Raw genomic sequence first — 67,966 nt, 5'->3', positions numbered from 1 at the left:
AATCCATAGCAAACTTGCCCGGGGCTGAAACCCATTGGCAAGATATCCCCTTTATAATATTGAGCCACAATTTACCTATACACACAATTTAAAAATTCATAAAATGTCTAAAGAGATATAAAGGAATAGTGGAAGGAAGGTAATTTGTTATAAAATACTATGTGTTTATATATGTAAATTATTTGGGCAGGACATCCAATAAGACTCAAGGTGATACTCAGATGCATGTAACTCTATATAGAATCACCTTGGATGTAACAGCTACAATGCAGCATAATAAGGGGATATTATGATAGGGAATCAAATACCATTAACAGAATTGCTGATGTGGCATGATTTTCCAAAATGATGAATAATTTTTGGCAAATTTTCAAACAATACGAGGTATGATCATCCCATAATATTCACAGCAGTGGCATTTCTGGAAAATTCAGTGTATGCTAAACTGCACAAAATGCCTTATATTTATATTTAAAATAAAGTTAGATCCTAATTACAATGGGTTTTCTACTATATGAGTGACTGGTAAATTAATCAGAGTTGTCAGAGATTCAGGAATGTCCCTCATCCTGTGGGGATGAGTTGCTGAGTGTCTAGCAGTCTTGGGCTCTGCCCAGTAAATGTCTAAAGATAACACTAATCACTGTGAGAAAGGTGGGAGGAAGGGAGGGAGGGAGGAAGGGAGGGAAGGAGGGAAGGAAGGAAGGAAGGAAGGAAGGGAGGGAGGGAGGGAAGAAGGAAGGAAGGAAGGAAGGAAGGAAGGAAGGAAGGAAGGAAGGAAGGAAGGAAGGAAGGAAGGAAGGAAGGAAGGAAGGAAGGAAGGAAGGAAGGAAGGAAAGAAGGAAGGAAGGAAGGAAGGAAGGAAGAAGCTCTACATTTCTAAACCACCCTCTAGGGGACAGTACAGCCCATTAGAGTCTGTCTATGGGGGAAGGAGAGGAATTTGAGGGAACGCATGACAACGGAAACGCATGACAACGGAAAGAGACTCTTCAAGGAGACTAGAGCGGGGGCATAGTGAAGGGAAGCGAGTAAGAACAGAGGGGAGTCCACGTGGGATTTTCCTTCCAAAGGCTTAAATCTATAAGGCCTCCTCTCCTTGGAACATACCATAGTAATTGTCCCAACCTCAAGGCCTTCTGCTCTACTCTCTGTGGGCACTACCTGCACACATCCCCCTACCACACACACACACACACACACACACACACACACACACCCCAGTGGAAGAACAGAGTGTACAAGTGCTTCCATCCTGGTCCAGTGAACACTAAAGCATCTGATCTGAGGAGACTGGTGATGCAGGAAGAATAGCAACTGGTAACCACCACTTCCTGTTGACTAGGAGGATCTAGAGTTTACTTTCTGATCAGCTGCAGCAGTAAGAAATTCAAGGCCAGCAAAGCCTTGCACATTGGAACCTCTTGGAGATCCTTAACCAATTGCAAATCCCAGGCCATATCCCAAAACAATAAAGTCACAATCTGCACAATAGGACCTAGGCATCAGGAGTTCTTGAAGCTCCCAGGTGATACAATGTGCTGACAAGTTTGGGAACTTCTGCCCCGGGGTCCTGCTAACTGAAGTGTGGGCTGTGGTCCAGTATCCACATCAGCACCTCGTTTGGAATGTAGACTCTCCGGCCCCAGCCCTGACCTACTGGATCAGAATCTGCAATTCAACGAGATTCCCATATTCCCACTCATATTCAACTCTGAGAAGCACTCTCTTCCAACAGACAAAACCTCTAAACTGACAAGATGTTTACAAAGCCCAAATTCAGCTTTTCTTTCCAATAGGCTAAATGCATATTGCCAATATTTGTTTCTTTGAGTCCTGCATCTCTAAACTAGCCACTCTCTTGAGTTGAAGCATTCTTTCTTCAGATTATTATCATGCATTAAATCAGGGAGTTTTACCAATGAAATAACTATACCAGAGCTGAAGAGGCATTCTGTTTCCCACTGGGTTAACACATGAGCTGTCTTATTTTCCTTATTTCCAGGTTCTTAGAGGACCACTCACTTTCTCCTCCACAAACAGCCTGCACTCCTAATTACTGATCAGTGGCCTTGTGCTTCGATGTCCAGCTGATGAATGGTGTTCAATCTTCGTGGGATAAAGGAAATGCTGTTATAGTAGATGGACAGCCAGATGTGAGCAGGGAGGGAGTCAGGGACTTTGGCCAGTGTTTACATTCAGTTAGATGCCTGTTTATATTTTAAACATTCTGGGTAAACTGTTCTGTGGGACGTGATGAGGGAGGGTGTAGATAACAGACCTGCCCAAACTGACTGGCTCCAACGTGGAGGAGAAGCTGACCCTGACTTCACTTCAAATACATCATGTGCTTGTTAACATAGTAAAATCATGCCCCCTGGCACTCTGACAGTTCTGAGGAAGACAATCTGAGGACAAAAGTGGGGGGGCCCTTATTTCCCAGAAATCGTCTCTTTATTTCAAGAAAACCCCACTTATCCTGATGAATATTCCACCCCCTGCTTAAATTCTAGCTATAAAACCACCCAACCCAAACCCCACTGCCCTGCTCAGCTCTCATGCCCGCACTTCCTCCTTGAGTGTGTACTTTGCTTTATTAAACTACTCTTTGCTGGTACCTGCTTGACCGGCTCGTGATTCATTCTCCACCAGAGTCAAGACCCTCTCCTGGGTTGAGGTCTCACCTAGCAGGCAGGGAGATCTGCCTGGATGAGACTGCCTGACAACAGTGCCATCCCCTCAGCCCTTTATTTATTAAGGGCCCTCCTACTTATTAAAATCATTCCTCTCTTCTAGTCAGTTTTATTGCACACTTCTTGTCCTGTCAAATTTTGATTCAACAAACATCTTGTGCAAAGGATAGTATGTAAATGTATAAAAATGCCTTCTCAAGGCTCTGTGGTCTTATGAAGGAGACAGACACGTACAGAGGTCACAAAAATTATGAGGTGTGCTATATTCCACAAGGGAACAAAGTACAGGGTTATGTTGGGGAGAGACCTGGAGCAACTTCCTGGAAGGTATAGACTTTGAACGGGGACGGGCAGGCCTCTGATAAGAAGCTAAGGGGACTGAGAGCCTGGGGAATATAAAAGCCACTGGTTTCACTGGACTTTTTCCCTCTTTGTGAATAATTACCTTTAGATTCATAGCTTGTGTTTCTGTTCAGGGTAAACATTGCCAGCTTCAAAACATTACACAAGTTGTAATATATGGACAAGCACTGGACATCCCAGAGGAGCCCCTCTGGGCCATTGGAAAGCTGCAGAAGCCAATCAGCAGGTCACAAGAACTTCAGGGCCTTCTCCCTTCTGACTCCTCGCATTCAAAACAACCCTGTCTTTGTCTCTGGCCTATTGATATTTCGTCTTCCTTCAAGGGACCTCTCCACTGTGAGTCCTCCTTCCCTGACTAGTCTCCCTTACCAGGTATGGTAGAATAAAGTAAGCTACAAATTCTTTGCTTCTCCGTCCATTGAGAAGTAGAGTCTGATTCCTCACTCCTTGAATCTGGGCTGACCTAGAGACTTACTTGGCTGCTGTATGTAGTAGAAGTAACGTTCTGGGACTGCTGAGGCTAAGTCAAAGGAAATTTGCACCTTCTGTCAATTTGGAATACTCCCTCTGGCGGTCCTGAGCTGCCAAGTCCAGCTACCCTGGACTGACACAGAGAAAAGGCTACATGCATATGCTTCAGTTAACAGTCTCAGCTGAGCATAGCTTTCCAGACATCCCCACCAGGGCACCAGACATGTGAACAAAGCTGTTTTGGGCATTTCCACAATAGCCCATCTACCAGCCAAATTCAACAGAGTAACTTACATCAGTGACATGGAACAGAGGAAACATCTAGATAAACCCTGCCTAAGTTTAAGTGAAACCAATGACATAAAATCATGAAAAATATAGTCAAGTTGTTTTAAGACACCAGTTTGGAGGGCAGTTTCCTATGCAGCATTAGATGACTGAGAACACTAGACCTGCAACATTAAAGCTAACTTACATTAGATTATATTGTCATCATTCCACTCTCCTTAAACCTTTTAAATCACCCAATTCCTGACACATTGGTTACTGTGCAATAGTTCAGTGGCAGAACTGCTCTTCTTGGGAGGTGGGTTACCTGAGGCAGAAGTCAACCTGGCAAACATATCTGCTTGGAGAAGGGGTCTCATATCCATGGAATTGGTTACACTCCCTCATCATCCATTCAACAAATACTTATTAATTGGTATTGTTAAATTAATCAGCATCCAAACCCACCCGTGGGATGTATGCAGTCAAGTTATGTTTCCCTAATTGCTGTACAGCCCCAGAGTTAGGGTCAACATATAAAAGGCAACATTGTGGTGATCTGTAAAGTTTAGAACTCCCTCCCACACTTGTGCCCTACAATCTGGTCTTTGTAATTGGAGAAATGGCCCAGTTTCTCAGCCTACAGAAATATTGGGAAGAGGTCTTGATATAAGATAATGAATAGATTTAATATATTGTTCCCACATATTCTTTTCTTTTTGCATAAAAATTTAACATGAAATTCCATACCCTCTTGAAACATTTCTTGAGGAGTATTAGCACTAAATTAACCCCTGATGCCTAAAAGTCAGCCAACAGATAACTTCAGCACTTGCTCCTTGCATGTTAGCAAACACATGTTTGAACAGACTAAGTGGCCAGAGGCCATTTTGGGTGGCCACATTCTAGATTTTTAGCCACAATAAAAACTCACCCAAATTAACACAAAAATCACTATGGCCAGGCACACTTGCCCATCTCGTTATCAGAGTGTAGCCTCTGAGCTCCCTTAGTCACACTCTGGAGGCTGCGTAAGGTCCACTGGACCTGTGCAGACATTTATGTGATAAGCGGTTGGCATTGTTACTTCAGCCTTTGGCAAGTCCACAAGAGAAAAAAGTGAAACTATCTGGTCTATGAGGGAGGGACTAGAGCACATATCACAATCAGATAATCCCCTAGCACCGCCTCTTGTGAGGGCCCTTAAAAAGGAGTTCCGTGCTGCAGACTAGTGATCTTAGAAGGCTCCAACAGGGCCTGAGCAATCTTGCCTGGAGCTTACTGGCACATTTTAGTATTTGGAGATAAACAGCTGTTACCACTTTCCCAACTGCCCATTTATTTCTCACTGTACAGTTAGTCCAAAGGATTCGAATGACATTCCCAGGTTGAAACTGCCTGTCAGACACAGCTAGGATTAGAGCACAAGTCTTTTGATTCTAGTCCAGCGGTTGGCCACAGTAACACCTGCTCCCTTCGGTATTTGTTAGCATTATTACCTACAGAAGGCCACTGGATAAAATGAACTGTTGTCCCAGAAAGTGTCAGCAGTCCATAGGATTTAGAAGATGGGGACTGCCTGAGGAGTACAGACTCATGTCAAAGACATGATCAGGATGTGTTTTTCTCACTTAGGATTTGAGTGCTGCTCCTGTGTGGACAGGGCATTTAGAAGTAAATTTTGGAAGTCAAAATAGTGGACTTGGGGGAACATTTTAATGGCTTGAAGGAATAATGAAACAAAGTATGGGAATTAGGATAGTCCCAGCAGGACTGGAATCATTGGCCACCATGTTAGAGAAATCTAACATAGGGGAGGAGATGGCCTTATATAGTATAGCCATTAAATATGCACTCAGGAGTCCAACAGATCTGTGTTTAAATCCTCCTCTGCTATTAATGAGCTGTGTGACCCAGGAAAGAAAATTAAATAATCTTGTAAACTCTGAGTGGAGCAAGAGACTCATCCTTGAGCTGCAGTAAGATCAGATGAGGCTGATATGGCAAAGGGGCCAGTCAAGGTCTTCCACATGAAAAGTTTCACCCGGCATGTCACACTTATAACAATCCATTCTAGTAAATGAAACAAACCATGGGAGGGAAGAGCCCCTTTCTCTGGTTGAGCTTTGAAATTCACAGCCAGTATGTGCTATACCAGCTGGATGTTAGAGTCCTCAAGACCATGTCTCTAAGCCTCCAATGCTATTTATACCCTTCAATTGCTCCTACTTGCAGATTTCAAGTAGGAGTTTCATTAATAAAGTCTGCAATTCGTGGAGGTGGATCTACATTGGAGAGGTAGCATAATAAAGAAAGTAAGCTTAGAAGTCCTGCTATCTGAGTTTAAAAACATGCTCAACATTTACAAACTGTGTGACCATGGTGAGCATACTCCTCTAAGTTTCAGTTTTCTTATCTGTAAGTGGAGATAATAGTAGTACCCACTTTTTATGGGTTGTATAACATTTAATGAGATATGCATATGAAACACTTAGCATACTGCTTAGCACATAGCAAGCACTTAAAAAGTTGTAATATAAAACAAGCAGTTCTTACTCTGTATGAGAGAGTTATTTTTCATCAGTGACAGTTTTGAAAAATATGCACTGGGGCTCAGGCTGCCTACTGGTGATGTGTCAAGCTGGTATAGAGTTAGAAGACCTCTAGTCCCTAAAAGCATTTCAGCTGGAGTCCAGATGAACCCACATCCCTATCTCAGGAGCAATGTTAGGCTGGAGTAGCTGAGGATAAACCTTATAACACTCTGTCTAACACTCATGATGGTCTCAGGGAACTGTTACTGGTCACACTGGCCACCTTGTTTGACATCATCAAGATCACTGATCTTTAGATGTGTCCTGGGAACCTGATTTACAGACTAGCAGGGACAGTTTCCAAATGTGCCTGAGCTCCTTAGGTCTATCTCAGGCTCTGGGGCTCAGGACTATAATAATACCATGATGTTTATAGCACAGGTATTATCCCTATTTTATGGATTAAGATACAGGCATTCAAAGTAATGGAGGGACTGACTCATGATTACCAAAACAGCAATTGATTTGGACCTTAGATGAGTCCAAATTACTGATTCTAATGCAGTACACTTGCAAACTATGCTTTTCCCGCCACTATTCTAATCATAAATACAGATTACTATATCTTGAATCATTAGCTATAATAATAATACCATGAACATATATCTCTCAGAGAAAAAATGACTATAATCTCACTAATGGCATATACATACATGTATTCATGCATGTATATATGCATATGTATGTATATGTATAGTTTTCTGTAGCTGTATTACCAGGAGTTGTGATAAATTCATACTTTTCCACCTGTTGGGGACCCCTTGATCCCAAGGATTAGCCAGGATTTGGTATATAGGCCCTGAAAGAGTAATTATGAGTGTCCTGCCTACAGACCTAACCTGTGACCTGCCTAGACCCAGCCAGCCTAGTGGTCCTTATGTACAGATATGTCACCTGGAGACTGCTCTCATGAAAAGCTTTCCTCTCCATCATCCAGACTGTGTCACATGCTTTTGCTTCCTACACTGTATAGAGAAAGGTTTGAATTGCAGAGTCTCCAAAACCTCTTTGTTCATGATTCTATTAAGCAACCTTCCCATGTAGTTTTTCACTCTTCCAGTTAGGCAGTCTTGCTTGTATGGCCCAGACTGTCTGTCTGAGTAAATAATGGTGCTTGGTTCTGCAGGTAGTAGGATTTTTCATATGACTTTTACCCTCCTTTTTTTTTTCATTTTTAAACCTTTTCTGCTATTAATTTTTCAGATGTCAGGGACATAATATGCATAGTGTATTTGGCAGAGAAAATATTGGGAGAAGAGACCAATTAAGTTTCTATTGTAGTAGTACAACATTAGATGAGTCAAGTGAAGAAAAAAGGTAAGTGGAGAACAAGCTGAAATGATAACTAAGCTTCATGTTTAGGAAATAGGGAAAATGATATTGCCCACAGAGCATGAGGAGGGCAAACCGAGGGTACATCCAAGGGGAGGTGAGGGCTGCTGGAAAAATCAGCCTAGAACTCAGGTGAGTCATTAAAGCTTGAAACAAGTGAGCTTTCTGAAGAGGAGCATAAAACAAGGTAAAAGACGTAGGAACAGGAGACAACTTAGATAAACCAACATGCTTATTGGTACTAAACATTAACCTGCATGCTCTTTATAATAGAGAAACTCAGACAAGAATAAATTGGTTATGACAAACCCTTTATTTAAGCCTATCTTTGCATACAAATCACTAAGAGCATGTCCACAGTTCACCCTAAAGAACTTCTCATAGTTTCTCAATGCCTCTAATTTCCTTCTTCCCTGTCTTCTACAATCTTTCTTCTCTGTTCTCTTATATATATACTCTACTTACCCCTACTCATATTCAACTGTGACCCAGAATGGAAATATAGAAGAAAAAAATACCTTAATAAAATAATGAAATCTGAAAAAGATAAACAAACACATGTCAAAAACCTCTGGAGCCAGGATGAAGAAAGATGCAAGGGAATCTCCTTCCTATCACCCTAAAAAGCATGAGAATTTTAATTAACAATGTTAATAGAAAACTGACCTATACAAAGAATTGACCCTTCTTTGTCCTGAGCTGCTCAGGGGTCAGAAATGGAATTATCAGGCAAGAAAGAATCAGGGGAATTGTGGAAGGAGGGAATATACAATTGTTAAGTAAAAGGCACTGTCTTCCAAGAAGCCCTGAAGAAGAGGGTGGGCTGGCAGGAGCCACCACACTCTCCAAAGAACCTCCAGAGTACAACATCCCCTCTGCCCTGGAGCCTCAGGACATTACATACCCCACTTGCTGCTTTTCTCTGACTGGACTGCTGCCTCCTTCTCTGACTGGTGAGACTCCAGGCAGCCTTCGAGATTCAGTTCCAACTACACCCACTTGATGATGGGCAGAGTTCACTCCTCTCGGCCCTCCCACCTCTAAGTATGAGGAATGAGAGGTATGAGGTAAGTGTCCATACCTCTAAGTCCACTGCAAAACCTGTATTCGTTTACAAGTCTCTCTGCTGTTCAGGAGCTCTTTGCTCTTTGTATTCTAGGTGCCTCATGCAGTGCCTGGTGCATACAGGTATTTAATATAACTGTGTGGGAGTACGGAGGAGAAAAATAAAGAAGAGGAAAAGAAAGGAAGGAAAAGCAGGATGGAGGAAGGGAGAGAGGAAGCATCACACTCAACCTTTCCTGGCCAAGAAGAAAGGAAATGGATTTTAAAAACTCTAGAGGAAAGGGACAAAAGGGGAGAAAACCACTTTTCTGGGTCTCATCTGCCCCTCACTCTGCTCTCACAAGGTCAGGCCTCACACCACAGCTGTCCTGTTTTCACTCCTGATCTCTCAATCCATCCCAAAGGGAAGGAAAGAAGCCAGCCAGGCTTTGTCCTCCCCTCCATACCCTCAAACCTCCTACATCCCTTTCCGCCCCCCACCTCTGCCCCCACCCATCTTCCCCAGGGCAGCATTCCCACCTCATCACCCAGGCATCTCCAGCCCCTGTGCTGTGTCAGGTCCAGATGGGAACTTCTGCCACAGAGTGAAAACCAGAGATCTTAGGGCAGCCTGTGGTGTCTAGACAGGGCCTATAAGTTACTGGGGAAAGAACATTCCAAAAGGTTTAGGTGTCCCAAGGTTTGGAGGATAGAAAGGAGCAAGTCCTGGCAAAGGGAGGGTCCAACAGTTGTAGCCCTTCACCCACCTCCTCACACTTTTCCATGCATGGCCTTGGCAGGTTTTCTCCTTGATCCATGGGTCAAAAACGTCATTTTTCTGGCTGTCCCTTAGTGGCCTCTATACCTTGGCTACTGGAGCTGCTAGACTGTCTTCTCAACCAGATGCACTTCCCACTGAAAACAGGGCCAAGGCCCCTAAACCTTGTGGAGTTGCTCTGCATGTTCCCTCCTTCCCTAGGCACCCAGCTGCCTCACCCATCCCCAGCCCTTTCCCCAGGAATTCTGCAACCCACTTTCCGTCAACGAAGATCATAAATACAAAAGCAGTTAAGGAGTTGTACAGCACTGCACTGGAACAAAATATTATGACAAATGAAGCCTTCTCTTTCTACCCCCAGAATCTGTGTCCTCCTCTCAGGATGTTGCTCCTTCCTTCCTCCTCAACCCCTGCTGCTCTCCCTCACCCAGCAGGTTTGCTCTGGCACCGTGTAGGAAATAAAGCCGTGCCCTGCATGGGGGGCAGTGCCAGAGTGCAGGCGGACAGCTCAGCCCGAGGCCTTGGCAGAGTTCCCAGGCAGAGCCATCGGCCCAGGCCGGGACAGTAAGCATGGATCAGGTGGGAGAGGGCATAAGTACGGTGGCTGTAGCCCCCCAGCACCAGGAGCTCCCCCTGCAGCGTGGCACCTGCAGCACCCACATGGGGGGAGGGCAGGGGTGCCAGGTGAGTCCAACTGTCAGTCCTTGGTTCATAGGCTTCAAAGCTCAGCAGGTCCCCAATCTCACCTAACCCACCTGCCACATACAACCGCCCACCTAGAGCAGCCATGACATGGCTGGCCCGAGGTACCCCCATAGGGCTCAGAAGTGTCCCCGGCTTCTCAAGCTTGGGCTCATAATGCAGCAGTGAGGCCAGGTATTGCCCAGTGCTGCTGCAGCCACCACTCACATACAATTGGCCCTCCAAAACAGCAGCAGCGTGGGCAAAGCGAGGTGCTGGAAGCGCAGGTGCTGGCCTAAGGGAGAACAGGGCACAGGGTCAGCAGCAGTCACCTGCAACTCTCATTCCCTTCCAGATCCCCTAGTCTCTCCCTGCTCACCTCCAGACATTGAGCTCGGGGTTATAGGCCTCCACAGAGTCAAGGGCAACACCCTTGTCTCGTCCACCCAGGGCATAAAGTTGTCCATCCAGAGTCACCAGGGGAAAGAAGCTCCGAGCCTGGCACAAAGGCGCCATCTCCTCCCAGTCCTCTTGACTGGGGTCCCACCTGGACAAAGTGGGACAAGAGATGGGAAGACTGACCCTGGGAGTCTGTGGTTGTCTGGGCCTGCAATTTCCCTCAGCTGCCACTCTGGGGCCTGCCACCCTTGGGACTCCTACCTGAGAGTTGAAGCCAGAATGTTGGAGTCACTGTAGAAATCCTGTCCGCCACACACGTAGAGTTCACTTCTTGCTAGGCTGGCAGCCCCATGGCGGAAGCGCCCTGGGGCAGGCAGGGCCGGCAGCCGCCCCCACTCCACAGTTCGAACCAGTCCGGTGCCACAGCAGAAGGCCCGGGCCCACCACACTCCTCGGGATGGCTGCCTTATGGCCATATCTGATCGGAGCCCATCCCCGCCAATCACTACCAGTGCCTGATCAGGCTCCCTCCGCCTCTCTTGACCTGGAACCTCAGCCTCCACCATCAGCTGATGCAGCAAGTCGGGGGACAGGGGTGGAGGCAGCCCAGCTGCCCGTACCCTCCGCAGCTCTCTGGTGGACATACGGCCAAAGCGGACACATCGCAGCAGGGCCTTAGCTTCTGACTCCTGGGTCTCAGGGTTGGCAGCTAGCCAACACCGTGCAGCCACAAAGGCCTCGAACTCCTCCTGCACATGTAGCTCATCGCTGTCTAGGAGTTCAGCCAGGCAGGCACCCGGTAAAGAAGGGAAAGTGGAGCACAAAGCCACAGCAGGCAGGTGCGTGAGGAGGTAGTGACGGGCTTTGCTCCACAGCCTCTCCAACCCGGGGACTTCAGCCATGGGGAGCAGGGCCAGGCAACGGGCAGGGCTGAGGCCCTGTGCCAAGGCTCTCTGGCACAGTGCTAGGCAAGAAGCACTCTGGTACTGCAGAGCAGCCTGGGCCACTCGCAGCAGTCCTGGCCACTGTGCCCAAACAACCCCAGAATAAGCAAAAGAGACAAGGAGTCGCAGGTCCTGGGCAGAGATGGTGTGCAGAGACACCTCTGTACCCTGGGATTCCCTCATCCCACTCAGGAGCATGGCCCCAAAGAATTCACTGCCACAGGCCAGGGCTGCTCGGTGCACTGCAAGAGGGAGAAGCAGAGGGGAATCCAGAATGTTGCAAACTGCTAGGCACTATCCCAACTTCACAACCCCAACTTTGAGCCAACCACCCAAGACCACAGGCCCAACCGTGGTATGCACCAGAATGCCATGGGGTGCTTGAAAAAATGCAGGTTTCAGCAATCCACCCCCAAAGATTCTGATTTAGTCACCTAGATGGAGATCCTATGGATTTGTATTTTAACATTTTCAAGCATCCTACATGATTCTCATGATAGTGGCCTGAAGACACTGTGCTAGACATTGCTTTAGTCTTTCTGATACAAATCAGTTGGAGAGTCTTGATGGATCAAGTTGAGAAGATGCTACAGACAGCATTTGCAAATAGACAAAATAAACTGCAGTGACCAATGGCAATTTATACAGGTCTCTCTACATTGTGCACAGAATAAAGTTCCTTTACAATCTTAAGAGCCATTGACATCAGCCATTCTGTTAGACAGATTATACTCAGAAAGTGGTACCACATTCAGGGATGGCTGTAACCTAACTTTATCTAACTGACATCTCCTCTTGCCCAAGAACCAGTGCTTAAGATTTTCTATGTATTCTAACCCTTTCCCACACACACTCCATGGCTGCCCAACCCCCGCCTCCAGCCTACCCATCTCAGTATAGGTCATGGAATCATGACTTTTTTTTTGAATCATGACATTTTAAACTGGAAACCTTCAAAATCATCTTGTTCAAATGTTCTTTTTAAGATAAGGAAACTGAGTTCTAGAGAAAGGAAGGGATCAATTTTCTATTCTGTTGGTGGCTCTCTGGGCAGATCTTCACCACCCACTGTCACTGATGTCAGGCTGTTAGTACCCTATTTATCTATATGACCCTCATGACACTGAAACTGTTCTATTAACAAGTGCAGTTAAATAACTAGACCTCATATGCTTTCTAATGTAACTCAATTTGAGATACTTGGCATCAAGAATGGAATATTCTGACCAAAATATTTAATTAAAATCTAATCAAACCTTTAGATCTAAATTCAAGTTCAAAGGAAATTGAGAGCCTAAGGGAACAAATTAAACAAAAGGGAAAACACATGCAAATCTAGATAACAGATCCCTCAATAGGATAACCTGTCTTGTTTCTTCAATAGGTCAAATCTGAAAAAAAAAGGGGAGAGAGGACAGTACAAGAGTAAAGGAAGCCTGGGTGGTGAACATCGGAGCACAGCATGGTCCTTGATTGGTTTCCGGGTTGAACAAACCAGCCCTAAAAGAGATTTTTTGGACAAGTGCAGCAATTTCTGTGTGGATTAGGCAATATCCCTTAATAATAATTCCTTATTGTTAATTTTGTTGGACATCATAAAGATATTGTGGTTATATGAGAAACTGTCCTCTTTTAAAGAGAAACACACCTAAGTATTTATGAGTGAAATGTCACAGATTTACTTTAAACTTTAGTAAAAAGCAAAATAAAATAAAGAGATGAAACAGATATGGCAAAATATTCACTGTTAAGTCAGGGTGATGTTTGTGTCCTCCTCAAATTCATATGTTGAAGTCCTAGTCCCTAATTGGCTGATATTTGTAGGTGAGGCCTTTGGGAGGTAATTAGGTATGAGAGTGAGACCCTATGAATGGGATTAGTGGCCTTATAAGGGGAGACATGAGAGATGATTCTCCTCCTGCCATGTGAGGATATGTGAAAAGGTGGCCTTCTACAAACCAGGAAGAGGACCCTAACTAGAACCTGACCATGCTGGTACCCTGATATGGACTTCCAGCCTCCAGAACTGTAAGAAATATCTGAAGTTACAAGACCCAGTCTATGGTATTTTTGTTAAAGCAGCCCAAGCTGACCAAGACAGGATGCTTTTCCTTCTGAGAGTCCCAGAAACACTTTGGGTCCCAGTCATTCCTCCCATGGGCTGCAGCTATGTGATTTCAGACATGTCTTGAAGTCTGACTTCTTTTTAAAGTATAAGAGCTGAACTAGTTAATCTCTAAACCAATCCCTTTTAGTTTTAAACTGTTATGTGTCTGCATTCTGATTCCATTTGCCAGGTCCTACGTGTCTTTGGTTTGGCTGCATAGGAGGCAATGCATGGCCTAGTGAAAGTAGACTGGGCTAGTGGATGTGAGCTTGTATCCAGGTTCTCACCAATTAACATCTCTGAGTTTAATGTTCTTTATCTGCAGCTAGGGTTAATAGTACTTACCTCACTAGTTTTCAGGGAGAATTAAAGAGATAGCATGTGTAATAAAAACTCATCTTTCCCAGTACCTCACTAAATGTTAGTACAATCTGAATACTCAAGGTATGCAATACTCCTTAGCTTTCCTGCTGATGAGCAAAGTTGAGTTCAAAGTTCCTTATGGCCTGGGAGCCTTAAGATTCTGGCAAAACAGTACCAGACCTTGCTCATTAGCTGAAGGATCCACATCTGCCATGGTGTCAAGCACACTTAGGTGAAAGGACACACTGTGAGGTTTTTTCTGGCTTTTCCTGTGTCCTAAATTGAAGATGCCAAGAAAGGCTTTTGGTTAATCCCTGTTGGGGTCAATCACTTTCTGCTTGTTCTACTGGCATAAACTGTACCTTTAGCTCTAGCCAGCTGACTGGAAATTCCTTGTTGCTGGGCACAGGGAAAGCCGCAGTGTGGAAGGCCAGCTTAAATCTGTCTGAGCTCCCAGAAAAACAACTCAACTGCGCATGCCCTGCTCTCAGTGGGTCAGGAGAGGCACCCAAGGCCACCCCAGGGAAATTCTGACTATACTGGGGATCAAAACCACTATGGTGGGGATCAATCCACCTGCTCCTTGCACACACCATTCCGTGGCTTATGCACCTGCAGTGATGTAATGCCACACAGGTGCTCACCCCGCAGCCGGCAGCCGCCTGCCTCCAGCTCCAGGTCGCACCCGGTGCCCTCTTGGTACAGGAGGTCGATGCTGCGCAGGTTCTCCTTCAGCTCTTCTGCCTGGCAGGGCTGCTTTTCATCTTCCCGTATGCTTCCAGTCCCCTCACGTCTCCACTGGGCCGCGGCCTTCACCCTGGGGGCTCCTAGGGCCTCAGCAGCTACCAGTACATCCCCCCAAGGGGCGGGGCCCAGCACCCCCTCATAAGCAAAGGTCAGCACGGCTTCCCAGGCCCCAGGTGCCACATCGAGACTAAAGGGGGATCGTGGACCTCTGCCACCCAGCAGCCTGCCTCGGAAGAGGCTGCTAACCGCAGCCAAGATCACCCGATGCACCCCGTATACTCGCCCCCCGACTGACACCTCTTCGTCCACCAACAGCCTTTGTTCCCGCAGCCGCTGTGCCTCCGCAAAAAACTGGCTCGGATGCTCCTCGCTGCGCAGCCCTTCGGACTCTGCCGCATCTTCTTCGTCCTCCTCTTCGTCCTCCTCTAGGGACATGGCTGGAGAGGGAAGGTTCCCTGGGGCCATGGGCCTGGGGCCAGGCTCTTCCAGAGGAAAGGGGGGCAAACGAGGATCCTCGTCGGGGGACGGAGGCCAGAAGGGGGCTCTCCGGGCGGGCAAAGGGAGGCCAAGGCCGGCCTTTGGGACCGGAAGAGAGGTGCTCTCGGGGTCCGAGGCACGAAGTGCGGACTCCGAGATGCTCATGGCCTAGGTTCGCTGTATAGCTGCAGGTGAGCAGAGGAGTGAGGGGTCAGAGCTGAGCCCAAAGCGGCCGGAGGAACCCTGCCTCCAGCCCGGCAACATATCAGTCTCTCCCTACTTCAACCCTCCTCTCCCCACCTCCAGTCCCATCTCAAGGCTGGAGCCGCTACGCTACACAGCGCAACTCTGAGGTTGCCGAGGGGCAGCGAAGGATGTAAGAAGCCTGTGTGAAGATCCAGTGCCTCGCCCTTCCTGACCCCAATCCGACAGTCACCCTCCTGAGACACCAGCGTTCTGCTTGCCCTCTCATCCAAACCTGCTCGGCTTTGCACCGGGTGGCGGAGGAAACTAGCCTCTCACGCGGCCAGTGGCCCCACCCGGCTAATTATAGCCGGCGCGGGCAGGCTAGGGGCTGGACTCCAGAAGCCCGACTCCGACACCCAACCCGCCGGGCCGCGTCCCGAGATGACCTTCTCCCCTCTTCCACTTGTATCACCTCTTCGCGCTGAGCGAGGCAAATGTGGAAGCCAAGGACGATGCGGGAATAGGGTGTCTGCATTTCCCAGAACCGTCTGGAGGGGGCGACGGACCCCGCAGACCCGCGGGAACGCGAGGCGAAAAGAGCAAAGCATGCATTTTGGGTCAGTTCTGGGCTTTGACTGTTGTTTCTCTGTGAACAATATTGAGGTGAAACGCAAACGTAACCAGGCTGGGTCCACCGAGGGCGGAGGGTGGGGGAAGTAAATGGACGGAGGTCAGGGCTAGGATCCTAAGTGACTGGGATTTCTTCCCAGTCCCGAGGTGGGGTCGGTGGTGAAACAGCGAAACCCAACCCTGCGTCTTCAGAAGGAAGGAGTCTGGGGGAATCTGATCCTCACCTTGGTCGCTGGGATGAGGACCAATCTTCGCAGCGGCGGGGACCGGAGTCCGGGACTGGATGGGTGGCGGGCGCGATACGGTTTTTTAAAACTGAGTAATAGTTCACGTACAATGAATGCTATGTTAGTTTCAGGTGTGTAAGTAACATAGTACTCGAATCTCACCGTCTGAGGCAGGACACCAACAGCCACATCTTCTGCCAGGGCCAACACTCCTTCCTCATCTTGAGACACCCCTAAATCCGACCAGTCACTTTTCACTGCAGTTCCTTGTATCTTCATGCGGAAGGAGTTCAGGGAAGGGGCACCACTGCCCCCTTCCCTACGGAAGAGGTAGGACAGGTAAAGGGCTGCTGGAGGTGGATACCCTGTCCTTTAAAAAGACTGGTCCAGGCTGGATAGATAGGACAAGCTGACTTAGCCAGGGATAGAAACACGATAGTTTCTTTCGACTCAGGTGAAAAGGGTGGTACCCACGTGGGGGAGGTGCGGGAAGGTGGGCTGCTCGCCGCAGCAACCCCCTCCAGCCTTGGGGAACTGTCCCCAACTCTCGCTGGCTGGTACCGTGCCGACCCGCAGCAGTGGAGTAGCGTGGCCGCGGGCTGCACTCCCCAAAATGGTTCGGGGGAGAGAAGCAGCCTGTGGTTGCCCTGGACAGTAGAAGGGGCGATGATGAGCAGCCCCTACACCCTCTCCCCCATCTCAGACGTCTCGCACCGCTTCTATGGCTTCCTCGCAGCAAGACAATGCGACTAGCATCTGAAGTCCCCACCCTGAAGAGAAGGAGCCGCCATCGCGCGGAGCCATAACCCAGGTCGGCCTCTGCCCTCCCACCACTGGTAAGGCCAAGAACACTGGGCCGCGCTCCGGGTCCCATGCCGGCTCCACGGCCCTGGGACAGCTTCGCCGCAGTGAGGCTCTGGAGTCTCTGCACAGCAAAGCCACTGTGAAACCCACGGTCCCCCAGTGGAAAAGGAAGGCTGGATAAAGTCCGCTGTTCTGGGCCATCCGCCACCCCATTAAAGGCCCAGGGACTGACCTCCCCCATAGCACCTCCAGGTCTGTTAGCTGCGGTCCTGGTCCCTGACGTAAGAGTGTCAGCTGCATCTGTACTGTCTGAGTCAGGCCAGAGCGAGTGCAGCATACATCTCCACAGAGGAGCCCCACCCCCAGCTGCACCCCCAGCAAGAGGATCTGGAGAATTCGTGGGCCAGGCCTGACGAGGCCCAGGGCCGCCTTGGCAGGGTCAATGGGAGTCATGGTACTCGGTGATGCTCAGGGTTCCCGAGTTAGGGGATCTAGGTGGGGGAGAAAACTTCCCTTGGGAGAGGCTCTTGGAGGGTGGGGCTGAGGGTGACCTGGTTCCTCACTCACCATCCTACTCTCCTAGATAGGCTGTCTGCTCAAGAGCTGGGGCGTCATCCTCTTCCTGCAGCTGCCTTGGATCACTGCTCAGGTGGGCATAGGTATGGGCTCAGGGCTCTGCAGGGCAGTAGGGGTTCAGGAACCCTGGGGAATGAGTTAAAGGAGCCCTATTCCCATCTCCACCCCAGGGCTCTGCTCTCAGCTTCAGTCACTATCACCAGCCTGTCTATCTCAGCCATTTCCACCAACTGCCAAGTCAAGGCTGGTGAGTCTGTTGCCCGTCATCTCTCAGGGTCCTGGTTCTGTCAGGTGTAGCTAAAACCACAGACCCTCTCCTCTCTCCTCTCCTCTCCTCTCCTCCCCTCCCCTCCCCTCCCCTCCCCTCCCCTCTCCTCTCAGGTGGCAGGTACTTCTTGCTACCTGGGTGCTGAACTTGGCAGACGAATAGGGATCATCTTTGCTTTTGCCAACATGGTAGCTGTGGCTATGCACACAGCAGGCTCTGTAGAGACCCTTTCAGATCTGCTCTGGGTAAGGCCCATCCCTCCTTTGGTACACCCTTTTCTGAGTGCAGCCTGGAGTCATTTTAAGAATCAGATGGAGGCATCAAATCAGACAATGAAGTCTCTGTGACCTTCGACCTCTGTGTTCTGCCTTCCAGGAACATGGGGTGCAGCTGCCGAACATGGATCCCAAAAATGAGTTTTGGGTGATGGGTGTGGTGATTATGACCATCCTTTTGGCACAGCACTGGCCCGTGTGGAGTGGGAACCTAGGGTAGGCTCAGGAGGGGTGGGGTGAGAAGACCGAGGGGATGGCTGTGAGAGCTGGACCAATTTGGGAGGGGCCAAACATGGGGAGATGTGGGATTGTGTGTCTGTGTGTAGCTGGCACAGCAGATTCTGGGAGTGTGTGTGTGTGTGTAGCTGGCACAGCAGATTCCCAGGAGCCAAAACCTGTAACTGGACAGTTTTGCTGGAGGAGACTCCACATACCAATTCCTCAAGGGGCAGGTAAGGAGGACTCATTCCGAGGCTCTGCTGGGGCGAGCACTAAGCAAGGCTACCGGATAAGAAGTGCCCTGTCTCCTGCTCCCAAACACTTACAGTCTTGAGATTTGCCCCTCTGGCATGCGAAGGGACACTGCAGTTTGAGGCAAGAAAGAAAAGGACACCATTTAGCCAGTATCCAGGGAAGAGGCTGGCAGGAAAGGGAACCAGAGGATGGAAGAGGAGAGGGAAGATGAGATAAGGATAGGGAGGAGGTGAAGTAGTTACTCCTTCCTTTCCACTCACATTTCTCCTGTTTGTTTTTATCTCCCATGGCATATAGGACCAAATTATCTCCGTCTTCCTGATCCTACTTTCTTTCATCAGTCACCTTTGGGGACACTCCTCTCTGCACATCCCAGCCAACAAGCCACTGGCTTCTTTGGGTCCCAAGGTAAGTCAGTGGGAGGCTGGCTGAGAAGTGCATTTAGGGGCATGAACACCTCAGAATGCCATTTCCCCTTGGAGCAGGGGACCTTATTAGCCCAACCCTCCTCAGAAAAGCTCCCTTGACTCCGATTCTGTAGGCCATTTGTGAGTTGCCTATCAGATCATTAGGAGCCCTCTAAGTCCCTGGGCTGGCTAGTTTACAAACTTCCCTTCTTCCCAGCCCAGCTAAGTCACTGACACTAAAGTGCATAGAGGGGTAATGGTGTTGGCTGAATGAAGGGAAGCCAGGAGGTACTACTCAAAACACCATCTTTTCTCTCTGCTCTTCTTTGTAGGAAGTATTTTCTTCAAAGATATGGTGCCGCAGTGGCGTAGTCCAGAAGGCAGCTTCTCAGGCATGTTTTCCATCTTCTTCTCCTCAGCCACTGGGATACTTCCTGGGACCACTATCTCTGGCGACCTCAAGGTGAGAAGAATGTCCAGGCACAGAGCACACACTCTCTCCTCTCCTCTACCTTCACTAATAGTTCAAGTTTGGTTCCCAGGACCCTGCTACTACTATCCCCAAAGGAACCCTCCTTACCATCATGTGGACCACACTCTCTTACCTGGGCATCTCCGTCACCATTGGTAAAGCCCTCCACTCCTGACTACTGTGCAGCGTGACCTGGAACCTTTGATTTCTGCTTCTCTGAGGAGCTAGGGTATAGGTGATGAAATGAGCAAGTGGCATTCATCAATCACATTCAAAGTAGTTTACCCCCCTCTCAACATTTCTCCCCATCCCTCATTTCATTAATGAATTGTATGGCATTCTTTAATTATCCAATTTCATCGCCCCCCAACCCCACCATGCACACATACTTCCAATCCCCCCTTTGACTTGGATGGTACCTAGATAGATCTACTATGTTGGGATGGGGGTCTCTCCCCATGAAGGGGTGTGCATCTTTTATCTCATTTCCAGGTTCCTGTATGATTCGAGATGCTTCAGGAAATATCACTGACATGGGTGTGCAGAATAGGAGCTGCCTGGGGCCAGAGTGTCAGTATGGCTGGGATTTCAGCAGTTGTCGAGAACAAAGGACCTGCCACTATGGGCTCTCTAATTACTACCAGGCGAGTGAACCAGAGAAGATAAGGGAAATAAACCTTACCTAGCCCACTGCCCAGCACAGAGAGGATGCTCAAAGGACAGTAATGACTTAAGTGGATTCATGTGGGTGGGGTAAAACCCTCAAAAATGGAATAAAATATAATACACCCTGCAACTTCTGGGAAAGCAAGGTAAAATTATGGGTGGAATGCCTTGCTTCTGGAATGCACTGATTTCTGCCTCTGCCTGCCCTTCTCCACAGGCGATGAGCATAGCTTCTGCTTTCAGCCCCCTGACGTCTGCTGGAATCCTCAGTGCCACTCTGTCCTCCGCCCTTTCCTGCTTTGTTTCAGCCCCTAAAATCTTCAGGTTAGTCAGTATCTTACCAAGGAGCTTTGGAGAGAAAGGAGAGAATGTACATAGACAGTGCCATCCCAGGGTATAATTTTTTGGGGAGGAGGAGCAAAAGAAGACCCAGTCTCAGCAACCAGGACCTGAAGGAGACTGAAGGACCTGGTGACTGAAGGAGATGGAGATGACTGTGGTTGGCTGGTGTTTAAGAGCCAATCTAAGTTCATATAGCAAAATTCAAAGTCTGCCCATAAGTCAGGGCAAAGTCTGGGCACGGATCACTCCTCCACCTGCCTCCTGTTCCTCCCACCTCACATTCTCAGGGGTCTCACTGCACTCTATTCCGTCTATCCATTCTTCCTGTTGACCCCTAAGCTCCCTCACTCCCTTTCACTGCTCTGGAGGAGCAGGGGGCTGTCATTCTCCCTTCTCTTGGGACCCTCCCCAATGACAACCATGCCTTCTTACAGTGGCTGTGCCAGGATAAGCCAACCCGGTCATCAGCTTTCTGGGGAAAGGCTATGGCAAGAAACATATCCGCAAGGCTATCTGTTCACCTCCTTCGTGGCTGCAGGCTTCCTCCTCATTGGTGAGTGCTCCTCCTCCACCCAGACATCATTAACCACCTTTCCCCTCATGTGCTCCACTTCCTACCTGCAGTTTTTAGGGCTTGACCGTAAAGCATCTTTCTCTCTCTCTAGTCCTGAAAGTGGATAGAAACATCTGCTAACTTGGTGGCAGTGGTGGTGTTTGCGAAGGTGGGGTGGGGAGTAGGGAATAGGGAGTGCAGGGATGGGAAAGCCTGAAGATGTCCTTGATCCCCTAGACCTGGATCCCATGGCCCAGTTTGGAGACTAACCCCTTGACCTTTCATTTCTCTCAAAGCTGATCTGAACACCATTGCCCCCATCATCTCCAACTTTTTACTCTGCTCCTATGCCTTCGTCAACTTCAGCTGTTTCCACGTTTCCCTTCGTTGGTTGCCTGGTTAGTATGGGCAGGTTTTGGGGTCAGGCCTAGGGATGGGAGGACCTGGGAAAATTGGAGGAGCATCCTTGAGGTGCAAGGGTGGGTGGTACTGAGGCTTGGACAAGGGATGGTTTGCCTTTGCTCTCCTCTGCAGGCTGGCACCCTTCCTTCCGCTGGTACAGTCCCTGGCTTTCCCTCCTGGGCTCTCTGCTCTGCCTGCTCATTTTGTTCCTCCTCACTTGGTGGGCAGCACTCATCGCCATGTTGCGTACCCTTCTGCTGCTGCTCTATACGTTCTACAAGAAACTTGGTGAGTGACAGGGCAGATAGCTATGAGAGTGGAGTGAGACACAGCAAGAGGCTGACCCCCATTAGAAGCCCAGAACTACCCCACCTCTAATGGTTCTGCACCACCCCTTCCTCTGCACAGACATGGATGGGGGCCCTGAGGTCCAGGCGGCCTTCTATCGCATGGTGCTGTCCTATTCAGTGAGCCCATCCAATATACAGGACCACATCAAGAACTTCTGTTAAGGGAGTCTCTATACAAGTGCTTGAAAACTGGTGGCATCTGGATTGCATCTTGCCTGCAAATGGGTTTTGTTCAGATTGCACAGCATTTACAATTTTTAAGATTAGTTGCCAAATTTATGTATCTGGTGTCCTGGCACTCCATCCCACACGACACACTTGGCTGGAGCCAACAGCCGCCATCCCATGAGACAAGGCAGGTACTCTCCAGTTTGTCACAGTTCCCACCTGGTTCACTTCATTCTTTGTTATTATATGACTGGTTCTTGCAGGCTTTGAGTTTTCAATTCCTGCTTTAGACTAAAAGGAAGCCAGCTTCCTAAAGTCTGGCAGGGGCAGTGGAGGAGAAGGAAGGGAACCCAACCTCCCTCACTGTGCTGTGAGATGGAGAGGCCTCTCTAACACTCATGGTTTCTCCCTTAAAATTCTCTCTAAAATTCCCCAGTGGGTTGGGAAGAATTGATTACTGCTTCAACATTCCCCTACCTCCTTCTCCACAGGCCACAGTGCCTGGTTCTCACTGGTCCCCCCAGCCAGCATCCAGCCTTGGTGGATTTTGTGGGGGCCTTCACCAAGAACATGAGTTTCATGATCTGTGGGCATGTGGTCTCAGTAAGAGAAGTGGGAATGGGAGGGGACTGCGGTTGTAGATTCTAGACTGGAGGGAAATAAAAGGAGAAGATCCACAGGTCAGTGGGCTCAGAGAATCTGGAAAGTGTGAGGCTCAAGCAGGATGCTGAGGGACTGTCCCCAGCCTATGTTTCTGCCTCCCCCTCTTAGGAGCCCCAAGCCATTCAAGAGTCCAAGAATCATGTCAAGTGGCTCAATGTCCGGAAGGTTCATTCATTCTATATGGTCATATCTGTCCCCAGGCTATGTTCTGGGGCACAGAGCCTCATGCAGGTCAGCTGCCAAACTGCATCCTTTTTTGTCGCCCTTTTGCCCAGCATGTCATATCCCCTTCTTTCCTTACTGCCTCTCCTTTCAGGTGGCAGGTCTGGGCCACCTGAAGCCCAATCTGCTAGTCTTTGGATATAAGGAAAATTGGCAGGAGGTGCCAATACCAGCTGTGGAGGACTATGTTAGCATTCTACAGTAAGTGTTGGGAGGAAAGGTGAAGACAGGCTTAGAAATGGTCAGGAGCCAGAGGAAGAAGAAACATAATCATGGTGAAGCCCTCTTCTCTCCAGCTGCTCAGCAGCACCTATATCCCCAGGAAGAGGAACATCCCTCTTGTCAGCTCTTGCTCCTAATTTCCTTTTTTCTTCCCCATAAAGAGATGCCTTTGACCACAACTATGGTGTCTGTCTCTTAAGGATGCCAGGGGTGTTAAACCTGGCTACCCAACTTCAAACTCAAGGTGAGTCAAAAAGGAGTGGGCCTAAGGGAAGGATACAGTGTGGGAGGTACAGAAATTGGCTGTCAAAGACAGTCACAGGAGCCAGAAGCACTCGTTTAGTTACCAAGGCTTGAGGCTGAATAGAATCAGATCCTAGGATGTGAGAAAAATGAATTTTGCTTTGAAGATCCTACCTATATAGGCTTAGTTTCTCCTGAAACCTTAAGGGATGGGGGAAAGCTCTCAAGTTATCTTCTCAATTCAGGGGCAGAAATGTGAATTGAGAGATACAAAGTGGGAGGGTGAGGGTGAGCTGGACAGTGGTCAGGAGGCATATGGCCCAATCCCAGAGCAAGATTTCTGGCACTATTCCAGACTCCCGCATCGAACTAGCTTACACTTGGGGGTCCTGACTGAATGGGTGGGCTCAGGGAAGGATGCAAAAGACAACATTCTTTTGCATTATACCTCCACCTTTCCCAGTAAATCCAAGGGGTTTGGATACCATAGGAATGGATACTTGGCAGGGAGAGGAGATGAATCCTAAAACAGAGTTTTGGGAAGTGGGAAGAGTAGTAGGCACCCAGTAAAATGGACAGAAAAGGGAATGTGGTTAGTCAATGGAGAGAAAAGCCACATGGCACTTCTGTGGGATAGCAACAATTTTCCTCAGGGAGAGGGGAGGTATGATATTCAGTTGGGAGCAATTGCTCAGCTGGGTAAGGAATTTGTCTCATTCTTTGCCTTTTTCTTCTTGGGCAGTATCCTTACACTGGCAGCCTCGAACCTTGTTCTGCTCCAAGCAGGCTGGTGGACAGTGGATGTGTACTGGCTTAGCAGTGATGGAGGTATGGACTCCACAGCTCCCGAAAAAGCCCCAACTCCTCTCCAAGTTCCCGAGAACAAGAATGGGAGGACGGGGATATAAAAACCAGGGAGGACCTAAGAACAAACCCTGCATTTGCCAAGTACCCAATGCTCTCCTCCTACCTCAGAGGCCTTTGCTTTCCTCCCAGTTCCCAGAGATGGTGGGCAGGGAGGCTGCCCTTCCTCTCCTCTCCTCCTCACAGGGCTGATGCTGCTGATCCCCTTTCTACTGACATGCAAGAAAAACTGGGCTCGATGTCCCATAAGAGTTTTTGTGAGCAGTCCCCCTGAGCAGCTGGAGGAGAAACACACAGAGTGAGCAGGACATGAAAACCCAAGGTTATGCCTAAAATGCAGAAGCCAGGAAGGGAGGGGAGGGTGTTGGACCACTTGCCCAGATGGAGGGATAGGAAAAGGTGCCAGGAAATGTAGGCAAATGTCTGGTTCCTCTCTCGTCTTGCCCTAGGATATGTACCCTCCTCAGAAGGTTCAGGCTTGGCTCCCAGCATGTGACTCTACTACCTGACCTCACAGGCAAACCTCAGGAAACAAGGTCAGGACCAAGCCCCTGCCCCATTGTGTTCTGCTTTGCCTGCCCTCCTTCTTCACAGAACGTAAAGGAGCAAGGGTCAGACAAGCAATATTCTAACAAGCACAAGGGGAGAGTGGGAGGAGGAAGTGAACCTTGATGAAGGAGGACTGTGGTGGGGAGCAAGCACAAGCAGCTATGGTCTTTACCTACATCGGAACGGGGTTATCCTTACCAGTTTGGAAAAATGCAAGGAGCTTAGGCAGCAAAACAGAGAAAAACTGTAAAGTGAGGAAGCTTTATTGTTCCTAAATTCCTAAGGCAGACATTTCAGGGAACAGATACTTTCTGTTCCTTGATGAATCTAGAGTTTCTTTCTCTGCAGCCAAAAGGCTTTCAAAGACTTGGTGGCCTTACACCAGTTGCAAAAACCACCCCCAAAGGGAGACTTGGAATCTACTTCTCTCGGCACTCCTGCTCCTTCAGGCTACATCTCTGGGACCTGCAGGCAAACCAAAAGCAGGTATATAGGAACAGGGCCAGCAAGTGGGGCAACTGTCTCAGAGTAGGAGTTGACAATGGCACAAACCCTGTCCTCTGCTTGGTCTTCCCAACCATGTAGTCGGAGTGGCACATGTGTCTTCGTGAAGTCCTATGGCAATATTCCCAGGACGCTTCCCTCAGTCATGTGAGTGTGGGGAAATGCCAAGCTGCAGGGCAAAGATCCCAGGGGTAGGGCTAGACCAAAGGCTAGATAAGCTGAGAAACAAGTTGCATTCCTCACACTGCCTTCCTTAACAGTGGCCTACCTATGATCCCTCAGTCAGCCTGCCCTGGGGCCCTGGCTGGAGATGCTGTCCAGGGGCCTGACACCCCCCATTGCCTTCATCCATGGGAATCAACAGGACACACTGCCCCTGTACCACCAGTAAGAGACCGGAGGAGAGGCCCACACCATAGCACTCAAGGAGCCATGACCTTGGCTCAACAACCTTGGCAGCTGTCCTTGGGAAGCCTCAGGCAAGAGCCCAAAGCTTCCTAGGGAAGAACTTCCATTCTGAGTGCACCAGCAAGGTTACAGTGCTAACGAACATCCTCCATCTCACTCTATTACATTAATAAAAGCTTACTACCCAAGGCTAATGTGTAACAATATGCTTCCCATTTAGAAAATCAACTCCGCAAGCCTTACAGGGGCAGAGATCATTCCTGTTCTCAAGTATTTTCAAGGAGAGGAATTTGTCTTCTTTCTATCTCCATCCCAAACTATTTCATCCCAAAGTTTCTGATTTTAAAATTCCATGTTTTAGCACATGTTCAACCATTTATGTATCTATCCTTGGTAAATGAGTGTTTAGCACCACTTTCTACTTAGTAACTCATCAGAAACTTACTCTTTTCCCAAGCTCATATGATCTCAATTCTTTTTATCTTTCAGCTTATCTCCCCCATCAGCTTATTCATTCATACAGCAAATACTAATTCAAGGTCCACCATGCACCAGATCCTATTCTAAGTACTAGGAAATGATATGGCAATGAATGTAACAAGCTAGTGATCCCCTCCTCTCACAGTTTATATTCTAATAAAAGATAATGAACAGAAATAAAACTTTCTGAAGGTGAAGCACTATGAAGAGAAATGAAACAGGGAAGGGGGCTAGAAAGTGCAATTTTAAGTATGTTTGTCAATTTTAAGTAGGCCGCACTGAAAAATAAAATATTGAGACAGACTTAGACATGGAGTAACTACATCTGAGGGAAGAGCTTTTCAGCAGAGAGCAACAAGCAATAAAGACCTTGAGGGGCCAGCAGAAACACACCTCAGTGTGTAAAAAAACCCAAAAAAAGCCGAATTTGCTGGAGCAGAGTGAACAGGGTGGTGAACAGCAAGAAATAAGGTCAAAGCAGTAAAGAGGGAGGGGTGGGGCAGATCCTGAAAGGCCTTCCAAGGACTCTGGTTTTTACTGTAACATGAGAAAACAGAGGACTTCGAGAAGAGGAGGGACATACTCTGGCTTGTGTGTGAACACTGTTCACTCTGGCTGCTGTGTTTGATCCCATTTCCCCTGTCAGCAGTGATAAGAACAGTCTTGGTGGGGTGGACTTAATAGGGAACTGGTAGAGAGAACTGGAGACAACTCTTTTAAGATATTTTGCTGTAAAATGAAGCAAAAAAATAGGAAGCAACTGGATGGGGAAATGGAATCAAGAGCAGCTTATATGCCTGTGAGATGAGAAAAATGATGGCATTATTTGTGTGCTGATAGGAAAATCCAGGAAAGAAAGGGAAATATTGACTCTGTTGAAAAGGAGGGAAAACTGTCATTAAAAGCTAGAGGATAGGATCTACTGTACAGATGTTTGGACAGGAGCATGGACTTTGTTTATAACAGGGTTTCTCAACCTTGACACTAACAATTTAGCCTAGATAATTCTTTGTTGTGCGGGAATGTTCTGTGCACTGAATGTTATTTTGCAGCAACCATGGCCTCTACCAAGTAACACTGCCTCCCAGCTGTGACAACCAGATGTCCTCTGGGGAACAGAATCAATCCCAGTTGAGAAACACTGGCATACAGTAACAGGAGGAAAAGCGGAGCACATGGGTATAAATGCTAAAAGGTGATTAGATGTAGTGACGGGAATTTGTTGAACATTTTTTTTCTTGCTTTTATTTTCTCACTAAATTAGGAACCTAAGTAGGAGTGGGAATGGGGAGAGATGTTGGAGATTTGAGGGGTCAGGAGGTATGAAACAGTTATAGGAAAAGATAGTGAATAAAAGAATTAGGGAATATTGCTAGGTAACATAAAAGACACACTTATGTTACATGGTAAATTTAAAGCCAGCCAAGTCAGCTATTTTTGCTAGCCCTTTCAACTGCATGTGTCTAGGCATAAAGTACGTCAAGAGTTGAATATGACAAAAGCAAGAGAGAGGCAAGGGAGATGAAGTGTGTGTAGTTAAACTGCTCATGACTGGAATTTAGCTGGAGGAGGGAAATGGAAGACATGTGGGGGATAAGGGTTAGAAGAAAGGAAATCAATGGACTGTAGGTCCCAGTGAAGGGATGAACTATGATTCAGTGCACTGAAGGGAGGGCACTGGGAAGACAGGAGGTAATGGTGACAGAGCGGGATGCCTGGGACTGAGATATGAAGGAGTTGTAGGTCCCGAACAGGCCCAAGGGATTGAGTGGCTGAAGTGGGGGTGGAAGACAAGATCACAGGAGAAGAAAAGACTTAAAGAGACCAGAGCATCAGAAGGATGATCTAGAGGGGTACTGAAATCACTGCCACTGCTAGAGGCACTGGGAGAAACAGAGACCTCAGGAGAAACCAGGGCTCTGAGCAAGAATGTGAAGAGAGCATTCAGAAAAAGGTGGAGGATATAGGGAATTTTGCTAATTGTAAGTTGAAGAATATAGGGAATTTTGCTAATTGCCTGTTAGTTTCAGAGAGCACAGAAGAACTTCAGGTGTTGGAAGAGGAAGGTAGATGGGAAAGTAATGGTTACTGAAGTGTAAAAGAGGAGAGGTGACTTGGTAGTTCGGGACGTCTTGTGGTGGCTAACGTAAACAAGATGCAGGGCATGATGAGACTGGTTCTGGCAGTGGTGGTGGTGGGAAGGATGTGTACCTGGAGGCCCCCTCAAGCCCACCAATTAAGTATATGTAAGAAACGTAGGAGTCAGCGTATGGAAGAGAAACAGTTCTACTCTTGAGTTACAAATTAATACAAAATTAGAGCGGCTCCAGTCCATTTTGAGGGAAGTCCTGAGTACTTACCTCAAAGAATTTAAATGAGACGATGAATGTAAAGCAGTTAGCACAAAGTCTGATACTAAAATTATATTAGTTATGATACTAATATTATGAAGTGGATGTTGGAAGAGTACATGAGATATCCACTCAATCTCAGCTCCAGAGCAACAGCTCCCAGGGCTACATGCAGTCAGCCAGGATTCAGCTCTGACTCCTGCCTCCGGTGCCGTTCACCCCATCAGCAAGAATTTTTTTTTTTTTTTAAGATAATTATTTTTTATTGAAGGGTAGTTGACACACAGTATTACATTACATTAGTTTCAGGTGTACAACACAGTGATTCAACATTTATATACATGATAATTCTAGGTACCAGCTATCACCATACCAAGTTGTTACAATATTTTGACTATATTCCTTATGCTATACATTACATCCTGGTTACTTATTTATTTTACAATTGGAAGTGTGTACTTTTTTTTGGTTGTTGTTGTTAGGGCATCTCTCATATTTATTGATCAAATGGTTGTTAACAACCATAAAATTCTGTATAGGGGAGTCAATGCTCAATGCACAATCATTAATCCACCCCAAGCCTAATTTTCGTCAGTCTCCAATCTTCTGAAGCATAACGAACAAGTTCTTACATGGAGAACAAATTCTTACATAGTGAATAAGTTACATGGTGAACAGTACAAGGGCAGTCATCACAGAAACTTTTGGTTTTGCTCATGCATTATGAACTATAAACAGTCAGTTCAAATATGAATACACATTTGATTTTTATATTTGATTTATATGTGGATACCACATTTCTCTCTTTATTATTTTTAATAAAATGCTGAAGTGGTAGGTAGATACAACATAAAGGTAGAAAACATAGTTTAGTGTTGTAAGAGAGCAAATGTAGATGATCAGGTGTGTGCCTGTAGACTATGTGTTAATCCAAGCTAGACAAGGGCAATAAAACATCCACATATGCAGAAGATTTCTCTCAGAACAGGGAGGGTGAGGTTCTAAGCCTCACCTCTGTTGATCCCCAATTTCTCACCTGATGACCCCCCTGCGACTGTGCCTGTCTTAGGTTGTTCCTCCCTTGAGGAATCTTACCCGTCTCTGGCTAACCAGTCATCTTCCGGGGCCATACAGGGAAATGTTAAGTTGGTAAGTGAGAGAGAAGCCTTATTGTTTGAAATGGTTAGCTTTTTATTTCTTTGCATATTTATGCCCTGTGGCTTCTATGCCCAGCATTTGTCTTGAGGTATCTTTACCACTTGGAGGAGTTATGATACTCGGTAAATTTGATATGAGGCACGAATTCTATTTAAGAATTCGTTGTAATTAGGAAGGAAGAAGAAAAGCTATAGAAGTAGCAGGCGGGAGAAAACATGGGAAGATTGATTATTTCTTTGACATATTTTCTTGTAGAGTAACTTCAGCATGTATAGATTTTAAGCTACTACTTAAATTGCGCATGCACATTAACATAATAGGAGTATAGTTACATAACCAAAGCATACCTGTAATTACCAGCCATCTCCAGTGAAACCAAGAAAACCAGTTAGGCACCCTAGGCATTTGTGAAAACTTATCAATGATATGATGGTTATTATCTAACTGAATTTGAATAGTTTGAGAAAAATCAGACAAATTAAAACAACCCATTCCTGGGCACTGTTCACATCCCATATGTTCTTTTAACAGTAAATAGTCTGTAGTTGTAAGATTTTGGAGCGCTACAATTTGCACTTCTCCAAATTCTTGGTTGAGTTCCAACAGTATAGATCCAGTCAAATTTGTTGTTTTACTGTATGCACAGGCCAGCTTAGATATCTCCTTCATTCCCATGGCAAGTCCAGGAGCTGGTGGGATGAGTGCATCTACAGCTGTAGCAGTGCGTGGATCTTTGTTGGGGTTTTTTGATGATCATCTTCTGGCATGAGTCTTCCCGAGAGTGCTGATGTTGGAAGTTCTCTTTCATATCGTATCTTAGTTCATTTTCGGGGTAGCCAAATTAGGCTTTGATCCTCTGTATAAACACAAACAGACCCTTTGCCTACACTTTTATATGTCCTTTATATCATTGTGTAGAACTCATTAGAGGTCACCACATAGGAACTGCATTTTTTTTTTTTTTAATCATTAATCTACACTTACATGACGAATACTTTGTTTACTAGGCTCTCCCCTATACCAGGTCCCCCCTATATACTCCTTTACAGTCACTGTCCATCAGCGTAGCAACCTGTTGTAGAATCACTACTTGTCTTCTCTGTGTTGTACAGCCCTTCCCTTTCTCCCACCCTGCTATGGATGCTAATCTTAATATCCCCCTACTTCTCCCCCCCTTATCCCTCCCTACCCACCCATCCTCCCCAGTCCCTTTCCCTTTGGTACCTGTTAGTCCATTCTTGAGTTCTGTGATTCTGCTGCTGTTTTGTTCCTTCAGTTTTTCCTTTGTTCTTATATTCCACAGATGAGTGAAATCATTTGGTATTTCTCTTTCTCTGCTTGGCTTGTTTCACTGAGCAAAATACCCTCCAGCTCCATCCATGTTGCTGCAAATGGTTGGATTTGCCCTTTTCTTATGGCTGAGTAGTATTCCATTGTGTATATGTACCACTTCTTCTTTATCCATTCATCTATCGATGGACATTTAGGTTGCTTCCAATTCTTGGCTATTGTAAATAGTGCTGCGATAAACATAGGGGTGCACTGATCTTTCTCATACTTGATTGCTGCATTCTTAGGGTAAATTCCTAGGAGTGCAATTCCTGGGTCAAATGGTAAGTCTGTTTTGAGCATTTTGATGTACCTCCATACTGCTTTCCACAATGGTTGAACAAGTTTACATTCCCACCAGCAGTGTAGGAGGGTTCCCCTTTCTCCACAGCCTCGCCAACATTTGTTGTTGTTTGTCTTTTGGATGGCAGCCATCCTTACTGGTGTGAGGTGATACCTCATTGTAGTTTTAATTTGCATTTCTCTGATAATTAGCGATGTGGAGCATCTTTTCATGTGTCTGTTGGCCATCTGTATTTCTTTTTTGGAGAACCGTCTGTTCAGTTCCTTTGCCCATTTTTTAATTGGGTTATTTGTTTTTTGTTTGTTGAGGCGTGTGAGCTCTTTATATATTCTGGACGTCAAGCCTTTATCGGATGTGTCATTTTCAAAGATATTCTCCCATACTGTAGGGTTCCTTTTTGTTCTATTGATGGTGTCTTTTGCTGTACAGAAGCTTTTCAGCTTAATATAGTCCCACTTGTTCATTTTTGCTGTTGTTTTCCTTGCCCGGGAAGATATGTTCAAGAAGAGGTCACTCATGTTTATGTCTAAGAGGTTTGTGCCTATATTTTCTTCCAAGAGTTTAATGGTTTCATGACTTACATTCAGGTCTTTGATCCATTTTGAGTTTACTTTTGTATATGGGGTTAGACGATGGTCCAGTTTCATTCTCCTACATGTAGCTGTCCAGTTTTGCCAGCACCATCTGTTGAAGAGACTGTCATTTCGCCATTGTATGTCCATGGCTCCTTTATCAAATATTAATTGACCATATATGTCTGAGTTAATGTCTGGATTGTCTAGTCTGTTCCATTGGTCTGTGGCTCTGTTCTTGTGCCAGTACCAAATTGTCTTGATTACTATGGCTTTATAATAGAGCTTGAAGTTGGGGAGTGAGATCCCCCCTACTTCATTCTTCTTTCTCAGGATTGCTTTGGCTATTCGGGGTCTTTGGTGGTTCCATATGAATTTTTGAATTATTTGTTCCAGTTCATTGAAGAATGTTGCTGGTAGTTTCATAGGGATTGCATCAAATCTGTATATTGCTTTGGGCAGGATGGCCATTTTGACGATATTAATTCTTCCTAGCCATGAGCATGGGATGCGTTCCCATCTGTTAGTGTCCCCTTTAATTTCTTTTAAGAGTGACTTGTAGTTTTCAGAATATAAGTCTTTCACTTCTTTGGTTAGGTTTATTCCTAGGTATTTTATTTTTTTTGATGCAATTGTGAATGGAGTTGTTTTCCTGATTTCTCTTTCTGTTGGTTCATTGTTGGTATATAGGAAAGCCACAGATTTCTGTGTGTTGATTTTGTATCCTGCAACTTTGCTGTATTCCGATATCAGTTCTAGTAGTTCTGGGGTGGAGTCTTTAGGGTTTTTTATGTACAGTATCATGTCATCTGCAAATAGTGACAGTTTGACTTCTTCTTTGCCAATCTGGATTCCTTGTATTTTTTTGTTTTGTCTGATTGCCGTGGCTAGAACCTCTAGTACAGTGGGGAGAGTGGGCATCCCTGTCTAGTTCCCGATCTCAGCGGAAATGCTTTCAGCTTCTCGCTATTCAATATAATGTTGGCTGTGGGTTTTTCATAGATGGCCTTTATTACGTTGAGGTACTTGCCCTCTATTCCCATTTTGCTGAGAGTTTTTATCATGAATGGATGTTGAACTTTGTCAAATGCTTTTTCAGCATCTATGGAGATGATCATGTGGTTTTTGTCTTTCTTTTTGTTGATGTGGTGGATGATATTGATGGACTTTCGAATGTTGTGCCATCCTTGCATCCCTGGGATGAATCCCACTTGGTCATGGTGTACGATGGTTTTGATGTATTTTTGAATTCGGTTTGCTAAAATTTTGTTGAGTATTTTTGCGTCTACGTTCATCAGGGATATTGGTCTGTAGTTTTCTTTTTTGGTGGGGTCTTTGCCTGGTTTTGGTATTAGGGTGATGTTAGCTTCATAGAATGAGTTTGGGAGTATCCCCTCCTCTTCTATTTCTTGGAAAACTTTAAGGAGAATGGGTATTATGTCTTCCCTGTATGTCTGATAAAATTCCGAGGTAAATCCATCTGGCCCGGGGGTTTTGTTCTTTGGTAGTTTTTTGATTACCGCTTCAATTTCGTTGCTGGTAATTGGTCTGTTTAGATTTTCTGTTTCTTTTTGGGTCAGTCTTGGAAGGTTGTATTTTTCTAGGAAGTTGTCCATTTCTCCTAGGTTTCCCAGCTTGTTAGCATATAGGTTTTCATAGTAGTCTCTAATAATTCTTTGTATTTCTGCAGGGTCCGTCATGATTTTTCCTTTCTCGTTTCTGATACTGTTGATTTGTGTTGACTCTCTTTTCCTCTTAATAAGTCTGGCTAGAGGCTTATCTATTTTGTTTATTTTCTCGAAGAACCAGCTCTTGGTTTCATTGATTTTTGCTATTGTTTTATTCTTCTCAATTTTATTTATTTCTTCTCTGATCTTTATTATGTCCCTCCTTCTGCTGACCTTAGGCCTCATTTGTTCTTCTTTTTCCAATTTTGATAGTTGTGACATTAGACCGTTCATTTGGGATTGCTCTTCCTTTTTAAAATATGCTTGGAGTGCTATATACTTTCCTCTTAAGACTGCTTTTGCTGCGTCCCACAGAAGTTGGGGCTTAGTGTTGTTGTTGTCATTTGTTTCCATATATCCATCAGCAAGAATTTATCCAGGGCGAACTCCTCTGTATTATTCCTGAACAACACAAGTCTATTAACAACATACGAAACCAAAAATATTTTATTGCTTAGTCAACTTGAGGTTCAAATGGATGGGAAATGGGAGTCCCTAGCCTTGCCAGGGCTCACACATCAGCATAGAGATTAAGGCCCAGGGCCCCTGAGGCTCCACCGAGGGCATTACTGTCTACTCTGATCCTGACAATCTTGTTAGTCCCTCCAGGTCACTTCTACTTCATCTGTCCGATACCTGTAAAAAGAACAGGAAAAACTTGGTGGACAGCTATCCCTTGGCATCTTCCATTCTTCTCAGCACTCATGAATCTGGACCTTTTTCCTGCTGACTTTTTGCCTACCTCCCATATAATCCTATCCAACCCTTTCCAGGGGGGTACTCACCTCTGTGTGACTCCAGAATCACTAAGCGGGGTCCTGTGTCCGGCCCGAAACATCTCCCATCCAGCATGGGCTATCATGGCCCCATTGTCAATGCAGAATCTGAAAAGGAAAAGATATGAAATTTGGGGTCTAAGAGTAGAAAAATCACAGTAATTGGAGGGAGGAAAAAAAAGAGAAATAAAGAAAGGGAAAGGGCCTTCACCTCTCATCTGTGGCAAAAAGCTGGGCTCCACGTTCCTGGCACATTGTCTCCATCATTTCCTGTAGCCTCCTATTACCTACAGAGAGGTAGGAAGTAGGGATATCTTAGTTTTAACCATTTCCCCAAGGCTGGGCTGTACACTACATGTGCATTTACTTAGGAAAATGAAGTGGGGATATAGGGGGCAAAGACTGGGAAGCAAAAACTAGAACTTCTCAAAGCCCTTAGAAATCCAGAATATTAAGAGAAAGGTGCACATGCCCAAGAATAGGGAGGAAGAGCACAGTTCAATGACACATACACCCTACACCTCCTACGATGAGGGCCTCCTGGGAGCCACAATGTGCCATGGCTCGCTCTGTGATCTCTACCAGCATTGCAAACACGGTTTCCTGTCAGGGACAGACAAGGTGCAATCCCAGTTTAGTTCTATTATACACAAACTCCTCCAGCCCCGCCTTCCTGTTCCAGCTTTTTACTCCATTACCTGCAGGGAGAAACACAGATCCTCAGGAGTACACTCGCCTGTGGCCAGCATCCGCTGGGCTGCATCCTATAATTAAAGAGAAAGCAAACAGCTAAAACAATAGTGGACTCTTCTCCTGCAGCCAGGTCAAGAGAGAGACAGGACCACTGCTAATTTAAGGAAAACCACATTGTTGTAGAAAACCACTGCTGACTATGAGGCCAGTTTAATTGTGGTTGTCTTTCACCATGTTCTGGGCAGCTTGTCAAGAAGCCACACATGCCAAATGAGGCAGCAAAATCAACTGAAAGGCTGTCAGTCAGCTTTCCAGTATGCAAAAGTTGAAGGTTAACAGGGAAAAAAAAGGCTCCTAGGAAGTTCATTAACAAGGAATAAATAGTTTGGTGGGCACAGGTTTAAGCAGCAGAAACCTATTTTCTTATAGTTCTAGAAGCTAGAAGCCCAAAATCAAAGTTCCAGCTGATCTGATTTCAGATAATCATTATAGTTCTGTACGCAGAACTGCTTCAAAGGACTGGATTAAAGATGGCGACCACATATAATACAAAAATATAACTTAATACAACTAATTCTGAAAGAGCAACAGGAGAGAAGGCTACACCAGACTGCATACACCTGGAGAAAAGAGCAGACCTCACAGAACAGGGTAACATACCAAAGTGTGACCTGGCAGGGCCTAAGCCCTTACCCCACCCCAGCTCACTGGTAGGAGGAAGAGAAACAGAGCAGGAAGGGAGTGGAGGCCAGGGATTGCTGAACACCTAGCCCTGGAGATCTGCTCTGGGAGCACAAACCTACATTGCATGGTGCTCTGGTGATTTAGTGTGGTTGGAAACCTAAGACAGGTGGAGAGACGGAGATTCCAGGTGCTTGTGGAAAACAGGGATTCATATCCGGCTGATCTGGGTGGGCAGTCTGAGAGAATTCCTAAAAGCAAGAGGGCTGCTAAAGAGGCAAGGATTGCACAGAGCTTACTGCTCAGGAGAAAGGACAGGTATACAAAATTGTTCGGGTGCACTCCACCCAGCAGGTTGGGAGCTTAAACGATCTTCAGGCGCTCCATCCCGCTGGCTGGCTACGCAGCTCCAAGGCCCATCACAGTGATATGCAGCCTGATGTGTCTTCCTCCCAGCTAGCCTGCAGCTGGCTCAGGTTCGCAAACTGGCAAACCCTGCCTAGGTGTCAGGCAGACAGAGGGAAGCCCTGCCTATGGCAGCTACAAACACAAAGCATAGAGGCTTACACCTGTGTGTTCGGCCCACTGGTTCTGGCAGTGTGGACAGGCATAGCAGCTGGGAAGCAGGAAACAGCTCTTTTCTCCCCCCAAGCAGCAACCCCGCTGCTCTGCAATCGCTGACATTGCTCCAGGGGATGAGCAGCTCCAAGGAGTAGGGCTTCTGGGCATTAGAGGGCACCACAAATTATGAAACATCAAAGGAACCGGGTTCAAAGCAAATTATTAATACACCTAAGAAAGATTCAAATGAAATCTATCTCATGAATCTGCCTGAAAGAGATTTCAAAATAAAATCATTAACATGTTCATGGAGGTACAGAAAAATATTCAAGAACTCAGGAATGAATTGAGGATGGAGATCCAATCGTTGAGAGCACAATGGAAGGTATTAAAAGCAGATGATACAGTGGTGGAGATGATAAATGAAATAGAAATTAGAGAAGAGCAATACAAAGAAGCTGAGGGACAGAGAGAAAAAAGGATCTCTAAGAATGAAAGAATATTGAGAGAACTGTGTGACCAATCCAAATGGAACAATATTCACATTACAGGGGTACCAGAAGAAGAAGAGAGAGAAAAAGGGATAGAAAGTGTCTTTGAGGAGGTAATTGCTGAAAACTTCCTCAATATGGGGAAGGAGATAGTCCCTCAGGCCATGGAGGTGCACAGATCTCCCAATACAAGGGACCCAAGGAAGACAATACCAAGACATATAGTAATTAAAATGGCAAAGATCAAGGATAAGGACAGACTATTAAAAGAAGCCAGAGAGAAATAAGATTACATACAAAGGAAAATCCATCAGGCTATCATCAGACTTGTCAGCAGAAACCTTACAGGCCAGAAGGGAGTGGCATGATATATTTAATGCAAAGCAGCAGAAGGGCCTCCAACCAAGAATATTTTATCCAGCAAGATTATCATTTAAATTTGAAGGAGGGATTAAACAATTTCCAGATACGCAAAAGCTGAGAGAATTTAGTTCCCACAAACCATCTCTACAGTGTATTTTGGAGGGACTGCTATAGATGGAAGTGCTCCTAAGGTTTAATAGCTCTCATCAGAGATAATAAAAAGGGATAGACAAAGAGTACAGAATATGATACCTAATATATAAAGAATGGAGGAGAAAAAGAGGGGAAAAAAAAAAGAACCTTTAGATTGTATTTGTAATAGCATACTAAGTGAGTTAAGTTAGACTCTTAGATAGTAAGGAGGTTACCCTTGAACCTTTGGTAACCACGAATCTACAGCCTGCAATGACAATAAGTACACACCTATCGATAATCACCCTAAATGTAAATGGACTGAATGCACCAATCAAAAGACATAGAGTCACTGAATGGATAAAAAAAACAAGACTCAATTATATGCTGCCTACAACAGACTCACTTCAAACCCAAAGACATACACAGACTGAAAGTGATGGGACAGAAAATGGTATTTCATGCAACTAATAGGGAGAAAAAAGGAGGAGCTGCAGTACTTGTATCAGACAAAATAGACTTCAAAACAAAGAAAGTCACAAGAGACAAAGGACATTACATAATGATACAGGGGTCAATCCAACAAGAGGATATAACCATTATAAATATCTATGCATCCAACAAAACAGCACCTACATATGTGAAACAAATACTAACAGAATTAAAAGGGGAAATAGAATGCAATGCATTCATTCTAGGAGACTTCGACACTCCACTCACTCCAAAGGACAGATCAACCAGACAGAAAATAAGTAAGGAGACAGAGGCACTGAACAACACATTAGAACAGATGGACCTAACAGACATCTATAGAACTCTACACCCAAAAGCAGCAGAATATACATTCTTTTCAAGTGTACACAGAACATTTTCCAGAATAGACCACATACTAGGGCACAAAAAGAGCCTCAGTAAATTCAGAAAGATTGCAATTGTACTAACCAACTTCTCAGATCACAATGGTATAAAACTAGAAATAAATTGTACAAAGAAAAGAAAAAGGCTCACAAACACATGGAGGCTTAACAACATGCTCCTAAACAATCAATGGATCAATGACCAAATTAAAACAGAGATCAAGCAATATATGGAGACAAATGAAAACAACAGCACAACACCCCAACTTCTGTGGGACTCAGTGAAGGCAGTGCTAACAGGGAAGTATATTGCAATACAGGCCTACCTCAGGAAAGAAGGAAAATCCCATATGAACAGTCTAAACTCACAATTAACGAAACTAGAAAAAGAAGAACAAATGAGGCCCAAAGTCAGTAGAAGGAGGGACATAAAAAAGATTAGAGCAGAAATAAATAAAATTGAGAAGAATAAACAACAGAAAGAATCAATGAAAGCAGGAGCTGGTTTTTTTTGAGAAAATAAACAAAATAGATAGACACCTAGCCAGACTTATCAAGAAAAAAAGAGAGTCTGCACACATAAACAGAATTGGAAATGAGAAAGGAAAAATCACTATGGACACCACAGAAATACAAAGAATTATTAGAGAATACTATGAAAAATTATATGCCAGCAAACTGGATAACCTAGAAGAAATGGACAACTTTCTAGAAAGATACAACCTTCCAAGGCTGACCCAGAAAGAGAAAATCTGACCTGACCAATTACCAGCAACGAAATTGAACTGATAATCAAAAAACTACCTAAGAACAAAAATCCTGGACCAGATGGCTTCACCACTGAATTTTATCAAACATTTAGTGAAAATCTAATACACATCCTCCTTAAAGTTTTCCAAAAAGTAGAAGAGGAAGGAATACTTCCAAACTCATTCTATGAGGCCAGCATCACCCTAATAACAAATCAGGAAAAGACACCACAAAAAAAGAAAATTACAGACCAATATCCCTGATGAACATAGATGCAAAAACACTCAACAAAACATTAGCAAACTGAATTCAAAAACACATCAAGAGGATCATACACCATAATGAAATTGGACTCATCCCAGGGATGCAAGGATGGTACAACGTTTGAAAATCCATCAACATCATCCACCATATCAACAAAAAGAAGGACAAAAACCACAGGATCATTTCCATAGATGCTGAAAGAGCATTCGACAGAATTCAACATCCATTCATGATACAAACTCTCAACAAAATGGGTATGGAGGGCAAGTTCCTCAACATAATAAAGGCCATATATGACAAACCCAGAGCCAACATCATACTTAACAGTGAGAAGCTGAAAGCATTTCCTCTAAGATCAGGAACAAGACAAGGATGCCCACTCTTCCCACTTTTATTCAACACAGTACTGGAGGTCCTAGCCTCAGCAATCAGACAACACAAAGAAATAAAAGGCATCCAAATTAGTAAGGAAGAAGTCAAACTGTCACTGTTTGCAGAAGACATGATATTGTACATAAAAAACCCTAAAGAGTCCACTCCAAAACTACTAGACCTAATATCTGAATTCAGCAAAGTTGCAGGATACAAAATTAATACACAGAAATCTGTTGCATTCCTATACACTAATGATGAACTAGCAGAAAGAGAAATCAGGAAAACAATTCCATTCACAATTGCATCAAAAAGAATTAAATACCTAGGAATAAACCTAATCAAGGAAGTGAAAGACCTATACCCTAAAATCTACAAGACACTCCTAAGAGAAATTAGAGGATACTAATACATGGAAATTCATCCCATTGGGTAGGAAGAATTAATATTGTTAAAATGGCTATCCTTCCTAAAGCAATCTACAGATTCAATGCAATTCTTATCAAAATACCAACAGTATTCTTCAACCAACTGGAACAAATAGTTCTAAAATTCATATGGAACCACAAAAGACCCCAAATAGCCAAAGCAATCCTGAGAAAGAAGAATAAAGCAAGGGGGATTATGCTCCCCAACTTCAAGCTTTACTACAAAGCCACAGTACTCAAGACAATTTGGTACCAGCACAAGAACAGACCCACAGACCAGTGGAACAGAATAGAGAGTCCAGATATTAACCCAAGCATATATGGTCAATTAATATAAGATAAAGGAGCCATGGATACACAATGGGGAAATGACAGCCTCTTCTACAGCTGGTGTTGGCAAAACTGGACAGCTACATGTAAGAGAATGAAACTGGATTACTGTCTAAGTCCATACACAAAAGTAAACTTGAAATGGATTCAAAGACCTGAATGTATGTCATGAGACCATAAAACTCTTAGAAGAAAATATAGGCAAAACTCTCTTGAATGTAAACATGAGCACCGTGTTCATGAACATATCTCCACACGCAAGGGACACTAAAGCAAAAATGAACAAGTGGAACTATATCAAACTAAAAAGCTTCTGTACAGCAAAGGATACCATCAGTACAACAAAAAGGCATCCAACAGTATGGGAGAATATATTCATAAATGACATATCCAATAAGGGGTTGACATCCAAAATATACAGAGCTCATGTACCTCAATAAACAAAAAGCAAATAAGCCAATAAAAAAATGGGCAGAGGTCTGAACAGACACTTCTCCAAAGAAGAAATTCAGATGGCCAACAGGCACATGAGAAGATGCTCCACCTCTCTAATCATCAGAGAAATGCAAATTAAAACCACAATGAGATATCACCTCACACCAGTTAGGATGGCCAACATCCAAAAGACAAACAACAACAAATGTTGGCGAGGATGTGGAGAAAGGGGAACCCTCCTACACTGCTGGTGGGAATGTAAATTAGTTCAACCTTTGTGGAAAGCAGTATGGAGGTTCCTCAAAAAACTAAAAATAGAAATACCATTTGACCCAGGAATTCCACTCCTAGAAATTTACCCTAAGAATGCAGAAGCCCAGTTTCAAAAAGACATATGCACCCCTATGTTTATTGCATCACTATTTACAATAGCCATGAAATGGAAGCAACCTAAGTGTCCAACAGTAGATGAACTGATAAAGAAGATGTGGTATATATACACAATGGAATATTATTCAGCCATAAGAAGAAAACAAATCCTACCATTTGCAACAACATGGATGGAGCTAGAGGGTATTATGCTCAGTGAAATAAACCAGGCAGAGAAAGACAAGTATCAAATGATTTCACTCATCTGTGGAGTACAAGAACAAAGAAAAACTGAAGGAACAAAACAGCAATGGACTCACAGAACCCAAGAATGGACTAACAGTTATTACCAAAGGGAAAGGGACTGGGGAGGATGGGTGGGAAGGGAAGGATAAGGAGTAAAAGGGGCATTATGATTAGCACACATAATGTAGGGGGTGCTCAGGAAGGCAGTGTAGCACAGAGAAGACAAGTAGTGATTCTACAGCATCTTATTATGCTGATGGACAGTGACTGTAATGGTGGGGACTTGATAATGGGGGGTATCTAGTAACTACAATGTTGTTCATGTAAGTGTATATTAATGATACCAAAAAATCCCCAAGAAACAATGAATAGTGGTTTGGGGATGACGTGACAGCAAAAATTAGTGCACTCAGATGACCACTATGTTTCACACTTCAAACCACTAGCACATCCCACACCAATGCTTTTGCCTTTCACTGGCACTGAGCTACAGAATGGGCAGCATTCATGCAAGATTCAGTAACTACAGATACTTGCCCTGGCACCTTATCCTCCATTCTCCCCTCTCTTAGTCTGCATAATTTTTCTTCCTAGCACTTATCACCATCTGGCCCTTTTTATTGTATTCTCTTTCCCTCTTTTTTAGTTTTTATTTTTAATCTGTCTCATTGGAACATGAGCTCCAAAACAGAGGTATTTTCGTTTTGCTCCATCCTCTATTGATACTACCTAGAACAGTGCCTGGCACACAGACATTCAATAAATTTTGCTACATGAATTTATTCAGCATGTAATACAGGTCAGTACTATGCTATAAGGTGACAGTACATGATGAGCAAAACAGATAAGCTTCATTAAAAAGCACAGAAGTGCTCAGCTCCTCACCTGTGCCACACTCACCTCAATGAAAGAAAGGATCCCCGAGAATGAGACATCCATCCCCTTTACAGTGTATGGCAGCTCCACTAGCTTCTTCCCTCTGAGTGGGGACATAAACATGAGTACACACGGTGCTAAGCCTGTAGTAAGCTGGCTGTGCACCCTCCACAGCCCCTCCCAAACCTCATTAATTTATATACAGGGAAATCCCTGCAGCGTCACCAGTCAGCCCCTTGCCTTCCACCTGTGTTCCCTTACCGCTTAGCCATCTGTTCAATGTTGTAGCCTGGACTTGGGTCATTGGAAATCTAACAGAAGGAAAAAGAGGATGAAGTCAGATATCCAGGAAACATAGGAAGCTAATTTACTTTCTCCCTCCATTTCCACAGCTCCCCAGAAATCCCTCCACATCTTAGGTTCCCTGTAGCCCCAATGGCTTACCTTCAGTACTCGAGCAAAACGATCCAGACAATTACCCACAGCAATATCGATGGTTTCCCCAAAGATGCGGTAACGATGTTCTGAATATGCAATCACCTAAGAGTGATAAGGATGTCCATTAAACCTCAAGTCCGTAAAGAGGAGTATTTGGCTTTGGGGAAGAACACAGCAGAAAATCAACATGGCCACTAGAGCTTCCAGTGAGAAATGGAAAAAAAGTACTTTCTAAAGCCCTGAATGGATACTCTTTCAGAGCTTTCATCTGAGAAGCCTATATATATCCTGAAGATTCCCAGAGCAGATTCCTAATCTACAGAAGGAAGGCAATTTACATCAGGACAGAAGCAAACCATCATTTCAAAAACATTTTTCTAGAATGGAGGTTCCTGGTATAGCTTTTAAAAGCAGTCCTGAGAGTGTGCACTAGGAGCAGACTTTGCTGCACAGAGGCAGGGAACCGTCTTTCTAATCCTACCAGGGTAGTGGCATTTGGAAACAAGAGAAGAGGTAGGGGTGAAATATCTCAAAAATCCCTTATTAGGTCAGATCAATGGCCCTCCCAGCTCAGCACTGGCAATCCACTCCTGTCCATTCTTCCTCTGTGACCAATTTCTAGCAGAGAGAATATCACCCACTGACACATATGCTCCAAAGTACTGACAGTGAGTGCTTCCCGTAAGAAATCCCTTTTCCTTTCTGGTGCTGCTAAGGATTTCCTTCTGCTCTGATGTAGATCGTAATCTTACTCTGCTGTCAAATGGCTGGCCACAAGGCAAAGAAAAAATCCTGCCTTTTCACTTCTGTTATTCACTCCTCTCTACCCAATCACCTCCCCCATTTTTCACATCTAAGCAGGCTTCAAAAGGGAAGAGGAAAAGAAGAAAAAACTACCACTGCTCCTCTTCATTAAGTCTTGTAAGCCTCCTACTTTCCACACTCTATGTCCCTAACCTTGTGTGTCATTCTTCAGGCCTCAACCAGTTAGTTGCTCTCTACTTGTTAAAGCCCCCATGTCATTTTCATGGGAATGTATGCTTTAAAATAACTGTTTCACAAAATGAAGTTTTGGAACATAACCCTTTCATAAGCTGGATAATGACCCCCATCTTGTGTTCTGTGGGAGAAGGTGGCTGGAATTCTTCAATCCCCACCAAACAACTTCAGCCGCCAACTTAAAATAACTTCTACTATTTACGCAGGGTTTTTAAAGTCATTTATATTTTCACAGGACAGAAAACAACTCTTAGAATAACAACTACTATACATTTACCACCAATAATGTAAAATGAAACAGAGTTATCATAAAGAAACAAATCAAGTAGTGCCCCTTAGTTTTAACTGCTAAGATTCACAGAAAAATTAAGCTTCAAAATAATAAAAGTGAAAATCCTTTTGTTATTTTGAAGGCTCCAATCCTGATCATTCTTTACTTTTCTAAATTGGAAAGTCTTCACTTTTATAAGCACATGCATGAAAGTCATCTACTGTTCTGATCACCCTGGTCCAATCGGCAATGTTATCAATTTTGTTGTGGGTTTTCTCATTTATAAAATTTTAGATTCAGATGAGTCAGCTTTGTTCCTGAAATTCCTACCACTCAGGTAGAACATGAAAGTTGCTGTTACATTGCCTTAGAAATCAAGGAGGAATGATGGATACTCTAAATACCTGTGTATTTCCTCCACTGACGTACAGCACAGTTGGGTTGCTGGCTCCAGTGATGAGGCGGCCCATCTCAATGTGGCCTATACAGTGGTTCACACCAAGCAATGGCTTATTCCACAGCTGGGCCAGAGTACGGGCCACAACAGCCACCGAAACCAGTGGGGCACCCATGCCAGGGCCTAGGGGCATAGAAATGGGAGTTAGCACCAATAAAGATTTGGAAAAACAGAACTGGGGGAAGTAGGGGATGTGAGAGGGTAGGGGCAGTAGTAGTACCAGAGGCAAGTTTGGTACCTGGCCATTTGCCAGGCATATTCTTCCATTGTTGACCACTCTCCCAGCCATACCTTTGGTGTAGGCAATGCAGTCAATATCCTGGTGGGTCAATCCAGCCTCTGTTAGGGCCTCCTGCAGCAGGTCCAGGATAACGGCTCGGTGGTGCCTGGCAGTATCACCTGGAAGGAATCCTATGAGATGGACACAGGTCAGAGTTCATCTAATTTTTCTATAGCTAAAGTGGGTAAAAGTCAAAAAAACAAGTGTTTTAGTTCTTGTGAAACTGAGTAAGGGACCACATTCAAAATGGATTTGGAAGACTGGAGGAGGATTCTCATGCCCTACCACTTGTCCTCATTTGCAGACCCCAACAAAGAGAGCTACCTTGCATTCCCAACAGGAAGAAGCCTATGCAGTTGACCCTTGAACAACAGGAGGGTTAAGAGCACCAAAACCCATATAGTCAAAATCTATGTGTAACTTTTGACTCTAAAAACATAACTACTAATAGCCTACTGTTGACCAGAAGCCTTAGAAATAACATAAAGTTAATTAACACAGATTTTGTATGTTATATTTATGATGTATCTTACAATAAAGTCAGCTAGAGAACAGAAAATGTTTTTCTAATTGCCTCAAATCTCCGAAAAATTTCCAATATAGTTACCGAAAAAGATTCACATGAAAGTGAATCTGAGCAGTTCAAACCTGTGTTGTTCAAGGGTCAAGTATACTTTACTAACCCAACAGGAGGAAGAAAGATTTTGTCCTTGCCCAGCAACAGCCCAGCCAATGAGAGCCTACTATAATTCAGCTAATGAAAAGCCACTACACTCCCAGTTTACTCCAGGGGCCTTTTTGTTTGTAACTACCCATCCCAATTTCCCCTTTCCCTTATAAAAGAGTGGGCTCCCTCTTTGTTTTCAGGTTCTGAACCACTCAGGAACTTGCCTGTGGTTTTGCTGTAGCTTGTAAATCCTGAATTGCATTTCTCTGCTATTCCTGAATAAATTTGTTTTGCTGGCAAAATGACTGCCTATTTTATTTTTAATGTTAACGTAACATAGGAAGATCCCTTTTACTCTCCTTAAGCATCCTTGTCTTCCAGATTTTCAGGTATATTCTTTTCAGCCTGTTCAGTTTAGCTAGGCTGAAGAGCTCTCAGAAATTCCCTTCTTTATACCCAACTCCTTCTACTCAGCCTTCAGGACTCAATTCAAGTCATACTTACCTCATACCTTCTAGTGATCTTCTCTGTGATCCTACAAACCCTTTGTATGGTTACATCGTTATTTTTAATACAGCGTATTTAACATATAGCAACTATAGCATTGTAATTATCTGTAGTTTCCCCAGTTTAATCATGAATACCTCAAAGCATTGGCTATTTATCTTCATATTCCTGGCGCCAAAATACCTGGAAGAGTGAGCACTAAACATAAATACGTATTTTTAATGAGCAACCCGTCCCAACATAACTGGTTCAGGGAGGCTTTTCAGGAATACGCAAGTCAGTTGCCCTCTCCTATGCATTCAGGTGTTTTAGAGCAGAGGCAGGATATAATAACTTAGAAATAACACTTACTGAAAGTTGTAATGTGTTTGGTACTTCCATGTTAACTCCCAAGACCCAATGATACAGGTATTATTCTCATTTTAAGAGTAAGAGACATAAGTCCAAAAACAAACACCGAATATGAATTTGCAAAGCCAGCCAGTTCTGACACCTGAGCTGGGAGTCTTTACACTCCTCATTCTAGAATAATCTGATTGCACCTACGTCATCCTGTTTGTCTTGAAGTTCTGTGTATATGTCAGACGTCGGCAGGCTCATAACATCTACTTTTGTATCTAGTAGCCAGCTGACTAGCACATAAAAGGCGCTCAATAAAAGCTGAACGAACCCAGAAGAACCAAGTCCAGGTGCCTGTGACTCTTCTATCCATCAGCCTTGTGACATTAATACTGTCACATAATCTGAGACTCGGATCCAAAACTCTGTAAGGGGACAGTATACGTTCCACGCCTTACTGCACTAGTGTTTAGGAAAATGGAAGGTGACGCTGTGCGAAGCGCGCCGCAAACTATAAATTCCTTGGTCACGCACCTGTGCCGGGAGGTGTAATATAAGTCCGCCGGGGGTTCGCCAGTACCTGACCATCCCGGACAACTCCTACACCGACCTTGTTGGCGCTGCCTTCAAAACCCAGCACCGTCGGCATGGCCGGGCCAGAAAGAAAACGCCGGCAGCGCTCCTAGCTACACTGGAGAAGTGCAACCTTCACCAGACTACACGGGAGCGCAGACTCCGGAGCGCGTTAAGAGTTCAAGCCCCCGGCGGCTGGGCCACGACGCATCAATGGACAGACCCCAAAGAACTCACGTGGGTGGGACGTCCCCGCCAACCCCTCCCCTGTCGTCACGGCGACTCACAAGGTCCTTTCAGGGGCCTGTCCGCCTAACTGCCAGGGTCGCTGAGCCGGCGTCGGCTCCTTTTATTCCTGCGTGTTCCTCTGCCTCTCTCCCGTGGTCCAGCCCAGCCTTCTCCACTGAGTTTCTTCCTCCTTGCACAGCTCTGGGATCTTCAGTCAGAGTGGCAGAATGAGTCGTGCATCCGGCACGCTTATAAACAGTCCGAGAATTGGAGTGTTGGGCCTTCAGTCCCTTGGAAACACGAAGACTGGAGGAAGGCCGAGCTTCTTTGTCACGTAGCTCCAGACAGACCAATCACCCATATTCCTCCGCCGCGTGAGCGCACGGCAGGTCACGTGACCACCCCAGTTACCCACGTGGGAACACAGCGCGTTCCATTCTTTGTGCACCGGCAAGGAGGAGCTAGCTTGCGACCCGACTAGGTCAGGTGCAGAGTGCGGGTCTTTTGCTCAGCAGGGGGGGCTTCTGTGGACGTCTGATAGGCAGACCTAAGTCGGGACCCTTCAATAAGGCCTTCGAGTAGCGGGCGTGGGGGTGGGGGTGGGGGTGCAGATCTCGCGAGGAGGGTTCAGGCAGTATGAAACGATCTAGTGGGTGAGGGGCTGAAGGGCCTATGGTGCACGGAGGCGAGGAAAGGATTCAGACAGTAGGGTTTGCACCCCCGCACCAAGTCCCACTCGAGGAAGGAGGCTTTTTCCCAGCTTTACCTGGTTTCACGACTTATTTGCATCTGTAGGCAATCCCATAAAAATACTGCTGCGGTGGGCCACGTGGAACAGGTTCAGAAAGGCTTTCGTTTCAGTGATGCCAAAGCGTGGGAAAAAGGGATCGGTGGCCGAAGAGGGTGAAGAGCCCAAGATGGGTAAGATAATGAAATGGGTTCCTCCGTCTAGAGGCTGCGATGGGGGTGTTTCTATTGATGAAAGGGAAGTAGGGACCGATTCAATACTTTTTTGAAAATTTTGTGAAGAAGTCGCAGCAGCTGCAGGCTCTGCGGGTCTGTAGTTAAATCTGGATCAAAGTTACCACCAACTTTTATCACTGTGCGTTACTTATTTTACAGAGCCAGAGGCCAAGAAGAGTAAATCGGGAGCAAAGAAAAACGAAAAAGAGGCAGCAGGAGAGGGGCCAGCCCTGTATGAAGACCCCCCAGATAAAACAACGTCACCCGGTGGCAAATCAGCCACACTAAAAATCTGCTCCTGGAATGTGGATGGGCTTCGAGCCTGGATTAAGAAGAAAGGCTTAGATGTGAGTGTAATTCGAGAAAGGGTAGAGACATTCTTTAGTGTTGCATGAGCTTGGAGTTTAATCACCTTTTCCCATTTCAGCCCTCAGCACATAGGTTTTATTTTTACCTTGTCTTTAGTTTTCTTTTGGGAGAGGTAGGTGTCTCACCAAGTCATAACTATTCCATTTCCTAAATGTCCATTCCTTAACCTCCATTGCCATTGTCTTGTTTAATGTCATCTTTTACACAGCATGTTGAAAAAAACCTTGTTACTGGACTTGTTCCATTTTATCTCCAGCATATCCTCCATTTAAGTAACTACTTAAAAATCATAGCCAGCTATCCATTGCCTATGGAAAAAACAATCTGTGTTCGTGTAACACTCTCCATTCGTTGCCAGTTACATAATTTGTTTATTTTGCTGCTAGACTCTTAAATGCCTTATGCTCAGCAACTATGTCTCACCTGTGTATCTCTAATATGAGGCACATAGATTCTTGAATAAATGTTTGCTGAATTAGTAAGTTTTCGACCTTGCACTTCATTCACAGTGGGTAAAGGAAGAAGCCCCAGATATCCTGTGCCTCCAAGAGACGAAATGTTCAGAGAACAAACTGCCACCTGAACTGCAGGAGCTGCCTGGACTATCCCATCAGTACTGGTCAGCTCCCTCAGACAAGGAAGGGTACAGTGGTGTGGGCCTGCTGTCCCGCCAGTGCCCACTCAAAGTCTCCTATGGCATTGGTGAGATCCTGTTTATTCATAACACTGGAGCTCTTCCAAGCTAATTGCTAATATCCCAGGCCAGCCCTAGTTTGGATTCTTTTGTTCTTTGCTTTCTCTTTCATTCTTTATGCTGGTTGTTTCATTTCAGGTGAGGAGGAACATGATCAGGAAGGCCGAGTGATTGTGGCTGAATTTGACGCATTTGTGCTGATAACAGCCTATGTACCTAATGCAGGCCGGGGTCTGGTGCGCCTGGATTACAGACAGCGCTGGGATGAAGCTTTTTGCAAGTTCCTGAAGGGCTTGGCTTCCCGCAAGCCCCTTGTGCTATGTGGGGATCTTAATGTGGCTCATGAAGAAATTGACCTTCGCAACCCCAAGGGAAACAAAAAGAATGCTGGCTTCACTCCACAAGAGCGTCAAGGCTTTGGGGAGTTGCTGCAGACTGTGCCACTGGCTGACAGTTTCCGGCATCTCTACCCCAACATGGCCTATGCCTACACCTTCTGGACCTACATGATGAATGCTCGATCCAAAAATGTTGGTTGGCGCCTTGATTACTTTCTGTTGTCTCACTCTCTCTTACCTGCGTTGTGTGACAGCAAGATCCGATCCAAGGCCCTGGGCAGTGACCACTGTCCCATCACCCTATACCTAGCACTATGATACCTCCCCCAAATCACTCTGAGCCTGGGAAATAAGCCCCCCAAAACTAGCTTAACCCTTAACAAAACCCCAACAGCTTCTTTAAAAACTGCTCTCTAGAGATATGCATTGTATTTTCCTTCTTAAAAGAGCCTCTCATCCAGGCTTCTACTGACAGATTTAAGCCCAGTTTCCTCCCCCCTGCTTTTTTTTTACATTAAACAAAAGCTACTGATGATTTTCTTTGAACTGTCCACGTGCAAATAAAGAGCCATAGTTTCAGTCTTGCTGTCTTTGTATTCTACCCCCTTTTGGGCTGCAAATTCCCATCTTTCATACATAAAGATTAACAACTGGAAAAGAATAGAGTCATGACCTTATTTATTTACAAGCATAGGATGAGTCCCTAATTTCCACCAATACAGCAACCCTACCTAGCCCAGTTAAATGGTACAACTGGGGGGTAAAGTTGGAAAGAGGAATTAAGGGAAACAGGACGGGGGAATATACCCCACATTAAATAGTTATATACACATCAATTCCTGTGGTTCTGTACAGAGCAGCGGCTGACTCCACCCCCACAGGACAGAATGGTGGGAGAGGAGGCTGAGGGTACTGAGATCAGAGCCAGCCCCTGTTGAAGTGCAATAGCAGCAGCAGTCCTAATGGTGTACAACAGGAGGGGAAACCCCCAGGGCTACCCACCCCCGCCCACTTGCCCTGGAATGTGTAAGAGACAGGAATGGCTCTCAGAGCATAAAGGAAAGACAAGGCTAGAACCCTCTTGTAGGACCCTGGTTTAGGGACATTTTGCCTACTTCACCCTAAACACAGCAACCCTTGGAGAAAAGCGGATGACCAGCAGTGGTCTTACCTACCCCTCCAAGCCTAGGTGAGGGCCTGGTTCCATCCTACCTCTCCCCAAGGAAAAGGCAGGCAGCTGCTTGGCTCCCCTTACAGAAGCTCTAGGAGCCTTTTACCATGGCTCCCTTTGTAGTGTCACTGTCCCCACCAGGGAGGGGCCAGGCAGTCTGTGGATCATCATGGGGCTCAGGAAAAGTTCTGGACAGGGTGGCTGACCTTCATACAGGCCCAATAGAAGGCCCGGCCCAAACACAGCACAGCCAACAGGATGACAAATGCCCAGGCTGCATAGATGCCTCCATATCGCTGTGCATGCTTCCATGTGCCAAACTGATGAAGAAAAAGAACAATGAATTATTGTTGAGCTCACCACTTTCTATAAGCCCTAGTGACAGTAACACAGAACTCAAGCTTCAGTCTCTGGTCCCTATCCAAAGGTCTGAGATCTTTTCAAAGACAGTTCTGCTTCCTTCCCCTGGGCCAGAACATACTCAACAATCCCAGACATCTGTTAATTATTCTTACTGTTTGATAATTGAGCCAGGTTTCCTAAACTTTTAATTTAAGTCACTGTATTGTCCTATTCTCTGAGTAAAGACGATGGCAGTTTTTTACTCCTATAGTAACAGCGAAGATTGCTTATCAGTTACCTTCAACTTCAGTTCATTTGTACATTAAAAGAACAAACAAACAAAAATCCACTGATTTCTCGCACTCCTTTTTAGTGTAGCCATTTTCCAAATCTGAGTCTATGGAGATGAAGCTGAAGAACAAAAGGTGTTGGATCACGTTTACTCACAGCAAGGCCAGTGGCAGTGACTGCCAACAATAAGCCAAGCAAGAAGCAGCAAATACATCTCTTCCGTGGATATCTACGCCCAATGGATGACCTGCGGGGAGGCAAACAAATGGATGTTTGCAATGGCCCTCTAATTTTTACTCTATACACATTACCCAACTACCAGCTCAATGATGCCACTCACTAATCACTTACACTTTCCTGCAGTGTGGGCAACGGGCCAAGGTTCGGTCTGTGAACTCTGTCCACTAAGGAGAAAGAAAAACGAAGAAACCATTTAATAGTAGAAGCAAGATCATCTTTAAGTGTGAGCCCTGAGGCAGAGAAGGGTGGGAAACAGGTCCTCATAGAACAGACCTTTTCAGGATTCATCATTGTAACTCAGAAATACATCCATGATTACTCCTGGGTTTTTTCCCCGGGTCTTCCCAATACTCCTCCTCACCAGAAAAGTATTCTTGCAATGTCCACAGATGACCCTGACACCCACAGGTTGTGGTTCAGGACTCAGAGGTCCTGGATGCACAGGCCCCAGGTTGATGATTCTTTTGCTGTAAAGAGAAAAAAACTCTTTAAAAAATTTCTAATCCTAGTAATTCCTACACTACTTTCATATCCCCCACTCCTTGCCTGCTTAAGTTCCTCTACTTCCTGTACATTTAAGATACCTCCCTGTCCCCCAACCCTATCCCACAGAATCCCCGAGGAAGAGCACTGCTTAAACTTCAAGTCTCTAATTTCCCTTTAGGATAATCCACTCAGTCCCCAAGACTCTCCATTTTCCAAAAGGACAGCATTTCATCCTAATCTTTTTATTGAGAGATGAGAAAGGTGGCTGTAACACACTAGAACCATAACCATCTTTAGCTTTTTCTCCTAAATAAACACCAGACTCTCTCACCTTTACCATTCTTTAAATATTCATCATTTTTTGGCCTTCCAATTTTCCCCAGTGATGCCCTTCTCCACCTTATGCCTCTTACCAGTAGGGCCGAGGGCAGGCAATCCGCTGGGAAGTCACTTTGCAGATGAGGAGACAGTTACAGGGGCATCTAACATATTTTTTCCCTGGAGGTGCATTCTTGATTGGCTACAGAATAATGGGGACATCAGTAAGCAAACCTCTAATTCTGATCCCTTCCATTTCCTCCAAAAAATACCTTCTGAAGAGAAATCAGAGATGTCTTAGCCAGGGAAGAGAAATGAAAGAAAGGCATACAGCATGGGATTTGCAAATAAAAACAGGGCTTAAGTATCCAGGTATGAAGGTGAGGGACAGAAAACACTAGTTTTGGTGAGTGGCTTTTGGGGAAATGGCTGTGTGACACTCCTGGAACTAAAACCTGGGTTTCATGAAAAGCACTTGGCTAACACCTGAAAGTCAGGGTCTAGAATCAAGGGATCAGAAACAGGATCCAGGAAAAAAAGCCCATCTCACAGATATGTATAGATATGTAACTCACGGTGGCTTCATTGCAGACACCACATTTGACTACATGCTGATGCATCTTGCCTTCCACGTTGATGAGAGACTGGCAAACTCGGCAGGTAATCATGGGGGCACTGCCGCTGTCCGGGCTAGTCAGGGGTGAGTAGGGGGGTGGGTCCTCCCCAGGCAACACGGCTGGGTGTCCCTCTGGGAACGGGGGAAATGCTGGAGAGGAAGGTAAAAGAAGAGCTGGCATCACTTGCAGGCACCCCCACTGATGCTCCACGGGGTCATGGAACGCCTTCTGGTCCTCAACCCTTCTGCCCAAGCTCGGCGGGCTTCTTATAATCCGTAATTCCATCAGCTTCCTCAGAACCCCCTCGCGTTCCCAAACTCCTGTTGCGATTCCGGAATGAAGAAACTGTCACTCAGTCACAGGTGAAAAGCTCCGCACCTGGAGCTTGGGCCCCGCCTCCGCGCCAGGCCCCTCCCCTCCCGACTCTCCAGGGTACCCGGGGTACACCGCGGACCCGCCCCCGCTTACCCTGGGGCGGGGCATGTTTACCGGCTCCGTACGGAGGCGCGGAAGGGGTCAGGCCTCCCCCGGGCCCAGGCCCACTCCCGCCCGGCCCCACTGGTCCATTGCCGCCAGCACCACCGTCGATGGGCTCGGAGAGCAGCGGGGATCGCTCTCCATCTGTCGCCATGGCCGCCACCACTGCCTCCCGCTTCGGCCAATGATCCGGCTCTCTTCCCCGCTGCTGTCGCCGCAACCACCACCACCGCCGCTACCGGGTCGTCAGGGCGCCTGCGCGCCGCGCGCACAGCTTTTCCCCGCAACCAGTGGACTGTCCCACCCCATTCTGTCCCACAACACGTGATACGCTAACCCCGCCCCCGCCGTGCTATTATTGCCGGGGATAAACCAATCCCCGGTCTAATGAAGGCGTCTCTTCTTTCCCATTGGGGAGGGTCGCGGAAACGTTTAATATCACATGACCTTCCGGAGCCCTCTGGGCCTGCAAAAACTGCACGTGACAGGAGGTTCTGCCAGCCATTGGAAGCGTAACCCATCGCGCTACCTACAGACTAGGAGGTGGGGCTGCGCTATTTCAGCTTCCTGGTCATGTGCTTCAGGAAGCAGCAGGTCCTCTAGGGGGCGCGCTCCCAAGGGTGCACGATCTTTGCTCCTTATTGGTCCAAAGACACCACTAAAATATTTTATTTCCCCTTTGCGTATAATTGGTTTCCCATTGGCTGGAGTCTTCCCTTCTCCGTCCTGTGATCGTTGGGGCGCAATTTTATTGGCTCGAGTGTAGGTCCGAAATCCGGGGGCGTGGCTCAAGAGCGGGCAAAGAGAGAGTGCGGGAGGAGGAATGGTGGGCAACAGTCTCAAATATCCTGTTAAAAGTCAGAGTAAAGGTTATGCCCGGAGGAAACGGGTTTAATCGTTGAGGTTATCACCCCATCCTTTCTCACTGGAGTCACTTCTGGAACAGCACACAAGACTGGCTTCTCCAGGACGCTTCCCTGTAGACTTCTGCCTCCTCCCCTGGTTAGATTATGAAATTGTGTCTGTACCGCTACAAGGAGAGCTAATCGTTTTACTTAGCTTACTTACCCAGTCCTAAACACACATCTGTGATAAGTGTTTTGATTGAATTAACCAAGTCCAAGGATATTTTAGTCACCTTGTTAGACAGATGGGACAGTCTTTAAACTAGTCTCAACTTCGTCCCCAGCCACGAGATTGCTAATAGAAGTCATTCTGACAATATTGGTGAAGGCAAATTCTGGTGCATTAAGACCCCCACCCCTTAAGATCTAATCACCAACGACCAGATGGTCGCCCAGCCCTTAAGATCCAATCACTAACGCAGAACACACCCTACCCCTGCTCCTTAAAAACGTACTTCCTCACCCACGAGCTGCTGCTCCCTCTCTCTGGGAGCAGCTGTTTTCTCTTTCAGCTAATAAAATCTCTTCCGTGGGCCCTTGTCTCCTGAGTAGTTCTGGGGTAAGGAGGGTCATGGTGAGATACCCTTTCATTGGTGCCGTGACTTCGGATGACGTTCTCCCATTGACTTTGCTCTTTCTCCGGGAATCTGAGCTTCTCTGGGAACCCTCACTGCCCGATGCTGCTCCACGGGCTCACCGTCCATTTCCCAGGTCACTCTTCTTACCCAACACCAGCCTTCAATTTGGTAAGTCTCCCCTTCATGGTTGACTTAAATGTCCCTTTGGAACCTGGAAGTGACCGATGAGTGTCGGGCACCCCCAAGGACTCCTCCAGGACAGAAGCACCCCCAACCACAACTTTCAGAGTAACAGTTGATCCCCATAGTTGACCCTTCTCTGCCTCCTCGTGGTGAGAATCCTCATTCACTGAGGCCCAGTCTCCTTTTATTTACTCGTAAACCCTTGGTACCAGGTGCCGATGCTCCTTGGCGTTTTCACCTCAATCACTCCATTAGAGGTGGTGACAACCCCCTAACTGTGTCTGGTCTTCTCCGCAACCTTCTCAATCGCTCTGGGATGCCTCTACAACTTGTGAACGGTCTCATTCTCACCATGGGATCTGGCCCCTCCATTCCTGCAGATTCACTGCTGGGGTGCTTACTCAATAATCTAAAGCCCCTCCACCTCACTCCAGACCTCAAACCTTTTAAACTTATTCACTACTGTAATGAGATCTGGCCACAATATTCCTTGGACAGTCCATCTAAATGGCCTCCCAATGGCTCTTTAGATCCTAAAATTCTCCACAACTTATACAACTTCTGTGAGCGCACTGGCAAATGGAAAGAGATCCCATAGATCTAGGCTTTCTCCCATCTCTGAACCAAGCCTGCTCTCTGTCTCCTTTGCAATCCTAAACATCTTCTCCTCACTCTAAAAAATTTCATCCCACCACCCACCAGTTCCTACCATGTCCCTCTGACTTTGACCCTGCTGATGAACCTCCTCCCTACCAATCTCAAACCCCTACAGCTCCCCCTCAACCACCAGTTCCTCTCCCGCCCCAACCTCCTTCTCTGCAAGATCAAAATCCCAACCCTCCCAGCTGCCCTAGTGCTGTTGCAGGAGCCACAGCACCTCCTCCTCCTCCACAACCAGTTCCCCTTCCTTTACCCAGTCCCACACAAAGCCCTCCAGTCACTCGCTCTCGAACCCAGATCCTAGCCTCACTAGGGGAAGTAGCCTGTACAGAGGGCATTGTCCGGGTCCATGTCCCTTTCTCTCTCTCCGACCTATCTCAAACTGAGAAAAGATTAGGCTGTTTCACCTTCAACCCAGCTACTTACATAAAAGAGTTCCAGTACCTAACTCAGTCATATGATTTTACCTTTCATGATATTCACATGATCCTATCCAACACACTTTTGCCCGAGGAGCATAGTTGAGTCTGGAAATAGGCTAGAACTCATGCTGATGAGGTTCACCATACTCCAGCTCATCCAATTGGTGCTGAGGCGGTTCCTGACCGAGACCCTAACTGAGACTATAATACGGCATGGGGAATCACCAGTCAAGATTAATTCATCACCTGCCTTGTGGGTCTCAGGAAGTCAGCCAATAAAGCCATTAACTATGAAAAACTCCAAGAGGTTATTCAGGATAAAAATGAGAATCCCTCTATGTTCCTAGACCACCTCACCAAAGCTCTTCTACAATACACAAACCTAGACCCTGAGACCCCAGATGGGAGACAATTATTAATGACCTACTTCTTCACTCAGAGTTTCCCCGACATTAAGGCTAAACCCAAACGTCTAGAGAAGAGACCCTTAACTCCTCAGGCAGAAGTCCTGGCAGTGGCCTTCAAAGTATATAACGGAAGAGATGAAAAGGCCCATAAACAAAAATATCAAATGCTGGAGGCCTTTCAACCTATCCCAACCACTGGTGCTCGGGTATCCTCACTTCCCAAGAAGCAGCCAGGAGGACCTCCTGGTCCATGCTTCAAATGTGGTCAAACGGGTCATTGGGTCAGAGCCTGCCCAAATCCCTGGAAGCCCCCCGGTCCATGCCCTAAGTGCCATCAGGAGGGACACTGGGCTGTTGACTGTCCTCGCACACCGAGAGGTGCCAGGCCATCCAGCTCTAACACTCCACACATAGACCTTCTGTGTCTGGCAACTGATGATTGAGGGGGCCCAGGACTCCTCCACCCAACAACTACTATAACTGTACAGGAACCCAGGGTAACCGTTGTCATAGCAGGTAGGCCCATCTCTTTCCTTTTGGACACTGGGGCCACCTACTCAGTCCTGAAGGAGTTTTGGGGACCTATCTCCCTCTCACAGTCCTCTATAGTCAGGGTAGAGGGCACACCTTATCAACCTTTACAAACTCCCATGCTTCACTGCATCTTTAGAGGCATTGCCCTCTCTCACTCCTTTTTGGTGATCCCCCATTGTCTCATCCCCCTTATGGGAAGAGACCTATTACACAAGCTTGGAGCTTCCACTACTTTTGCTCCCGGACCACACCTCAACCCCAACTCGCCTTCAATCCCACTTTTACTCGCCCTCCAACCCGTTGCAAACCCAACTCCCTCTGCATTTCCTCTGCCACACCATCTGGTCAACCCTGTAGTCTGGGATACCCTCACCCCTCTATGGCCACCTGCCCCTCAGTAATTATCAGACTTAAAGACCCCGCCTCTTTTCCCTCTCAACCTCAGTACCCACTGCCCCTCAAGAGTTTACTGGGCCTGCAGCCAATTATCCAGGAACTTTTATACAAATGGCTACTACGACCAGCCAGTTCCCCTTACAACAACCTGATACTGGCTATCAAAAAGCCTAATGGCTCTTATACGCTAGTTTAAGATTTAAGAATTATCAGTGCGGCTGTTATTCTAATCCATCCAGTAGTCCCTAACCCGTATACTTTATTATCCACTATCCCCACCTCTTCTACTTACTTCTCTGTCCTTGACCTCAAAAATGCATTCTTCATGATTCTTCTCCATCCCAATGGGACCACTTACACCTTCAACTCCACAGACTACAAATCATCCAGTAATCTACTCTACAACCCAAACAGGACCTCCTTACAGCTGCATAAGGTGGCATATGTGCCCTTCTCCAAGAACAATGCTGCTTCTACACCAACAAATCCAGTCTCGTCCAGGATGGCACAAAACACCTCCATAAACAAGCCTCCAAACTCCTAGAAAACTCCCCTAACAATCCATTCCCTTACCCCTTCAATTGGTTCCTGCCCCTCCTAGCCCCTATTACCTTTATTATTATTATTCTCCTTTTCCTTCCCTGCTTCATTAACCTATTCCAAAAATTCATTCAAAATCAAATTTTGAAAATTTCTAACCATACTGTCAACCAGTTACTCCTTCAGGGCTATCAAAGCCTTCTCACGAAGAGTAACAAAACCAGCTAGATGACATCATGAATCATCTCAGGATGACTGCCCTTCACCACTCTACAGCAATGGCCTTGCTAACCCCAGAATCTATGCCCCCTTCAAGCAGAAAGTAGTTAGAGAATGAGATTCTACACCCAGTTCCCCAGAGGCCCAATTAAGAAAAGAAAAAGATGGGAATGAAGGCAAATTCTGGCATGCTAAGACCCTCACCCCTTAAGATCCAATCGCCAATGACCAGGTGGTTGCCCACCCCTTAAGATCCAATCACCAACGCAGAACACACCCTACCCCTACTCCTTAAAAACATCCTTCCTCACCCACGAGCTGCTGCTCTCTCTCTCTGGGAGCAGCCGTTTTCTCTTTCAGCTAATAAAATCTCTTGCTTGGGCCCGTATCTCCTGAATCGTTCTGGGGTAAGGAGGGTCATGGCAAGATACCCTTTCAATTGGAAGACATGCAGCTCAGACCTTTGAACAGCCTGTCCACTTAACCCACTCCTTTTCCTCCTCACAGAGCAGGTAAGAGGACAGGTTACCCCACCTCCCATCTGAATATGTACAGTGTTCCTCTGGAATCTTTCATAGGCAGAAATGGTGTAGGGGGAAGAAGCAATTGCCATTAATTAACATGGAAATGCTTTTGAGCATTTCCAGACCCAAAAAATACCCTCTCCTAGACTTTTCTGATACCTTACGACCCATCTTGCCAACAGGAGCATAAAAAATAGAGATAAAGCATGGATGATTCCAGATATAGTTCAAAGCTATGGCAACTTAATACTTAGGTGGTGAGTGTTGTCCCCCCAGGGAAGGAGCTTGGTGGGGCCACTTTTGCTGCTCTGGTGCCAGAAGTCTCTAAAATGGATCGCTGCAAAACAATTGCTGAACGCTATTTTCACTTTTCACCATTTTTTTGAAAAAAAAAACAAAATTCTCTTCGGGTTTCTTTCACTTAGCAAAAACAGGTACAGGCATACCTCATCTGATTGCCCTTCACCTTACTGAACTTCCCACGTACTGTTTTTTGTTTGTTTGTTTTTTCACACACACACACACACACACACACACACACACACACACACAAATGGAAGGTTTGTGGCAACCCTGTATCCAGCAAGTCTATCAGCACAATTTTTCCAATAGCATTTGTCCACTTCATGTCTCTGTGTCACATTTTGATAATTGTTGAAATATTTCAACTTTTACATTGTTATTTGTTGTAGTGATCTGTAATCAGTGATTTACAACTCGCTGGAAACTCAGATGATGGTTGCAATTTTTATTCACCAGTAGAAATTTTTATTTCATAACTGGTTGCATCATGCAATCCATGCTTCAAAAAAAATCACAACATTTTGTAATTCTCCAAACTATGAGAATTTACTTAGCAACAAATGAGTAAACTTCATTTCAGAAATATCTTGGGTCTGTCTGCCAAGTTCTCAAGTATTTGTCAGGTAAAAACACATCTGGGCATGTTAGGCAGGAAAGCAGATATGAGCGAGGTGGTAAGAGAACAAGATCAGTAAAGCCCCCTAGAAAGGACTCAGTTAACCAGTTAAAACTAAAATCCAGAGAAGACTCAGAGTTATTGAGTTAATCAGTGAAAGCTCAAAAGGTCAAGAGCAACTTGGACTTGAATGTTTGAATATTCCGCAGCTAAGGAAAAGTATCTGAGCACAGCCTATGTCTTCATTGTGTCAGTTAGATCACTATAAGATTACTCTAGCCAACTAAAAGGCCAACCTATAAACAGCATAATAAAGACAGGGAGACCTCACCTTCAAGCCAAAATTGCATTTTGAAAAAAAAAAACCCAGGAAGTTTAAGAAGAAAGATTCTTAACATACTCTTTAGCAAAGAAATAACTCTGCCCACCTTGGTGGAAGGGCAGACAGTCTTGATTGATATGCTCCCAAACCAGGAAGCTGCTATCCTGGGAGGGGACCAGAGCAGTAAATTTCTTGTGTTAAGCTAATTTTGCAGAATTACCTAGAGGACCGATAAGAAACTTAATGTCTCATCAAAGATACTTGAGACCACTTAAAAAGTCCACACCCCTAGCCCTTTGTTACATTCCTGAAAAATCCTTAAGAGGGGGAACCCCCAACATTTTAGAGTCCTCCTCTCTCTGAGGTTGCCCACACTTTCTAGGTGTGTAACGTTTTATTCATAAACTCTTTCTCTCCAACCTTTGAGACGTTCCTCTCTCTGAGGTCGCCCGTGCTTTCTGAGTGTGAAACTTTAACTTTTCCCAACCTTTCAGGGTGCTCCTCTCTCTTTGACACCTGGACTTTCTATGTAACTCTAAATAAAACTTTTACTCTGCTTCACTACTGTCTCTGCCCTTCAATTCTTTGTTGTGGCAGGGACAAGAACCGAGGAAAATACACAATGCCTCTCCCCCAATAGGCATATTAAATTATCTTAGTCTCCTTGAATGCAAGTTTCAGTTGGGTTCACCTCCTCTGAATTACATCTTTCTACCTCTATCTCCCCCATTCTGTTCCATAAGTATGCTACATTTGAAATTTTATGTCCATCTGTATTTTGTAGAGTACGATGGCAAAGAGTATATCTTGGGTTTTGTTGATTTTAAAGTCAAAAGTTTATACATTGGGCAGATTAAAGATGGTGGTGTGAGAGGTGAGACAGAGGCTTACTCCTAAAACTGCATATAATATGAAAGTATAATTAATATGACAAACCCTGAAAGAACAACAGGAAAGAGGGCCACGCCAAACTGCATACACCTGGAGAAAAGAATAAACCTCATAGAACAGGGTAACATACCAAAGCCATGGCCCAGCTGGACCCAAGCCCTTCCCTTACCCCAGCTCACTGGGGGGAGGAAGAGAAACAGAGTAGGGGAGGAAGTGGAGGCCTGAGACTGCTGAATACTAACTCTGGAGATCTGCTCTGGGAGAATAAAACTACATTTCATGGTGCTTTCATGGTACTTGTGATTAGGGGGTTGGAAAGATAAGACAGGCAGAATACCTGGAGAGACTGAGATTCCAACCACTTGTGGAAAGCAGGAATCCATATCTGGCTGCTCTGGGACAAAAGAAATGTGGGCAGTCTAAGAGACTTCCTAACAGCAAGAGGGCTGCTAAAAAGGCAAGGATTGCACAGAGCTTACTGCTCAAGAGAAAGGACAGGTAGACAAAATTGCCCAGGTGCACTCAGCCCAGCAGGTTGGGAACTTTCTCAGTCTTCAGGTGCTCCAGCTCCCTGGCTAGCTACACAGTTTGAAGGAACCCCTCCATGATATACAGCCTACTGCGCCTTTCTCCCAGCCAGCCCCACCTGGCTTGCAAACCAGCAAACCCTACCTGGTGTTAGGCCACCCAGAGGGAAGCCCTGTCTACAGCAACTACAAATGCAAAGCATAGAGGCTTATACCTGTGTGCTCAGCCCACTCATTCTGGCAGTGGAGGCAGGCATAGCAGCCGGGAAGCAGGAAACAGCTCTCTCCTCCACCCAGGCACCAATACTGTTCCCCTGAGATCCCCAACATTGCTTCAGGGGCTGAGCAGCTCCAGAGAGCAGAGCTTCTGGGCACTAGAGGGTGCCATATACAAATATGAAACACCAAAGAAACCTGGTTCAAAGTAAAATTATGAATACAACACCTGAGGAAGATTCAAATGAAATCAATCTCATGAATGTTACAGAAAGGAGTTTCAAAATAAAAATCATTAACACGCTCATGGAGGCACAGAAAGATATTCAAGAACTCAGGAATGAATTCTGGTCAGAGATCCAATCATTGAAGAGCACAATGGAGGGTATTAAAAGCCGATTAGATATGGTGGAGGAGACGATAAATGAAATAGAAATTAGAGAAGAGGACTATGAAGAAGCTGAGGCACAGAGAGAAAAAATTATCTCTAAGAATGAAAGAATATTGAGAGAACTGTGTGACCAACCCAAACAGAACAATATTTGCATTACTGGGTTACCAGAAGAAGAAGAGAGAGAAAAAGGGATAGAAAGTGTCTTTGAGGAGGAAATTGGTGAAAACTTCCAAAATCTGGGGAAGAAGACAGTCTCTCATGTCTTGGAGGTGCACAGATCTCCCAACACAAGGGACCCAAGGAAGACAACACCAAGACATATAGTAATTAAAATGGCAAAGATCAAGGATAAGGACAGACTATTAAAAGCAGCCAGATAGAGAAATAAGTTCACATACAAGGAAAGCCCATCAGGCTATCATAAGACTTCTCAGCAGAAACCTTATGGGCCAGAAGGAAGTGGCATGATGTATCTAATGCAATGAAGTGGAAGGGCCTCGAACCAAGAATACTTTATCCGGCAAAATTATCATTTAAATTTGAAGGAGAGATTAAACAATTTCAAGATAAGCAAAAGCTGAGAGAATTTACCTCCCACAAACTGTCTCTACAGTGTATTTTTGTGGGACTGCTATAGATGGAAGTGTTCCTAAGGTTTAACTGCTGTCACCAGAGGTAATAAAACCACAGGAAAGAAAGTAGAACAATTAATTACTAAGCAAATGCAAAAGTAAATAAAAAATCCCAAAAGTCAGTCAAGGGATCAACAAAGAGTACAGAAAATGATACCTAATATATAAGGAATGGAGGAGGAAGAAAAAGGATGAGAAAAAAAGAAAATTCAGATTGTGTTTGGAATAGCATATTAAGTGAGTAAAGTTAGACCCTTAGATAGTAAGGAAGTTAACCTTGAACCTTTAGTAACCACGAATCAAAAGCTTGCAATGGCAATAAGTACATACCTATCGATAATCACACTAAATGTAAATGGACTGAATGCACCAATCAAAAGACATAAAGTCACTGAATGGATAAAAAACAAGACCCATCTATATGCTGCCTACAAGAGACTCACTTTAAACCCAAAGACATACACAGACTAAAAGTGAAGGGATGGAAAAAGATATTTCACGCAATAGGGAGAAAAAAGCAGGAGTTGCAGTACTTGTATCAGACAAAATAGACTTCAAAACAAAAAAGTCACAAGAGACAAAGAAGGACATTTCATAATGATTAAGGGGTCAATCCAACAAGAAGATATAATCATTATAAATATCTATGCACCCAACACAGGAGCACTTACATATGTGAGACAAATACTAACAGAATTAAAAGGGGAAATAGAATGCAATGCATTCATTCTAGGAGACTTTGACACTCCACTCACTCTGAAGGACAGATCAACCAGACAGAAAATAAGTAAGGACACAGAGGCACTGAACAACCCATTAGAACAGATGGACCTAATAGACATCTACAGAACTCTACACCCAAAAGCAGCAGAATACACATCCTTCTCAAGTGCATATGGAACATTTTCAAGAATAGATCATATACTAGGCCACAAAAAGAACCTCAGTAAAGACAGAAAGATTGAAATTGTACCAACCAGTTTCTCAGACCACAAAGGTATGAAACTAGAAATAAATTATGCAGAGAATATGAAAAATCCCACAAACACATGGAGGCTTCACAACATGCTCCTAAATAACCAATGGATCAATGACCAAATAAAAACAGAGATCAAGAAATATATGGAGACAAATGAGAAAAATAATTCAACACCACAAAATCTATGGGATGCAGAGAAGGCAGTGCTAAGAGGAAAGTATATTGCAATACAGGCCTACCTCAGGAAAGAAGAACAATCCCATATGAACAGTCTAAACTCACAATTAATGAACCTAGTAAAAGAAGAATGAATGAGGCTCAAAGCCAGTAGAAGGAGGGACATAATAAGGATCACAGCAGAAATAAATAAAATATATCCATAGAAAGAATCAATGAAAGCAAGAGCTGGCTCTTCAAGAAAATTAACAAAATAGATAAACACCTAGCCAGACTTATCAAGAAAAAAGAGACTCTGCACACATAAACAGAATTAGAAATGAGAAAGGAAAAAATCACTACAGACACCACAAAAATACATCACTACAGACACCACAGAAATACAAAGAGGTACTAGAGAATACTATGAAAAATTATATGCCAGCAAACTGGATAACCTAGAAGAAATGGGTAACTTTCCAGAAAAATACAACCTTCCAAGGCTGACCGAGAAAGAAACAGAAAATCTGAACAGACCAATTACCAGCAATGGAATTGAACTGGTAATCAAAAACCTACCTAAGAACAAAAGCCCTGGACCAGATGGCTTCACCGCTGAATTTTATCAAATGTTTAGTAAAGACCTAATACCCATCCTCCTTAAACTTTTCCAAAAAGTAGAAGAGGGAATACTTTCAAAGTCATTCTATGAAGCCACCATCACTGTAATAATAAAACCAGGAAAACACACCACAAAAAAATAAAATTACAGACCAATATCCCTGATGAACATAAATGCAAAAATACTCAACAAAATATTAGTAAACCAAATTTAAAATTACATTAAAAAGATCATCCCTCATGATCAAGTAGGATTTATTCCAGGGATGCAAAGATGGTACAACATTCAAAAATCCATCAACATTATCCACCACATAAACAAAAAGGACAAAAACCACATGATCATCTCCATAGGTGTTGAAAAAGCACTTGACAAAATTCAACATCAATTCATGATAAAATGTCTCAACAAAATGGGTATAGAGGAGAAGTACCTCAACATAATAAAGGCCATATATGACAAACCCACAGCCAACATTATACTTAACAGTGAGAAGCTGAAAGCTTTTCCTTTAAGATTGGGAACAAGACAAGGATGCCCACTCTCCCTACTTCTATTCAACATAGTACTGGAGGTCATAGCCATGGCAATCAGACAACATAAAGGAAAAAATGGCATCCAGGTTTGCAAGGAAGAAGTTAAACTGTCCCTGTTTGCAGATGACATGATATTGTACATAAAAAACCCTAAAGAATCTACTCCAAAACTACTAGAACTAATATCTGAATTCAGCAAAGTTATGGGATACAAAATTAGTACACAGAAATCTGTTGCATTCCTATACACTAACAATGAACTAGTAGAGAGAGAAATCAGGAAAACAATTCCATTCACAGTTGCATCAAGAAAGAATAAAATATCTAGGAATAAACCTAACCAAGGAAGTGAAAGACCTATACTCTGAAAACTACAAGACACTCATGAAAGAAATTAAAGAAGATACCAATAAATGGAAACACATTCTGTGCTCATGGATAGGAAGAATTAATATTGTCAAAATGGCCATCCTGCCTAAAGGAATCTACAGATTCAATGAAATTCCTATAAAAATACCAACAGCATTCTTCAATGAACTAGAGCAAATCATTCTAAAATTCATATGGAACCACAGAAGACCATGAATACCCAAAGCAATTCTGAGAAGGAAGAATAAAGCTGGGGGGATTATGCTCCCCAACTTCAAGCTCTACTACAAAACCACAGTAATCAAGACAAGACAATTTGGTACTGGCGCAAGAACAGACCCACAGACCAATGAAACAGACTAGAGAGCCCTGATATAAATCCAACCATATATGGTCAATTAATATATGATAAAGGAACCATGGACATACAATGGGGAAGTGAGAGCCTCTTCAACAACTGGTGTTGGCAAAACTGGACAGCTACATACAAGAAAATGAAACTGGATTATTGCTTAAACCCATACACAAAATTGAACTCGAAATGGATGAAATACCTGAATGTAAGTTATGAAACCATAAAACTCTTAGAAAACAACATAGGCAAAAATCTCCGAATACAAGCATGAGCAACTTATTCCTAAACTCATCTCCTCAAGCAAGGGAAACAAAAGCAAAAATGAACACATGGGACTACATCAAGCTAAAAAGTTTCTGTACAGCAAAGGACACCATCAACAGAACAAAAAGGCATCCTATGGTATGGGAAAATATATTTGTAAATGACATATTCAATGGGGGATTAACATCCAAAATATGTAAAGAACTCACATGTCTCAACACCCAAAAAGCAAATAACTGGATTAAGAAATGGGCAGAGGATATGAAGAGACAATTCTCCAAAGAAGAAATTCAGATGTCCAACAGACACATGAAAAGAGTCTCTACTCCACTAATCATCAGGGAAATGCAAATTAAAACCACCATGTGGTATCACCTCACACTAGTAAGGATGGCCAGCTTCAAAAAGACTAAGAACAACAAATTCTGGCAAGGATGTGGAGAAAGGGGAACCCTCCTACACTGCTGGTGGGAATGTAAGCTAGTTCAACCATTGTGGAAAACAATATGGAGGTTCCTCAAAAAACTAAAAATAGAAATACAATTTGACCTGGGAACTCCACTCCTTGGAATTTATCTAAAGAATACAACTTCTCAGATTGAAAAAGACATATGCACTCCTATGTTTATCGCAGCACTATTTGCAATAGCCAATATCTGGAAGCAACTTAAGTGTCCATCAGTAGACAAATGGACAAAGAAGATGTGGTACATATACACAGTGGAATACTATTCAGCCACAAGAAAGAGATAAATCCTACCATTTGCAACAACATGGATGGAGCTGGAGGATAGATATTATGCTCAGTGAAATAAGCCAGGTGGAGAAAGACAAATGCCAAATGATTTCCCTCATTTGTGGAGTATAACAACGAAGCAAAACTGAAGTGACAAAATAACAGCCAAGTCACAGACTCCAAGAAGAACTAGTGGTTACCAAAAGGAAGGGTGTGGGAGGGTGGGTTGGGAGGGAGGGAGATTGGGTTTGAGGGGTTTTATGTTTAGTACACATTGTGTGGGGGGTCACGGGGAAGACAGTGTAGCACAGAGAAGGCAAACAGTGAATCTGAGGCATCTTACTACACTGATGGACAGTGAGTGCATTGGGGTATGGGTGGGGATTTAATAATATGGGTAAATGTAGTAACCACATTGTTTTTTCATGTGAAGCCTTCATAAGAGTGTATATCAATAATACCTTAATAAAACTTTTTTAAGTTTATTGATTAATGGTTACCATTTTTTAGCAATAAGATTCTTTTTAATTAAAGTATGTACATTTTTTTCTGTAGATGTAATGCTATTGATGCTGGTGTTCTTGTTTGCAGAGTCAAAGAATGAACTTAGCAAACACCCAAGGTAGGAAAGCCAGGGAGAGGTTTTTATTTAGAGATACAGTGAGAGGACAGCACTCCTGGCTCATGCCAGGAGAGGACAAGAAAGCCAGGAATGGTGTGTTGTCTAGGGGATTTATAGGCAGTTGAGGATTTCTGGAAACTGAGGGCTTAGGGTGTGGACTTGTACCACCTGCCCTGCCCCTAAGGTGGGCTGGGTTGTTGTCTGTTGCTAGGGCTGTTTACAGTGAAGTCACAGGTTATGCTGAGATACCCTTCTTTATTTGTGGAACACTCAAACATCCCAGGCCAAATTGCTGTTGGCTTTTTGAGCTTTTACTGATCTCACTGAAGATGTCTATATTCTTAGTCTGGTATCTTTACCCTAGACAATTAGTGTGACCTTGACTTTGCTTAATGCTCAACACAGAGTTTCGATAAAGACTTCTTTGCACACTGTGCTCTGCCTGTAAATATCCTGCCTTGATTTTTCTGGAGGCCCTCACCCTACTCTGACTACACCCACAGTTCCTGTCTCACTATTGCACATTTAATAAACTACAGGAGAATGTGAACCTTTTATATGCACTGGAAAAACAAAAAATTCATCCAACTCACTTTATTGCAATATTGACTTTATTGTCGTGGTCTGGAACGGCTTTGGATAGTTTGTTTTTCCTCAGTTCTAATTCCTGCGGAAACAAAGAATTGAAAGTCACGGACACAATAGTGAAGCAG

The 67,966-nt window shown here is 45.0% G+C and overlaps 5 protein-coding genes across 12 annotated transcripts; 2 read left to right on the top strand and 3 right to left on the bottom strand.

Annotated features, from left to right (window-relative positions):
• Positions 1 to 8,020: 8,020 nt before the first annotated feature.
• Positions 8,021 to 24,529, bottom strand: KLHL33 (kelch like family member 33). 6 transcript variants are annotated; one of them, XM_057488633.1, is made up of 10 exons: positions 24,381 to 24,529; positions 19,713 to 19,803; positions 18,772 to 18,808; positions 17,675 to 17,809; positions 16,466 to 17,073; positions 16,301 to 16,355; positions 14,681 to 15,220; positions 10,884 to 11,808; positions 10,603 to 10,770; positions 8,021 to 10,518 (listed from the first exon to the last, which is right to left on the bottom strand). In XM_057488633.1, exons 5-10 carry the CDS (start codon positions 16,580 to 16,582, stop codon positions 9,966 to 9,968), a joined length of 2,358 nt encoding a protein of 785 aa, XP_057344616.1. In that variant the 5' UTR covers positions 16,583 to 17,073; positions 17,675 to 17,809; positions 18,772 to 18,808; positions 19,713 to 19,803; positions 24,381 to 24,529; the 3' UTR covers positions 8,021 to 9,965. The 6 variants fall into 6 exon arrangements, with proteins under 6 accessions (XP_057344616.1, XP_057344617.1, XP_036736479.2 ...); XM_057488634.1 differs by having other exon boundaries at positions 17,675 to 17,782; XM_036880584.2 differs by lacking the exons at positions 16,301 to 16,355; positions 16,466 to 17,073.
• LOC118909829 (solute carrier family 12 member 3-like) lies at positions 17,559 to 26,396 on the top strand. Its single transcript, XM_057489044.1, is given in 31 exon segments — positions 17,559 to 17,588; positions 17,691 to 17,775; positions 17,853 to 17,945; positions 18,072 to 18,196; positions 18,327 to 18,402; positions 18,405 to 18,442; positions 18,998 to 19,043; positions 19,046 to 19,108; positions 19,440 to 19,570; positions 19,650 to 19,734; positions 20,072 to 20,223; positions 20,463 to 20,573; positions 21,022 to 21,037; positions 21,040 to 21,084; positions 21,087 to 21,140; positions 21,437 to 21,538; positions 21,675 to 21,830; positions 21,951 to 22,047; positions 22,549 to 22,663; positions 22,832 to 22,954; positions 23,040 to 23,146; positions 23,329 to 23,411; positions 24,153 to 24,191; positions 24,194 to 24,238; positions 24,461 to 24,572; positions 24,724 to 24,810; positions 25,172 to 25,281; positions 25,284 to 25,309; positions 25,409 to 25,469; positions 25,581 to 25,626; positions 25,628 to 26,396. Coding segments are annotated over 31 exon segments (2,550 nt in total). The 3' UTR covers positions 25,719 to 26,396.
• Positions 26,397 to 34,085: 7,689 nt separating this feature from the next.
• On the bottom strand, positions 34,086 to 47,051 carry OSGEP (O-sialoglycoprotein endopeptidase). The gene is made up of 11 exons (XM_036880587.2): positions 46,773 to 47,051; positions 44,737 to 44,856; positions 44,393 to 44,568; positions 42,725 to 42,820; positions 42,542 to 42,591; positions 42,305 to 42,383; positions 35,131 to 35,196; positions 34,945 to 35,035; positions 34,644 to 34,719; positions 34,442 to 34,540; positions 34,086 to 34,292 (listed from the first exon to the last, which is right to left on the bottom strand). Exons 1-11 carry the CDS (start codon positions 46,885 to 46,887, stop codon positions 34,253 to 34,255), a joined length of 1,008 nt encoding a protein of 335 aa, XP_036736482.2. The 5' UTR covers positions 46,888 to 47,051; the 3' UTR covers positions 34,086 to 34,252.
• Positions 47,052 to 47,421: 370 nt separating this feature from the next.
• On the top strand, positions 47,422 to 49,982 carry APEX1 (apurinic/apyrimidinic endodeoxyribonuclease 1). Of its 2 annotated transcripts, XM_036880593.2 has the most exons (5): positions 47,422 to 47,520; positions 47,835 to 47,960; positions 48,162 to 48,349; positions 48,881 to 49,073; positions 49,204 to 49,982. In XM_036880593.2, exons 2-5 carry the CDS (start codon positions 47,903 to 47,905, stop codon positions 49,719 to 49,721), a joined length of 957 nt encoding a protein of 318 aa, XP_036736488.2. In that variant the 5' UTR covers positions 47,422 to 47,520; positions 47,835 to 47,902; the 3' UTR covers positions 49,722 to 49,982. The 2 variants fall into 2 exon arrangements, with proteins under 2 accessions (XP_036736488.2, XP_036736487.2); XM_036880592.2 differs by lacking the exon at positions 47,422 to 47,520 and having other exon boundaries at positions 47,720 to 47,960.
• Positions 49,983 to 50,064: 82 nt separating this feature from the next.
• PIP4P1 (phosphatidylinositol-4,5-bisphosphate 4-phosphatase 1) lies at positions 50,065 to 53,676 on the bottom strand. Of its 2 annotated transcripts, none has more exons than XM_036880596.2 (7): positions 53,337 to 53,676; positions 52,827 to 53,017; positions 52,347 to 52,453; positions 51,809 to 51,914; positions 51,559 to 51,611; positions 51,364 to 51,454; positions 50,065 to 50,894 (listed from the first exon to the last, which is right to left on the bottom strand). In XM_036880596.2, the coding sequence occupies exons 1-7, from the start codon at positions 53,497 to 53,499 to the stop codon at positions 50,751 to 50,753; spliced, it is 855 nt and encodes a 284-aa protein (XP_036736491.2). In that variant the 5' UTR covers positions 53,500 to 53,676; the 3' UTR covers positions 50,065 to 50,750. The 2 variants fall into 2 exon arrangements, with proteins under 2 accessions (XP_036736491.2, XP_036736492.2); XM_036880597.2 differs by having other exon boundaries at positions 53,358 to 53,666.
• Between the last annotated feature and the right edge of the window lie 14,290 nt (positions 53,677 to 67,966).

This window comes from Manis pentadactyla, chromosome 11 (assembly GCF_030020395.1).
Source record: "Manis pentadactyla isolate mManPen7 chromosome 11, mManPen7.hap1, whole genome shotgun sequence".
Lineage (NCBI taxonomy): Eukaryota > Metazoa > Chordata > Mammalia > Pholidota > Manidae > Manis > Manis pentadactyla.
The sequence above is the reverse complement of the archived record's forward strand: the minus strand, read 5'-3'. Positions and strand labels throughout refer to the sequence as shown.

What these genes read in the sequence shown, in the direction of transcription:
- PIP4P1 (XM_036880596.2), bottom strand. Translation starts at nt 53,499, where the DNA reads ATGGCGACAGATGGAGAGCGATCCCCGCTGCTCTCCGAGCCCATCGAC. An exon ending in TGCCCACACTGCAGGAAAGT is followed by an intron (nt 51,455 to 51,558) that starts GTAAGTGATTAG and finishes GCCTCCCCGCAG; the next exon opens with GTCATCCATTGGGCGTAGAT. An exon ending in TCACTGCCACTGGCCTTGCT is followed by an intron (nt 50,895 to 51,363) that starts GTGAGTAAACGT and finishes TTTCTTCATCAG; the next exon opens with TTTGGCACATGGAAGCATGC.
- KLHL33 (XM_036880580.2), bottom strand. Translation starts at nt 15,425, where the DNA reads ATGAGCATCTCGGAGTCCGCACTTCGTGCCTCGGACCCCGAGAGCACC. An exon ending in AGGCGGCTGCCGGCTGCGGG is followed by an intron (nt 11,809 to 14,680) that starts GTGAGCACCTGT and finishes TCCCTCTTGCAG; the next exon opens with TGCACCGAGCAGCCCTGGCC. An exon ending in ATTCTGGCTTCAACTCTCAG is followed by an intron (nt 10,771 to 10,883) that starts GTAGGAGTCCCA and finishes CACTTTGTCCAG; the next exon opens with GTGGGACCCCAGTCAAGAGG.
- APEX1 (XM_036880593.2), top strand. Translation starts at nt 47,903, where the DNA reads ATGCCAAAGCGTGGGAAAAAGGGATCGGTGGCCGAAGAGGGTGAAGAG. An exon ending in TTAAGAAGAAAGGCTTAGAT is followed by an intron (nt 48,350 to 48,880) that starts GTGAGTGTAATT and finishes CTTCATTCACAG; the next exon opens with TGGGTAAAGGAAGAAGCCCC. An exon ending in CAAAGTCTCCTATGGCATTG is followed by an intron (nt 49,074 to 49,203) that starts GTGAGATCCTGT and finishes GTTTCATTTCAG; the next exon opens with GTGAGGAGGAACATGATCAG.
- OSGEP (XM_036880587.2), bottom strand. Translation starts at nt 46,887, where the DNA reads ATGCCGACGGTGCTGGGTTTTGAAGGCAGCGCCAACAAGGTCGGTGTA. An exon ending in TATTACACCTCCCGGCACAG is followed by an intron (nt 44,857 to 46,772) that starts GTGCGTGACCAA and finishes TCCATCTCATAG; the next exon opens with GATTCCTTCCAGGTGATACT. An exon ending in ATCTGTGTTTCTCCCTGCAG is followed by an intron (nt 35,036 to 35,130) that starts GTAATGGAGTAA and finishes TGTCCCTGACAG; the next exon opens with GAAACCGTGTTTGCAATGCT.